The following is a 72,089-nucleotide window of genomic DNA, read 5'->3' on the forward strand; positions in this document are numbered from 1 at the left end:
TCTTCCCATCCTCTACTCAAGTAGGTCACCTTCTCAGGTTTGAAGCACTTTACAGATGGTTTGGAAAGGAATGTCCCGCTTCTCGCCCTTCTTGATCCTTGAACACCCCATAATTAATTACAAATATATCTTCATAACATTAAACTGTGCAAAGTGCAGGTTATTTCCTAATATTTTATAGAAATTGACTCGTTATTGTATGCTTGTTTCCAACTCAAAAGAGCTAAAAAAAAATAGCTCCTATTGTTTGGCTCCATACGAATAGTAATTAATATTTATTTTAATTCCAAATAATTATTTGAACCAAAATTTACATTCACAACATATTTATTGTGTAAAGTAACTGACAAATTAACCTAAAAGTATTTTACTTTCAATTTGATAAGATTCAGAAAGTAAACGAATGGAATGGTAGATCAATTCGAGGGGATCTAGGTCTCTATGGATAGAGTATGAGAAGAAATGTAAAAATGAGAGAGAGAGAGAGAGAGAGAGAGAGAGAGAGAGAGAGAGATCCAATCTATTGATAGTATTCAATGAATGAATTTGTAACTACTCATACTCATCTTATACATCAAGTCTCTAACTAACCAACTATATCCAACTGACAATAACTAACTAACTACCCTCAAATATGTAGTGCACACTCACACGCAGCCAAGTGCACACTTACATGCATAGCCTTGCAACAATACACGCACACGTCATCATCAATACACGCACACCCCTACATCAGTACATGCATACCCCTGCACTAACACACACACACACACACACACTTGTACCCAAATACACTTACACAATAGAGATGCCTAACATTACCCCCTCCCATTTAAAGCACCTTGCCCACAAGGTGAGGGAATGAAACCTGAAGCTGATGCAGAGACTCTCACTTGGCATCTTCTAATGAACAACCAGACCACTGAACCAGGACTTCAGGAATCTCTCTAGACCTTAGTGACCTGGACTTGGTTTGCGGCACTTTGATAGGTTCAACACACACCTAACCCTCAGCATCCACAGGAGGCAGAGTAGGAATAGGATGAGCTTGCTAGCCAAGCTTCAATTTCAAACATGAGACATGAAAAATAGGATGGAGTTTGGCTTTGGGAGGTAAATCTAGCTTGTAAGAGACTGTCTCCGCCGTCTGTAGCACTTGGGAAGGTCCAAAATACCTAGTTGACAACTTCCACTTACCCTTATAGGCCAAAGTTCTCTGTCTATAGGGCTGCAACTTCAAATAAACCCAATCACCAACCTCAAAAGATCTGTCCTGTCTATGCTTATCAGCTTGGGCCTTCATCCTCTCTTGGGCAGCAGCCAAATTTGCTCTAAGAGTAGCTAATACAACTTCCTTTTGACACAATAAGGCATCCAAAGCAGCCACCCTTGTAGTACTAGGCACATAGGGTTGCAATGTAGGAGGTGGGAAACCATATAAAGCTTCAAAAGGGGTTAACTTCAAACTGGTATAGAAATTGGAGTTAAACCAAAATTCTGCTAAAGGCAATTATTCAGCCCATTTTTGTGGACTATCACTAGTGAAGGCCCTTAGGTATTGCTCCAAGCTTCTATTAACAATTTCTATTTGAACATTGGTTAGAGGATGGTAAGCAGTTGACATGGCCAAATTAGTTCCATGCAGCCTAAATAATTCAGACCAGAATAATGAAATAAATGTGGCATCCCTGTCACTCACAATAGATGCTGGCATGCCATGTAATTTGAAGATATAGTGCATGTACAAGGAAGCTACCTTGGCTGCAGAATAGGAATGAGAGATAGGTACAAAATGGGAATATTTTGTCAACTTATCTACCACAACCAGAATTATCTCATACCCTTGGGACTTAGGTTGACCTTCAACAAAATTCAAGCTTACATCTGTCCAAGAAGTGTTAGAAATCTCCAAAGGTTGAAGCAAATTAGCTGGAGCAGAAGTCTCAGACTTGATCCTTTGCCACACATCACACTCCTTCACAAAAGCTTTTATATCTGCCTTCATTCGTTGCTAGAAAAATTCTCTCTTAGCACTTTGATAAGACTTGAGAAAACTTGAGTGACCAGCCACAGGGCTGCTATGAACCAGGTGTAACACTTGAGTCTTCAAAGGGCATTGAGAACCTAAGAAGAATCTGCCCTTGTAGAAAACTAGATTATTTTGCCAAGTGAACCCAATGGGAGCAGTAGTAGCTTGAATGAATTGAATAAGTTGTTGCATAAATTGGTTTTGAGAGTAACTACCTTTGAGAATATGCAACCAAGTAGGATCAGGAATTGAAAGAAGCAGTAAACAACTAGCCTTAGAAGACTCATCTTGCTGCCTTGACATAGGAATGTAATCAGACCTCCTTGAAAGTGCATCAGCCACTTTGTTTTCAACCCTTTTTTGTATTCAAATACAAAGGCATACCCTAACAACTTAGCCAAAATACTTTTGCTGAGCTGGTGTGACAATTCTTTACTCCAATAAAAAATTTCAAACTCTGATGGCCTATCCTCACAATGAAAGGTTTGCCCAACAAATAAGGTCTCTATTTCTTGATTGCAGTGGCCAAAGCAAGCAGCTCAATCTCATAAGCAGACAAATGAAGATGTTTTCCCTTCAAGGCCTGACTGTGATAGGCAGTGGGCCTATGCGCTTGCATCAAAACAACCCCTAACCCATATCCTAAAGCATCACACTCAATGATGAAAGGCTTTGAAAAATCAGGGAGAACCAAAACTAGAGGTTGAGCTACTATAGCCTTGAGATCATTGAAAGCAAGAAGAGCTTTATCTAACCAATGAAACCCATCCCTCTTGAGGAGGTCAGTCAAAGGCTGAGCAATAGCCCTATAACCTTGAATAAATTTCCTATAGTAACTTGTAAGACCCAAAAAACCTCCCAAAGCCTTAATATTTTGGGGAATTGGCCATTGTTGCATAGCCAAGGTCTTCTTAGGATCAGCTTTCACCCCTTTCCCAGAAATGATATGGCCCAAATATTCAACCTCACCGCAACCAAACACACATTTAGATTTCTTAGCATACAATTGATGAGACTGCAAGACCTCTAACACAATCTTCAACTGAGAAAGGTGGTCATAAAAATTTGAACAGAAAACCAAAATATCACCAAAGAAGACTAGCACAAATTTCCTTAAATAAGGCCTAAAAATAACATTCATGAGAACGTGAAATGTTAAAGGAGCATTTGTTAAACCAAAAGGCATCACAAGGAACTCATAGTGACCCTCATGAGTCCTAAAGGCTATTTTAGGAACATCCTTAGATTTCATATGGATTTTATGATACCCTGACCTCAAATCCAACTTAGAAAAGATAGCAGAACCTGCAAGTACATCTAGCAACTCATCCACCATAGGAATTGGAAATTTATCCTTAATGGTGGCCTTGTTAAGTGCTTAATAATCAATGCACATCCTCAAACTACCATTAGCCTTTCTAACAAGTAAAACAAATAAGGAAAAAGGACTTTGGCTAGGCTGGATTGAACCAAGTTCTAGTAATTCATTTACAATTTTCTCAATTTCAGACTTTTGGAAATAGGGGTACCTGTAGGGTCTTTCACAGACTGGTGGTGTGACATCTTTGAGAACAATTTGATATTCATGCCCTTGGATTGGACGTAATCCTATAGGAACTTCAAACTCGTTAGAAAACTAAGCAAGTAAGTTTGATAGGGCAGCATGTAAAAAAGGCTGAACATCAAGACCAGAACTGGTGATAGCTGCAATGTTGAGGACTAAACATTTCTTTTCTCCATTAGAAAACGAATTATATGCCTCTGAAATGGTTGAAGGTGACAGATGCAAGCCCTATAAGAACACTTCTTTACCCAAATAACAAAATCTCATGGTCAAAAGCTTGAAATTCCATAATTTCACCAAATGTACATAGCCACTGAGTGCCAAGGACCACTGCACACCCCCCCCCCCCCAAATGCAACACATTGAAATCCACTACAAATTTATACCCTTGGATAATGACTGTCACTCCATGGCAAACCCCTAAAGTCTTGATAATGTTACCATTAGCCACCTTAACTTCTAAAATTTGAGAAGTATCTAATGGTAAATTTAGAGTATGCAACTTAGCAGCATCCAAGAAGTTGTGTGTGCTCCCAAAATCAATGAGAGACACTACCTCATGATTCTTGATCTTGCCCCTCACCCTTATGGTCTGAGCAGATGGATTGCTCACCAAAGCATACAAGGTGATCTCAGCAGGTGCACCAACATTGTCAGCTAAATGCACATTTTCTTGAGGTCTTAACTCCACCCCATCTTCCTCCAACTCTACTAATTGAGCACCAGAACAAGGCTCAACATCCACATCCCAACCCTGTAGTAAAAACAGCTTTGCCCCTTTACACTTATGTTCTAAATGCCATTTCTCATCATAATAATAACACAAGCCTTGTTTTCTTCTCTCCTTCATTTGAGCATTAGTTAGCTTTTGCAATGGAAGCTTAACCTTTGAATCATTTCTGCCCTCCAACCTAGGTAATCCTAAAATAGAAGGTTTACTAATATCTGATATAGGTTTGAAAGACTTCCTATTACTGATTAAGAACTCTTCTTTAATCTTAGCTAACCCAAAGGCATCATTAAGAGACTTAGGAACTTGCATCCTTACTGGCAANATCAAAGCTCCCCATCAAGATGATAAGAAAGCCATGATTACCTTCTAATGTTTAGGTGTACTATGGTATGAAAAGAACTGGTTGGTCTTATAGATCCAACAAGTTGGATCTTCACCATGGAACCGAGGAAATTCCAACTTCAAGTTCTTGATGGTACACACTGAAGAAGACTTTAAGTGTTGGCATTCCCAATTTGAAGAGCTCATGACCATTAATGGGAGAATTAAGACGCTTTTCTTCATTTTTAGCTATTCCTGCATAAACGAATTGAGGGTTTGCAATTGTTTCTGAATTTCTTGTAAGGTTTGTTCATGGCAGTCAAGGACTTTAGACATCATTGTGATTTTCTTAGTATTCTGGGAATAAGATCGTGTTTCAGTCATGGTGGTGAATTAAGATCAACAAAGCTTTGATACCAATGATAAGATTCAGAAAGTAAGGGAATGGAATGGTAGATCACTTCGAGGGGATCTAGGCCTCCATGGACAGAGTATGAGAAGAAATGTGTGAAAGAGAGAGAGAGAGAGAGAGAGAGAGAGAGAGAGAGATCCAATCTATTGATATTATTCAATGAATGAATTTGTAACTACTCATACTCATCTTATACATCAAGTCTCTAACTAACTAACCAACTATATCCAACTAACAGTAACTAACAACTACCCTAGATATGCAGTGCACACTCACACGTAGCCACTTGCACACTTACATGCAAGCCTTGCAGCAATACACATACCTCATCATCAGTACACACACCCCTGCATCAGTACATGCATACCGCTGCACTAACACACACACACACACACACACACATTTGTACCCAAATACACTTACACAATAGAGATGCCTAACACAATTACACATGTATTGGTTCCAAAATAATTAAAAAATCATAGAAAAGATCAACCATCAAAATAACAAAAGGTATTAAAACATCTAAATTAATAAAAATTTTAAAAAATAGTTCATCATGCCGAAAGAGAGATGGTTCAACTCTAACAACTATGGTTTTTAAAGGTGGAAGATATTTACCACTTACAAAAAAAAAAAAAAAAAAAAAAAAAAACACTTGCCACCCAAAACCCATTATTTTTATTTTTATTTTATTTTTTTTAGAGATAATTTTAAATTTATGGCGTTTGATGAGAGCTTTTTATTATCGGACCAAGACACCAATTAGTTTTTGGTATAAAAGGAGATTGAACCCCAGATTTCTTATTCAGCTACAAGAGATTTTACCAGTTGAGCTACTGAAACCCACCAAAACTCACTAATTTTAGTTAATCAGACTACACGATTTCTTTTACTTAAGCGTAGATTTTATATCATACCAAAAAATAAAAACATCAATACAAATGAATCCTCTAATCTATATATATATATATATATATGTAAGGACACGGTTTATAGCCTAAATCCAATATGTATGAGATTTTGGGTTAATGAGCCTAGTACAATGAATTTGTAGAGAGTGGGTCAAAGAACTAGGCCCTAGTGAATCCAATGACGGCTAGGACGGGTTTGAACGACAATCATGCAAGAGCAAAACGTGCAATTTAGGATTAATATATTGTCCGAGGAGACAAATGTTTATATAGCACAATGGAACTGATTACAAGTGCAGCATTGGTTGCTACAGTGTTCTTTCTCTCTTCTTCCGATCCCTCTTCCTTCAGGGGTCTTTTACATTATATATTCCCTTCCTAATGATCTTGGCTCTCCATTTGTCAATCGTTCACGCTACTACTCGAGTGCCTATCCCATCAGACACCCCTTCTAGCCCTCTGTTAGTTATGGTAACCAAGGAAGCATTGTTCAGGGGTATTTTCTATATAAATGCGGTCAGAAAAGTAGCTACAGTGCCTTTAATGTAGGGGTAGCAGCCTTTCCTTAGATATTTTAGGGCTCCTTTCCTTCTTGTGTGTTCTTGAGGCACTCCTCTAACACTGAGGCTTCCAGGGAGGTTATTTTCGTTGTTGGGATGCGTGTCTAGGCTATATATGCTATAGTCGAGGAGGAGTTTCTCCTCGGATCACCTTCTCCTTTCTTACTCATGAGGCTCCAAACTGGAATCGCCCTTAACCATTGGTTCCTCCTCGGACATGATAACGTCCTCGGATAAGGCCCAAAGCCCACTATATGATTCTGGGCCCATGTCCCTACAATATATATATATATATATATAATTAATGATTTGACTATTAAAATCAATAAAAATTGTTATAAAAAAAGACTATACCATGTAATCCTAACTCGAAATTCTAGCTTCTTTAAAAAATAAAAAAAAATAAAAAATCTAGCTCGCTCATTAACTTGTCATAACTTGCTGAAGTAATCGATTGTCATTAGTGGAAAAAAAAATTATGGATCTATATGAAGGTGCTTTTGCCGTAATCACTTCAACAAATTGTGTCTATAGAATAGCTCATATCTATAATATATAGTCAATATAAAATAGAAGCCTACCTTTTCATTGACTTCTTCTAATATTATTACTATGTTAGGGTGTGTTTGGATACCGCTTATTTGCTGAAAACTTAAAACTTAAAAATTATTACTCAAAATACTATAGCAAAATAATTTTTAAAGGTATGAATAGTGCTGTAGGACCCAAACTCACGCTTAGTTTAAACTAAATAGAAATTAATTTTTTTTAATAAAGCAACTCAATATGAAGCAAATTCTAATTAAAAATTAGGTATAAGATTTTGATAAGTATTTTTTTTTAATTCACTAATTGTATTTTATTTATTTATTAATAGTTATGAATTAATATGTACGTATAATATTAAAAAAATAATTGTATAGAGATTTCTCCGACATTAAAAAAGTTAGCATCTAGTTATATATATAAAAAATGGAGCCTTTGACCTTTTCAACTTAGAGCATTCGCAGCAGTGGAGCTAAAAATTTAGCTTTTTAGCTCCACCAAAAATTACTTTATCTATTATACCTACACATTTGCTGCAGCAGTGTATCTATTTTAACTATCAACATAATAAAATAATATAAACATCACAATAAAATAATATATCCCTACAATAAAATAATATATCTCACAACTCAAAAAAACATCCCATCACCGACCACAACCTCCTCTACAATCAGCCACAGCCACAACCACCACTACCACCACCACCACCAACACAAACACAATCAAACCCACAAACAAAATAAATCCCCAAACAACCATCATAGTCACCAATCCATCACCACAGCCACCAAGCCCACAGGAAAAAAAGAAATCAAACACCACACCACCAAACCATAGCCACAACAACCACCATCGCCACCACCACAGCCATCAAACCCACAAAAGAAAAAAAAAAAAACCAAACATCATTCCACCACCACAGCCATCAAACCCACAGAAGAAAAAAAAAATCAAACATCATCCCACAACTACAGCCATCAAACCCAAAGAAGAAAAAAAAAATCAAACATTATTCCACCACCATAGCTAGTGGATCGACGGTGTGGATTGATGTGGATCGAACGGCGTGGATCGATGTGGATCGACGGCGTGGGTCTGGCGGCGAGGATCGACGGTGGCGTGAGTCTGGGTCTGGCGGCGAGGATCGATGGCGTGGATCTAGCGGCGAGGTTCGACGGTGGCGTGGGTCGGCAGTGTGGGCTTGGGCTGGCAGCGGAGAGAGAGAGAGAGAGAGAGAGAGAGAGAGAGAGAGAGAGAGAGAGAGATACTCTTTCTAATGATGCTGAGCTTTTAAACCAGAAAAAAAAAAAAAAAAAGTTTTTAATGGTTATATTTTTTTTATTTATTTCTAGTCTCACTCTTCTAAAAACTTAGACCTCCTTTTTAATTAGCCTAACCCAACTAGCAACTACCCACCTAAAAAACTTAACAAAAACAAAATTTTAAAATAAAAAATAAAAAATCTCAGTCAACCCAATATTAGAGTACTAGCATTAGGTATCTAAATGTTAAATATTTAGTATTTAGAACACAAAATACCAAAAACACTATTGTTTATGACATTTCAAATACTATATTAAAGTAGCAAAAGTAAGTTTTGATTTGTGAAAATAAATTTTTTTTTTTTTTTGGCAACCGTTGATGCTTTTAAGAAACAATATTATTTTGTTTTTTGTTTTGTTTTGTTTTGTTTTTTGTTTTTGTAGATGATTGCATCTTAATGTATTAAGAAACAATGATTGTGTAGTGATTTTAGTTGATAGTTTGTTAGTATTAATGTATTAAGAAACAATGATTGTGTAGTGATCTTAGTTGATAGTTTGTTAGTATCATACAATGATTGTATAGTGATCTTGGTTGATAGTTTGTTAATATTATATGGATACCTATTTGGATTTTTTTTCTTCTTCTTATACTTCGGCCTCCCTAGCTTGAAATCCTAGGTCCGCCTCTGTTTTAAATGCCTAAATTTTTTCACACCATCACTTCAATATTTTTTTTTATTTGATTTTTAATACATGTAAACTATAAAGAGAACTATAACTTAATGTGTCCGTTTGGGTTAGCTTTTCAAATTTAAATTACAGTTTAGCGTTTGGTAACTTCTGTGATTTCAAATCTCTCCATTTTTTCAGATCTTTCCACTTTCAACTATTTATATATACAAAAAAATTCCTGATATTTAAATTGATCAATTTCGGTCTATAGAGTATAAAAAGTGAGCTATTTTGGGTCTTTCCATACGTTGCATTGCTTATTTATTTATTTTTCTGCCTAAATTCCTGATATAGAGTATAAAAAGTGCAAAATAATAAATAATGACATGGCCCTCAATGTATGACAAGTGTGATTAGATCCTTAACGTCTTAAACAGGTGAAGCAGATTGCCTAAAAGTAAAAATTTTCTATAAAAAAAAAAAAAATTGCCTAAAAATAAAGACAGGTGTAGCCGACTTATATGATAGAAGATGCTCCCAACTGGAAACTGATAGTGACTAATATATAGGACCAAACCACCCAACATGAGTGAGATAGTTTGATAACAGCTCACCTATAGCATCATTAAGTTTTATCCCCGAACCTAAAATTCGGCTTCACCTAATTAATTAACATATCCCACTCACACACCTTACATCTCTCCTCCGAACCATTCCTCATCATTTCCTAATCATGATGATATAATCTAGCTAATTCCCCGAACCTCAACACCTCGTCTGACTCTGTCATGTTCACTAAAGCTAAGGTGAGCACATTGTCAAGTTTGGAAAATTTTATCAATGCATCTGGTGTATACATACACCTTCTCACGTGAGAGGAGGAATACATGTACTGGATGCATGTAATCCCCCTTGTCACGTTGTGAAAATTAAAGATTGGTGTTTAGAGCATTTACAACAATGGTAGTAATATAGCAAAAATGTTATTTTACCTCTCAAAACCTCAAAAACCAAGCTTTATTGATAGTGTTATATCTAATTTTTTTTTTTTTAGCAGCATACTACAATAAACTGCTATGTAAAAAAACTTGTTGTAGCAACTACTTAAAAAATAAAAGTACTTTTTTATTAACTCTCTCTCTCTCTCTCTCTCCCTAATAAAATTCTCATAAATTCTCTCTCCTCCCTTTGTCTCTTTCACTCTGCTTTATCTCCTCTCAAATTTTCTCTCTTGCTCGTCCGTCTCTCTCTAACTCTCGTTCTCTCTCATCGTTGTTCTTGGTGGTTCGTGGTCCGATTTTTGATGGAGCTTTTGTGGTTCGATAGGATTTTCGATGGTCTGTGCTTCATTGGGGCTTTGTTGGTTGGATTTGATTAAAATATATATTATTTTAATCATCTAGCTTTATTTGTAGTTTTAATAAAAATGGGATGCCATACAATATGTTTAATTTCCATGATATATGTCATGTGTTTAATTCTTTCTTGGTTGCTGTGAGGGATTCAAGACCTCCTAATTTGATAAATAGACTATTTTGATGGAGTCAAAACCTCCAAAAGGAAACTTCATTTAAAAATTATATTTTCAAAATACTTTATTATCTAGCCGTATAAATAAATTGCTTTACAAAATAAAACTAACATTTAATTTGAGAATAAACTTAATCTTTTTTTTTTTTTTGAGAAAAAGAATAAACTTAATCTTAATCTACTGAAAACTAATCATATTTATTCAAAAACTAATATAGCAATTCATCCTTATCTATTTACCCAACCTCAAATAGCCAAAAAAAATATAATCTTGAAATGATAAAAATTAAATAAAATAGTGGCTCATTATATTCCCTCCTTACTTTACCCTTCGTAGCCTTTGTCAAGGGCTTCTCCTTCTTCTTCTTTTTCTTTTTCGTTTTTTAGTTCTTTTGTTTTGTTTTAAACATCTTCAAACTTGTCTTGACATTCCTTCTTCTTGAATAAATGGTATCGTGAGAATGCTTCTCCAAAAAATGATAACTAGTCAAAGGAATCTCTCAAAGGTCACTAGTTTGGCCTTTGAGACATTCTCATTGGTTTAGATTATACAAAATTTCAACTTGATTTTAATCTTGATTACATGCAAGTTGATTAAAACCCATTAGATCATTGGGACATTTCGATTTATTTTGATTGTGCGAATCTTCAACTCAACCACAATTTATGTTACCCAAAAGTTGATCCAGGTGAGAGTTCAATGCTTAGTACGTCTCTCACATCTCCTTAAGCATGCGTTGTTGCCAAAATCTAACAACACCGTGCTAGTTTCTAGCTACTTGAAGTGTGAATTGTCCATGGCTTTGATACCCAATGTTATGTGCTATTTTTTGTTTGTTTCCTCGAGGGAATCAAGACCTCTTAGTTTGATAAATTGACTACTATAAGAGAGTGAAGATTAATATGAGTATTCAACAATCCTTATCGATTTACCCAATCCTAAATAGTAAAAAATACATTCTTAAAAAGATAAAGTTAAATAAAATAGAAGAAAATAACAATTTAAACTTATGATAATTTATTCATTCAATTTTAGATATTTAAAAAAAATATTTTCTTTATGTTTTTTTTTGTTTTTGTTTAGACCCCTATATACTCAGATTGTTTAACCTAATTACTTAGCTAAGTAGTTACTTAGGTTAATTATGAGATCTTGGTTAAAAACATACAATCATATTACTTAGTGTGAAAAAATAAAGAAGGTAAACAATATGATGACCTAGGAAAATCAATGAAACCAACAGTTTCAAGGTAAAAACCTATGGAGGATTTAATTGAACTATTTTCAAGGTAAACAAATTCACTATGATAGAATGGAAGTTTACAATAGATTTTCTCTCTAAAATCTAAAGCTACCTCTTGTAGAACTTACTCACACTACCACATGCAAGTCCAACTCCACGAACTCTTCTATCTGAATTTGTTGAATACAAACACCCACGTTTGTGACTTTGAGATCCTACTCAAAGGTTTAGATAGATCACCATCAATAGTAGATCTTTATGTAGCAACTTGTTTTCACCAGTTCTTAATTTCACAAATGTCACAAGACTTCCAAGAACCTCTGAAACGTATTTAGGTTTTCCTTTTATACCTAATAGTGTTGGACCTAAACTCTAAACGTTTTCGTAGGTTTTGTGCCTGATTTAAATTCTGCAGATTATGACTTTCAATTGGTCAAACCTCTCTTTCGATCAGTCGAGTTTGACTCAACTTACTTCTTCTTTTTGTAGCTTGACAATTCTTGAATCTTGACTTGAATAATCTTGAGCAATGTCTAACAACTAATCTAGATATGTTTTTGTTCTCGGTTTGCCAACTTAAGTAAATTTGGAATCTAAACATTAACCTAAAATTTAGAACCTAACACTTTAAATTATATATAATATTTTAATTAACTTTTTTTGAGAAAAGGTAATAATAATAATATTATTATTATTTTAATAATCCAATAGTTAGGAGGGGATTTGAACTATAATGTTTTATTTAGAAACACTAAAATATATAAACCAATTTATTATAAGGTTTTTGGCAATACTTTTATTAAGGTGAAATATTAAGACAATTAAACAGTAACAAAAGTCACACTTTCTTTAGTATACATTAAAAAAGAACAAAATAGTTCACATCCTCAATATGAAAAATAAAGTGTAAGTTCTATATAGATGTACTTAAAAGCTATGCAGTGTGATATAATTCAAGAGTTAGGTCTATTATTGGATATATACTACTATTAGCTTTTTTAAAACCTTCTCTCTCTCCTCTTGTGTATGTGTTAAAATACTTAGTATTCTCAAAAATAAAAAAAATAAAAAGTTCATAACAAACACATGACACATCTCTAAAATGCACAGCACGACGCTAATAATAGCCTCTAGAATTTTGGAAAATTTATTTAGCATATTTAATACCATCAAATGGCCAGGGCGGCGCCACGTACTTATAAGGGTGGTCACTGGACCACCTTGAATTTTTTTTTTTTTTTTAATATGCCTTAAAAAATTTTGAGTTTTAAATTAATATAGGTCTTTTGACCACCCTAGAAAAACAACTTGACCACCTTAAAAATAAAAAAAAAATTAAACACCCTNAAAAAAAAAAAAAAAAAAAAAAAAAAAAAAATTAAACAACCTTAATAACAATTGAGCCCATTAAAAATAAAATTAAACCTCTTCAAAATTTTGGTCCATTGAATGTTGAACCAAAAAATTACAAAAAATGCAATGTTCACAATATTTTCATAACAATCCTAAATAGCAGGTTGTTACTAGTAAACCAAAAAAAATCAATGGCAAGTTTAAATTAGAACCAGTAAAAACTTACCACCTAGGCTTTGTTGTGAAAGTGTTGCAAAAATGTTGTGAATATAGCACTTCTCAAAAATTGCCCAAACAAACAAATTAGCCTAAAATCTCAAATCAAACGTTTAATTGTGATTTTTTAAATTGTGTTTTCAAATGGCATATTTTAATATCTCTATTTTTTTTATATAAAAAATGCACACTTTTTAAATAGCTAGTATGTCAGTGCTTGCTTTAGTCTTTAGCCGAATTTTTTGGATTTATGTGATATATTTTTTCGAAAAGATAATGCATTTTGTTTATATTAGTACTTATTTAGGAAATATGTTAGTAATTGAAATCAGTAGCTTAATAATTGCTTGGTTGTGTACATTAAAAAAGATGTAGCTGATAACATTGATATTGAAACTATCATATCACACAATAATTTCGAAATATGAAAACTTGTGAAAGGAAATTTTAAAACTTTATGTATTTGCGTGTGTTTTTATTTTGTGATGTTAATATATTCAATGGCGGCTCCAGGAATTTTGTTTAAGGTGTTCCTTAGGAAGCATAAATTACACAATCTTATTTCTTTTTAGCCTTTAGGTAATTAGGTTTGATTCAATTTTATTAATTCCATTCTGTTCCGACTGCAACGGCCGGAAAATACTGTGCCGGTAAACAAACCAGAACACTAACCCACCCTATTCCACTTTGGAAAAAATTTCAGGTCATTTCGGTCTATTTCGGGTGTTTCGGTAAATATCAACCGAAATTCAAGATTTGGTCGGCATGAAGTTTGTGCTTTAAAAAAAAAAAAAGTTCTTGAAACCAAAACAAATTTACATTATGTAAACCAAAAAACCTCAAAAGGAAAAAAAAAATGAAAAGAAAACAAATGAACAAAGGTACCTGTACAGTTAAAAAAAAAAAAAAAAAACCGTATTGAGAAATTTGAGACTCAAAACTTGAGAAGAGGCATTGCCACCCTGGTACTAGTAGAAGATATAGAAGTTACGAACAAGAAGGAAGTCAAAACATAGATGTAAAAGTGTAGATAAAGATGTAATAAAATTTAAAAGTATGAAGTATAAAATTGAGGAGACAGAAGACGTGTGTGGTTAAGAATAAATAAGAAAAAAAATTAAAAATGAGAAGTAAGTAATATATGTCCGGTGAAAAAAAAGTAATACTGTAATAAAAAATAATAAAAGGTTGAAAATTGTGATGTATTGGGCATTGTGCTGAGTCGAAGGAATCAAGTCACTGTCCAGCTTGTAGTAGTTTTATTATAATTTTTTTTTTTTAGACTTTAGTTTAATTTTTTTTTTGAGTTTTTCCTTTTTGCTTGAAAGACCCCGATATATATATATATATATATATATTTGAACTCAAAACGATAGAAAACTTAATTGAAACGAAATAGAATACAAGTAAAAGACTAAGGCATTAAGCTCAGCTAGGGGGAACAGTAAACCATTAAAACATGTCTCTAGGGAAAGGACCAAAACAAAGAGTAGCCCATAGGCATTACACCCCTGTCCACTACAAACCTATCAGACCTGTGCTGCCATCATCCGTTGAAAGACCCTAATATATTATTAAGTTACTTAAATTATGGACCAAAATTTAATTTTATTGGCATAAAAAAAATTCAGGATGGTCCCAAAATATTTTTTAAAGGTTAATAAATATAAAATTTTAAATTATTATATATAAAAGTTTTTTTCTAGGTTATAGTGGTCGTCTTGGGACCACCTTGGCCATAAGTAGCGCCGCCAGCTAATATATTTAAGTTTTATTATTATTTAATTTTTTTAATTTAATTATTTTTAATAATCATCCTAAAAAGAATTTTTGGAGCGGCCACTGCAAATGCCAAATACCTTCCCGTTGATTTGGAGTACCAAAAATAATGGAAAGAAAAGATGAAAATTTTGGTAGTAAAGAAAGATTTAGAGAGTGGAAATGTAAAAAAAAAAAATGAAAAGAAAACAAATGAACAAAGGTACCTGTACAGTTAAAAAAAAAAAAAAAAACCGTATTAGAAATTTGAGACTCAAAACTTGAGAAGAGGCATTGCCACCCTGGTACTAGTAGAAGATATAGAAGTTACGAACAAGAAGGAAGTCAAAACGTAGATGTAAAAGTGTAGATGAAGATGTAATAAAATTTAAAGTATGAAGTATAAAAATTGAAGAGACAGAAGACGTGTGTGGTTAAGAATAAATAAGAAAAAAAATTAAAAATGAGAAGTAAGTAATATATGTCCGGTGAAAAACAAGTAATACTGTAATAAAAAATAATAAAAGGTTGAAAATTGTGATGTATTGGGCATTGTGCTGAGTCGAAGGAATCAAGTCACTGTCCAGCTTGTAGTAGTTTTATTATAATTTTTTTTTTTAGACTTTAGTTCAATTTTTTTTTTTTTTGAGTTTTTCCTTTTTGCAAATGCCAAATACCTTCCCGTTGATTTGGAGTACCAAAAATAATGGAAAGAAAAGATGAAAATTTTGGTAGTAAAGAAAGATTTAGAGAGTGGAAATGTAACTGTGTGTGTGTGTGTGAGAGAGAGAGAGAGAGAGAGGAGAATCAAAGGTCCAGGATTGGAGATAAGAAAAAGGTAAAAATGCATTAATGTCACATGGAGAAACCGAAAAAGACTAAAAATATAAATGTAACACGACCCTATTCTCTGTCTTTGCTTGACTATTCACAATTGCCTCGGAACCTAGCCAACCCACGACTCCCGACAACTTCATATAAAGTTTAGTAACACAGATTTTATCAGAACTTTACAATAATTTCGTTACGTGCCGATTCATGAGCGGTGAAAATAAAATAATAAATTTATATGAATTCACGATTTTACGTTGCGACGAAATTGTGTTGGGAAAAAATTAGCGTCAGCGGACTTACTCACAAGTCTTTTTTTTTTTTTCTTTTGAGGAAGGACTTACAAGTCACAACAACAACCCCGCCCCACCCCACCCCACTATAAAAAGTAAAAACCAACATATAATTAATAAAAACAAAAAAAGTACTCTAAAGGAAAAAGGGAAACACGATTTTTCCAAAGGGTGCAAAGAAAGAAAGAAGTAATAAATGGGGTGTAATCTTCTGATATCTAAGATTTTTCTCACCCAATCTTTGTAAACTCCGCCTTTTCGTCTCTTTATAAGGTCCACACTCTTCATTCTCACGTTTTCACAATGCCATTCTTCTTTTGCTTATTCTCATCCTCCGTCATTTCTAACGGCAGCAATGGGCGATGCACCAGCTGTGTTACCTTTGCCTCTTCCTCTTCACAATAATAATAATACTCCTTCTTCATGCACGCTCAACAAAAGGCACACTACTACCGGTACCAGGACCAACGGCGTTGGCGTTACTAGGGACATGGTTGTAAAGAAAGAGAAGGAAAAGTGGGCGTCGTTTATGACGTGGACTCATCCTCCGTCATTTCTAACGGCAGCAATGGGCGATGCACCAGCTGTGTTACCTTTGCCTCTTCCTCTTCACAATAATAATAATACTCCTTCTTCATGCACGCTCAACAAAAGGCACACTACTACCGGTACCAGGACCAACGGCGTTGGCGTTACTAGGGACATGGTTGTAAAGAAAGAGAAGGAAAAGTGGGCGTCGTTTATGACGTGGACGGCGGAGGACGTGGCGCACGTGGCGAAGTTCCATTGGGTGCCTTGTTTGTTCGCCATGGGTTTGCTGTTCTTCATGGGCGTGGAGTACACGCTCCGTATGGTCCCTTCGTCTTCTGAGCCTTTCGATTTGGGTTTCGTCGCCACGCGCTCCCTCCACCGCGTCCTCTCCGCTTCGCCTGAACTCAACACCTTTCTCGCTTTTCTAAACACTGTATGTGCTTTTTTTCTTTTTTTTAATTTTAATTTTGATGTGTTAGGTTAGGCACGTTCTATGTGTGTTATGTATTAATTTTTTTGGTATCACACGTTAATTATTTTGTTGCTTCTATTTTTTGATGAAACTAAACAGTGCTTGTATAAGACTATAACCACACTATTTGTCATAATTTGCCGACGTTGACTCAGTTTTAAAACATCACATTTATATTTAGATTCATCGCTTTTTTCTACATTCCCCACCGTCCACGACGATGGGATTTTGGAAAATTTTTGTGGTCAGAAGTTGGGTCCAACTCCGACTTATTGTTTTTCACTTTTTTTGGAATTTCTAAGTATTATGATGATTATGGGGGGTTTTTACTTTCTAGATATTTGCGGTGTTGGCAAATCTGGTAGCATATTTTTTGGAATTGGGTTTTGGTAATTTTTCCACATGTAATCTTGTCTTGGAGCTACAATTGAGGGATATGGATTTGATCGTGTCAAATATCGTTAATCCAATCACATCTTATAATATCTCTTGTAACATAAATGAATAAATGATACATTCCTAGTACTTTCACAAACAATAATTAATGACAGCTATTAATAATTATAATTTAGATTGAAATTACTATATTTTTCTTTACTTACTGATGACAGTAAGTGACAATTTGTCATTCAAGATTTGTTCAATATTATGGACTAGCATTATTTGTTTAATGTTGTGGACTAGTATTACTCTATCACGAAAAGTAATAATTTATAACAAATTTTATGTGATAAGTTGTTATTACTTCTAATTTAAATCTATTATTGAAATTACTTTTTAATCCATTAATAATTACTACGAATAACTTGTAATGTGATTAATCCTCCATATATGGTTGTATTACTGTTAATTTGTTTTTGGTTTTATGATTAAGGGTAATTTTATGTTTTTATTTTTGATGAATAGGTATTTGTGGGAATGCAAACAACATATATCCTGTGGACGTGGCTAATAGAAGGACGTCCGAGGGCCACAATATCGGCTCTATTCATGTTCACGTGCCGAGGAATTCTTGGTTACTCCACGCAGCTCCCTCTGCCTCAGGTTCCCATCTATGTTCTGCCTATTAAAATTCCCCACTTTAAAAAAGCCACAAATCATCCAAGGCCTTCACTGCACACTTTCACAGTACTGTCAGCTGTACATGTCCTAAATATGACACCATGTGTCAGTCTAGTATCTGTCCTGTTTGGGTAGATGTTTTTTAATTAGCTTCTTTTGTTTGTTATTCAAAATTACAGCTGTTTAACTTTAAATATATATATATATATAATACTTAAAAAAAAAATGTGATACTCTCTCTATCCAACCCAAATTGTTGGTGTTCTTCTATCAATAAATAAAAATATTAATTTAGTATTTATTTTAAATAAAAAGCCATACTTTTCTTTTGGCCGATTTTAAATTAATTAGGGTAGTTTTAAAAGCTTTGTACCTTTTCAATTAAAAGACAACATCAATGAATGTCAGTCTCGTCTTCTTTAATGTGTAAATAACACCACTTGAGACTTATGAGCGTCTTATTTAAAAATTAGAATGAAGTCGCTATTACACCACTTGTGACATGTGAGATGTAAAAGTTAAAACTTAAATAAACTTTAATATGACCTAGTGTTTGCATGTTCCATGTCCTAAGAAAAAAATCGACAAAATATGAGTTTTATTGTTAGTTTTTAACTAAATTATTTGTAGTTAAAACTTTATAGTAACAATAACAATTTTATTTAACTTAATAAAATTCTCATATTATATGGTATTAATTTGTTTAGTTTTTGATATGATAACAGGGATTTCTGGGCTCTGGAGTGGACTTTCCTGTAGGGAATGTATCATTCTTTCTATTCTACTCGGGTCATGTAGCTGGGTCAGTGATTGCGTCGCTAGACATGCGACGAATGCAAAGGTTTGAATTGGCAAGGACTTTTGACGTGTTGAATATTCTCCAAGCTGTGAGATTGCTGGGTACTAGGGGTCACTATACTATTGATTTGGCCGTAGGGGTTGGAGCTGGCATTCTCTTTGATTCTCTAGCTGGAAAGTATGAAGAAAGCAAGAAAATACCATCCATTGCTGCCACCACCATAACCAAAGACGCATTCTTTACATAATACTAGCAAGGAGGAAGAACAAACAAAAACCTGCTTTTTTACGCGCTTAACTTGATGAAGTGGTCAATTATGAGTGATGGACAATCCCTGTCACATGGACCCATTACTCATAGTCGACCATCTCAACAAGTTATAGTAAAAGTTGTGTCTATAGACTTTCTCAACATATATTAAAACTAGTGGAGGAATTCTCTTTGGTCTACTTAGGAACACGCTTTGAAATGTCAACAAGACGATGGGAAATGCTTTTCCAAAGAATTTAAGAAAATAAAAAATGTGACCAAGTAAAGAGAGGTGCTTAGAGAGGTCAACTACCATTTTCTTTGTTCATTGCAGTGCCTTGGTTTTACTTAAAGGAATTTTTGTTGGAATCCTTTTATTTTATGTGTATGTTTAACTTGCGTACTATGAAGTTGGTGGGAAAGCCTAAAAGTATAGTATAATCATAGCTATCAAAACTTTATTTACATTTTGATTTGATTCCAATACTGTACACATACTCGAAATTAGGTGACATTATATTGATCCTCTTTTTTTCAGTAACGAAGATTTCTTTTGGGGCACTCTAGGAATATATACATTTTTATTCATAAAGGATCATAGATTAAGAAAAGAAAAACGAATACATAGCTGTCTTGTGTAGACAATTGCCAAATGTCTTATAGACCATTCATAGTCATAGATAGTCAAAAACTCAAAATACAAATATTGTGGGTATTGTTAGCAAATATAAAAAGGATGCAAAATGCGGCTGCTCATAAAAGTCTGGCGAGCTGCACTTCATATATACGTTCTTCATGTGAACCTGTCACTGTCCAGCGAGCAAAGTGAGCATATTAGAAAGCTTCTTTTTTTTTTTTCTTTTTTTTTTTTTTTAAAGTAATAATTTAAATATTTAGGTATTTCTATATTGTCTTCTTGACCATTTATATTCAAAATGATCCACATCTCTCTCTCTCAACCATTTGTTGGACACTAATCTAATGAGAAATTGCTAGCCATTTTAATGTACTATCCTTGAGCTCCGTGAGATTGTTCATGAATAAAATAACTTGTTTGAACTAGATTGTTTACTAAACAAGTTTTTAAATTTGGTTCAAACTCAACTTATTAAAAAAACAAGGGAAGTGCTAACAGATTTTTATTAAAAAAACAAATAAATACAATCTGTTTACATTTTATCAAGTCGAGCCCAAACAGATTCTTTACACCACCCCCCCCCCCCCACAAGGGGAAGGGCTAATTACTCCCTTCCCCCTTACTAATTTTAAAAACATCCAAATAAGGTGGAGGTGAATCATTCTCCTCTACTCTCCTCCCCACTACTCCCCTCTACTCTCCTCCCTCTCTAAACTTTCAAACAAACCATAAAAGACAACATCAATGAATGTCTGTCTCGTCTTCTTTAATGTGTAAATAACACCACTTGTGACTTATGAGCGTCTTATTTAAAAATTAGAATGAAGTCGCTATTACACCACTTGAGACATGTGGGATGTAAAAGTTAAAACTTAAATAAACTTTAATATGACCTAGTGTTTGTATGTTCCATGTCCTAAGAGAAAAAACGACAAAACCTGAGTTTTATTGTTAGTTTTTAACTAAATTATTTGTAGTTAAAACTTTATAGTAACAATAACAATTTTATTTATCTTAATAAAATTCTCATATCATATGGTATTAATTTGTTTAGTTTTTGATACGATAACAGGGATTTCTGGGCTCTGGAGTGGACTTTCCTGTAGGGAATGTATCATTCTTTCTATTCTACTCGGGTCATGTAGCTGGGTCAGTGATTGCGTCGCTAGACATGCGACGAATGCAAAGGTTTGAATTGGCAAGGACTTTTGACGTGTTGAATATTCTCCAAGCTGTGAGATTGCTGGGTACTAGGGGTCACTATACTATTGACTTGGCCGTAGGGGTTGGAGCTGGAATTCTCTTTGATTCTCTTGCTGGAAAGTATGAAGAAAGCAAGAAAATACCACCCATTGCTGCCACCACCATTACCAAAGACACTTTCTTTACATAATACTAGTAAGGAGGAAGAACAAATAAAAACCTGCTTTTTTACGCGCTTAACTTGATGAAGTGGTCAACTATGAGTGATGGACAATCACTATCACATAGACCCATTACTCATAGTCGACCATCCCAACAAGTTATAGCAAAAGTTGCGTCTATAGACTTTCTCAACATATATTAAAACTAGTGGAGGAATTCTCTTTAGTCTACTTAGGAACACGCTTTGAAATGTCTTTGAAATGTCAACAAGACGATGGGAAATGCTTTTCCAAAGAATTTGAGAAAATAAAAAATATGACCAAGTAAAGAGAGGTGCTTAGAGGGGTCAACTACCATTTTCTTTGTTCATTGCAGTGCCTTGGTTTTACTTAAAGGAATTTTTGTTGGAATCCTTTTATTTTATGTGTATGCGTAACTTGCGTACTATGAAGTTGGTGGGAAAGCCTAAAAGTATAGTATAATCATAGATATCAAAACTTTATTTACATTTTGATTTGATTCCAATACTGTACACATACTCGAAATTAGGTGACATTATATTGATCCTCTTTTTTTTAGTAACGAAGATTTCTTTTGGGGCACTCTAGGAATATATACATTTTTATTCATAAAGGATCATAGATTAAGAAAAGAAAAACGAATACATAGCTGTCTTGTGTAGACAATTGCCAAATGTCTTATAGACCATTCATAGTCATAGATGGTCAAAAACTCAAAATACAAATATTGTGGGTATTGTTAGCAAATATAAAAAGGATGCAAAATGCGGCTGCCCATAAAAGTCTGGCGAGCTGCACTTCATATATACGTTCTTCATGTGAACCTGTCACTGTCCAGCGAGCAAAGTGAGCATATTAGAAAGCTTTTTTTTTTTTTAAGTAATAATTTAAATATTTAGGTATTTCTATATTGTCTTCTTGACCATTTATATTCAAAATGATCCACATCTCTCNAAATAACTTGTTTGAACTAGATTGTGTTACTAAACAAGTTTTTAAATTTGGTTCAAACTCAACTTATTAAAAAAACAAGGGAAATGCTAACAGATTCTTATTTAAAAAACAAATAAATACAATCTGTTTACATTTTATCAAGTCGAGCCCAAACAGATTCTTAACACACCACCCCCCCCCCCCCCAAAAAAAAAAGAGTAGAAGAGTTAAAATCCCTAACAGTAATAGGACTTCAATAACTTGCCATCTTGGTTTGTCTACAGCCCTAATTGTCATGGTTCATTAACACTAAGTTGTTGCAATTTCTAGTTCAACTACTAGTATTAATTTTAAGATATAGACGTTTAGTAAGCCCCGGATCATGAATTGACACAAATGTTATGGTGAAAAATCTGATGCAAGCAACATGTAATCTTAATGTTGTACCATTTTGTGAAAAGTTAAAAAGCATAAGTTTTCACATTTAGGGTGTGTTTGGATATCGTTTATTATTGAAAACTGAAAACTTATTACTAAAAACACCATAACAAAATAATTTTTAAATCATGAATAGTGCCTGTGGGACCCAATTTTAAAGTTATATTTGTTGAATTCCATACTTGCGGGTTCTGTAAACAGTGCACGGGACTTAGGAAAAAACGCAAATGCCAACCGCATTTGCTATCCAAACTTACACTTAAAGTGCGTTTGGAATAACTTATTTAGCTGAAATAGAAAACTTTTTACTGAAAATATTGTAAATAAAAATAAAAGTTAGCTGAAATAGTATAATGAGATTCATGAATAGTAACAAAATGTATAATAAAGCTCATAAATAATAACAAAAATAAGTTAGGTAAAACTTATGTCCAACGCGTGCTAAGGAGAAAAAAAGAAATTATTGCATAGATTTATATATATATATATATATATTTTAAATATTCAATTCACCTCGTTCTGTTCATATTAGACAAAACCTGTACTTGGAATAGAAAAATCCTTGGCAGTTTGATCGTGTTGACGAATCAAAAACATGTTTTTATTTTTTATGAGCGAATCAAAAACATGCTGCTCGTCTTCATTCTTTTTCCTAAATTTTTTATTTGGACAAATATGGGTGTGTTTGGATTGAACTTATTGTTGCTGAAACTGAAAACTGAAAACTGAAAACTGAAAATACTGTAGCAAAATAATTTTTAAATGTGTAAATAGTACCGTGTGACCCATTTTTAATATTTTTTTAGTGCGTGAACAGTGCCAAAACAGTGCATGAACAGTGTTTTTGTCTCCTGAACAGTAAAATCACATGATTTTACTGTTCACTTTTCCGCCAAAAAAAAAAAAAAAAAAAAAAAAGGGAAAAAACCCCCCCCCCCCCCCCCCCCCCCAAAAAAAAGAGTAGAAGAGTTAAAATCCCTAACAGTAATAGGACTTCAATAACCTTGCCATCTTGGTTTGTCTACAGCCCTAATTGTCATGGGTCATGTCACACTAAGTTGTTGCAATTTCTAGTTCAACTACTAGTATTAATTTTAAGATATAGACGTTTAGTAAGCCCCGGATCATGAATTGACACAAATGTTATGGTGAAAAATCTGATGCAAGCAACATGTAATCTTAATGTTGTACCATTTTGTGAAAAGTTAAAAAGCATAAGTTTTCACATTTAGGGTGTGTTTGAATACCATTTATTATTGAAAACTGAAAACTTATTACCAAAAACACTATATCAAAATAATTTTTAAATCATGAATAGTGCCTGTGAGACCCAATTTTAAAGTTATATTTGTTGAATTCCATACTTGCGGGTCTTGTAAACAGTGCACGGGACTTAGGGAAAAATGCAAATGCCAACCGCATTTGCTATCCAAACTTACACTTAAGGTGCGTTTGGAACAATTTATTTAGCTGAAATAGAAAACTTTTTACTGAAAATACTGTAAATAAAAATAAAAGTTAGCTGAAGTAGTACAGCAAGACTCATAAATAGTAACAAAAAGTACAATAAAGCTCATAAATAATAACAAAAATAAGTTAAGTAAAACTTATGTCCAACGCGTGCTAAGAAGAAAAAAAGAAATTATTGCATAGATTTATATATATATATATATTTTAAATATTCAATTCACCTCGTTCTGTTCATATTAGACAAAACCTGTACCTGGAATAGAAAAATCCTTGGCAGTTTGATCGTGTTGACGAATCAAAAACATGTTTTTATTTTTTATGAGCGAATCAAAAACATGCTGCTCGTCTTCATTCTTTTTTCTAAATTTTTTATTTGGACAAATAGTTGGAGAAGAGAACTGAAATACATATAATTATTTTGGGGGGCTGGTTGATTTTGACCACTCATTTTGTTGACTCATTATCTATCATGGCATTTGTCGGTTTCGAGAGTGTTTTTTTTTTTTTTTTTGATAGGATCGTTTTCGAGAGTTGAGCATAGGACCACTGTGGTCCATGTCTCAATCAAATTTTTAACCATTCTTTAATTTCTTCTACTATTTAATTTTAGTTTTTTTTATTATAAATATTTAATTTTTAGTTATGCTAAGCCTTTATCATTTAATGCATGTCTGTCATTAAATTCATCTCTGTACATGTAAGAGAAAAAAATAAGATCGTATATGTACTTGGTTGTTAATCCTATCTCAACGATATGAAATTCTCTAAAGCCCATCTGCTTAAAGGTTTGATTCCCATTTTTTGCAACTTTGTAGAGTGGGCTGCTTCAGCATTTGACCCATGTTAGCTCGACTGTATGAAACGTGGATGTGAATGGTGGTATGTCTTGTTATGTGCTGGTAGTATTTTTGGGCTTTATCCAACTTGTATTTGGGGTGTGAGGCGATACCTATACTTGTGAGGCCCCTATTTTCTTTGCTCAAAAAAAAGAAAAAAAGATAAGATCCGTATATGTACTTGGCTGCTAATAATTGTCTTTTTTTTTTTTTTAATTTTTTTAATTTTTTGGTAAAAGGGATAATAAAAGGAAAAACTACACCAGCACAAAGCCAGTAGGACAGCGCCTACTTATACACAGCCCAGAAAAGTCATGATTGAAAACAGGGAGTAACTCCACAGGCGGGTACTCAAAAATGCAGAACACTTCATCTTGTTTCACACCCTTTATTGCCAGAGTGTCAGCGCGCTAATAATTGTCATGTATAATGTATTCCTTGTTTAGAATTGTGTACTCTTTTGCAGTTTCGAAACTATCTTGGAAAATTAAATAGTACCATTTTCATCTTCATTTTAGCTGGGCCTGAGTAATTTAATGAAGTCAAATTTATTGTTTTGGCCCAACTCCTGCTCGGCCACAGCCCACAGTGGAACCTGTCTAACGAGGTTGTATTGATCATCTTTCTAACACTTATTTTATACTCCCTCCTATTTTAGTAAATTTTATTCAATCAACGTAAATGGTTTACAACCGTATAAAATTGAAATACCAGTATGAAGATTAGCAGTGATGACAGTAATATATTCATTTTCTATTTAACCAAGCGAGTTTTTTTTCCCCCACCCTTTAATTGGGTATGTTACAAACATTTCTTGTACATGCTTATGAGTTATGATATTTACGTTTGAGATAATTGGATATGGACTAAACCTCAGATTTTTTTCCCCACCCTTTAATTGGGTATGTTACAAACATTTCTTGTACATGCTTATGAGTTATATATTTACGTCTGAGGTGATTGGATATGGACTAAACCTCAGAATCTGAATCAATTGGACAGGATCCATCATCTACATTGGCAAGTGGGTTGTAAGAGGGAGAGCTAGGATCTGTGCATCCTGGTATGAGATTGAGATTGCAACGATCACCCTGCAGTGATTGATAAATCTATTATACTCCCAACTAGAGAACTTATGAAATGATTGTTTAAAATCACTCTGAAAATTTTACTTACCCCTTCTACTGTCAAATTTCCGATCATATCACATCTTGTGACAACAATTTCTGTGTCTGGAAAGATTGCTTTGTCACATGCACCTTCTTTACTCAGCTCTTGTGCTAGGCCCTGCGATAAGAACACAAGACTCATTTTCAGCATGTCTCATACTGAATTGTTGTACAATAACTTGCTAAATATGATTTTGTTTGAATTAATTTATGCTTTTAATAAGAATTTGATAATATCATACAGTTACTGTTTTGAAGCTAGTAGCAGTACATTCAAACATTTAACAGAATGTGTCTTATTATACCTGGTTAAAGAAGTCAATTGGTTTGTTCCGCCAAGCCTTGGGGACTTGAAATTGCATTTTGTAAGGACCATCCCAATCAACTCCATTTGTGAATGAGAAGATCAAGTTCTGAGCTGTGGAAAGATGATGAGTTTGTAAGATGAAGAGAATTAACAGACTGCTAGATAAATTAGTGGAAAGCGAGATGCATCAGACAACAAGTACCAACCATGCTTAGGAATGCATATCTGGATGGTATAAATTGGGCGATCAGCTTTGCCTCGGTTTTTTCTCAGCATTGCTCTTGGTTCACCACCACACATAATTGGCTGATTAAAACCTCCTGCAAAGGACACAATTCAAGAAGTCAATTGAAATGAGCTGTAACTGAATAGTTGCAAAGCAGAGGCCAATCCAGCTGCACTTCTTAGCCCACAATGTTACACTTGCTTTGGATCGCAAAAATAAGACGGTAGGTTAACTATGGATACTACCTGGTAAAGTAGTCAGCACTACTTATCAAATAGAGGAAACATCCCACAAGAATGAAATCATTCAATTGTATTTGTCATGCTATGTTAAACAAGTACAATCCATTTTTTTCTGGCATTAAGACTTGCTTGGTTCTCTTGTTTATTAAAGACTTCAAAATATAACATTAATTATATACAATTTCACAGATACTGCAATTCTTTTCAGTAATGTCCCTTCTGTTTTCATTATGACTTTCATATTTGTGCTTGCTTTAATTGGCATGGACAAGAAAACTGATTGCAATGTACAAGATATTATGAGGTCTTATATTGTAAAAAATATTACCATTAAAAGCAATCCCAAATTCTTCATTGGGAACAAGGTTGGTCGCAGTGGGATTGTAGAAAATCTTTAGCTTTTCCCCCTGTAAAACATTATATGCACCTTGTCATTAGAACAAGATAACCAAGAAAAGCCCATTGCAATTGTAATTCAGCAGCAATGCCAAGCTTACAGAAGAAGGAGGAAGACCATTCATGGTTTTCCAATATACTGGGGCCTTGCCAAGTTCAAACATAGTCCATGAAGGAAGGGTAAACCTGAAAGGAAGGAATTCACAGATACAACATAATCACAATTCAACTTCTAAAAATATAAGGCAATGATTTTTTTTTTCCCTCAACTATGCCCCTGCTTTGTTTTTTTGGCAGGCACAGTTGAGGGGTGGGGGGTGTGTGTGATAAGAATAGATAGAAATCCAAGAAGACAGGGTGCTGTGTAGTTAAGAAAAAGACTTTCTACACCAGCAACTTTCATTTCAAAAGTTTAGTACTGAAATGAAAAATGACCAGGAAAAGGAATTCATACTCTTTGGTTTCCTCAACAGGACTAGTTGTAACAGCTGCTGCAGCTCTGACTTCCCCACTAATCTTGACAACTCTCTTCTTCATTGGGAAAGACCGTGGCAATGAATTACCGATGAAACTGCTAGCTGCGTTAGAAAACATGAAGCTGTTGTATATTTGAAATCCAGGATATAAACTTCTACCTATTTTTAATTTTGATTTTGGGGTTTTCAATCCTGTTTCCACCTTGTACCCAAATTTGTATCAAGATACAGTCATGCAGTTGAGAAATTTGGTCACACATCACCAAAGTATATGACCATATGTAAATGGTTAGCACAAAATGTAGATATTAATTGCCTGTTCTTGAAATAGAACTCCCAGAAGGTTTTGTTCTTTGATGAATTTAAAATGGAATGATAAACTAATTTGATTTATCTTTAGACATTGGTAATGTTAAGTAGAATGATGGTAATGTTAATTAGAATGATATAGAGCTACAGAGAAGCAAACCAATAAACAGAGATAATACCCCTTGCCAATTTTTCTTATTAAAGAATCGTAATGATAACCAAAAAGACTGAAAAGTTGCCGCTATTTTACTTCAAGTAGTAGAGTAACAACTTGGACTGAACTTCTATTCTTTATGGTCCAGTTCTTTTATCCTTTGGAATAAGATGAAACCCCATTATCTCATTAATTTCAGAAGTGCTTTCTCACAAAATTTAGTGCAATTTGTTGGTAAGAAAAGCATATATATTTCTAACTGTCTATTTCTATAAGGTAAGAGTATAAGAGGAGATTTATGAGTAACAATTGAAGTTTGTGTAATATTTAGTTCTAAAATCTAAATTTCCAACTGAGGTAATTACAAGATAGTCCAAGAAACATAAAGAACAATATTTTGAAAATGTTCTGGAATCTCAAACCTCATGTCATGAAATGGTTCTAGTAAACACTAAACAGTATCTGTTAGTCCACCAAAATCCCATAAAGGATTTGCAGTTGAAGAGAAACGGAGACCAAAGCAAAGAGACTCACCAAGCGAGTTTGAAACAAGTCGAGTTGTATTAGTATTGGAAACGGACTGCATGGCCAGAAATGTTTGTGTGGAAGATGTAATAATTGATGCATTTACTGCCGCCATTTCTCACACTTTCAGTGCTTTCTCCAACTAGTCCTCAGAAACAAGAGAGAGAGAGAGAGAGGGAATTGTAGAAACAGAGGCGTTCCACCACAAACACAAATTAAGCATAAATATCTATCCATACGAGCAAGAAGAACGGACAAAAACCAAGCATGGGTATGTATCTCAATAAGATTTTTTTTAAAGAAAAAGTTAATATATATGTAGATATTTTTTCTTTCACCCCTAAAATCTTATTTGATTTTTGACACTTCAACCTTTCAATTCCGGATTTTTTTGGCATTTAGCTTGATTTTGCTAACAATTTTATTAGTTGATGGGTTTTGCAAACATATTTATAAAAAAGCATCTCAAGTCTTTGAAACTCGAGAAAATCAATTTGTAGAGACTCGAGTTTCTTAAAAGAAAACCAAGAGAAAAACTCGAGTTTACCAATCCTTGTTCTTCTCTCCAAATTTGATCCTTCTTCTTCTCTCTAGATTAAGCCTAAATCGGGCCTCCAGGGCCAAAGCTCACCCGTCCATTGAGGTGGCGCTCTTTCTTCTTCTCTACCCATTGAGGTGGTTCTCTCTTTCTTCTTCTCTATTGGGTTTCTTTGGATTTGATCCTTTTGCAAGGCACTGGAATGCGTATGTGGAACTCGAGTCTTCCTTCATTGAACTCAGTCTTTCAAACTCGAGATGTTACTTAACAAATATGTTTGATTTTCTTGTCAACTAACAAAATTGTTTGTAAAATTAGGCTAAATGCCAAAAAAAAATCCTTTCAATCTCCCCCTCTTAACCCTTTTGATTCAATTCATGAATTAGTGCACTTTGGGTTTATTGCATTTAAAAAGATTATTGTATGTTTGTGTAAGGGGGTGGGCCTGACTTGGGGTATTAGGCAAGCTCCTACCGCACTAGGCCCGGGTAGTTTTTGGGTGAGGAGTTGGGACTGGCCCAATTGGAGCACACCTTGGCCCAGCTTATGCACAATCTTTGCCACGTCTGCCAAAGTCCATTTAACAGCTCACAGCAGGCATAGTTATTATTGACAAGTTATGGCAGGCAGACATAAAATAGAAAATGTAAAGAAAAATGCATTCACTGTTTCTTCCGCAATGATCAAGATAAATGATTTAAAGGGCCTTGCTTTTAAATAAAAATGCTTAAACAAAATATTAGAGCAAAATTAGTGGAGTAAAATAACGAGTTTGCCATATTTAGTATTGACGCAGGATTCCAACCACGGAAGGGAAAACTACTCCCTCAACGCAAGTAACTTCATTTGGTGAAATTAATTGCTTTGAGAGGACAGCCCCAAATGGTATATGCCCAAGTATAGATTTTGTATTGCCTTTTGAGGACAAGGCTATTGAGGGAGAGAGGGGGGGGGGGGGTTAACCCATTTAGGTGCATGCCTGCCATAAGCACTCTGTTTTTTTCTTTCTTAGAATTTCCTTCTCTCTGTTTTCTTTCTTCTGATTCTTTTCTCTCTATTTTCTCTCTTTCAATTCTTTTCTCCCTGTTTTTTGATCCCCTTTTGTTGTTCTATTGCACACAGCCACGGGTCCTTTATATAGGGCCTGCCGTGGCCGATTTTACTGTTCTAGCCTTTCTATGGCCCTATTCTGCTATCGTAGCCTTTTGCCATCCATTTACCAAGTCAAATGGTTCTGATCCACCATTGACCCGTGGCTTTCAAACAACGAAACTTCCTTTTCTACTTCGTCCAGNACCCATGACATCACCCTTTCCATAGTGGCTGGGTATAGGCTGATGATGCCTGGGTCGTTCGCATGCGTTACCTTATTGATGTTTCATTCATTTGCCGCGAGGTCTGAAAATGGGCGCGCATATCCTGCCGTGCGCTTTTTGGCATTTTCTGATGTGGATCCTCCTGCCGTGCCAAGTTTGCTATTCCTGCTGCTCAACTCAATCCTGCTGGGCCCTTTTGAACCTGCCGTGTACTTTCCTTCTCAGTAGCCCAGTATGCTTGCTGGGCTTCTTTTTCATTTCTTGCGGGCTCCAATGTCCCTTGTTTTTCTTATGGGCATCCCTGGCCCATTGGTTTTGTTTCACACATGGATTTTTGCTAACTCACTTCAGGCTTTCTTGGCCCAATTTTCTCTATAAACTTTATTCCTTTGGGCTTATGGGTTCCCAATTTGCCTGTTACTCTTTTTTTTTTTTTTCTTATTACAGTGGGCTTGCTGTGGCCCATTCTTCCTTTTCCCTCATCCTTTCCACGGATTTGTTTCTTTTCTCTTTCCGGGCCTATTCAAGCCCATTTGCTTCTTCTGGACCCATCTCATGGACTCTTGAATCATTCATATGCCTTCTTTTTCTTTTTGCTGTTTCTTTCAGTTTGCCCGCAACTCTGGGCCTTGGGCCTGCTGGGCTTCATAAAAAAAAAATGAGCCTCAACAGTTTGTTACTATTAAATTTCAGTCTCTGTCTCTCACTCAGAATTTACTCAATCTCTAAATAGAAATGGAGAGCAATCTTATTGATGTGAATGAAAGTGAATGAAAAAATTACAATTTAGATACTCTTATCTTATATACTAGCCTGATCACATGCGTTTCGTACGTGTAATAAGGTTCTTATTTTTAGATATTTAAAAAAAAAAAAAAATAGGAACTTGGAGTAGGCTTTTTATTTTATTTTATTTTTATTTTTTTAGTACCATGGGGTAGTTTTGGTTGTGTAGATGGGGTAGTGGGAAGTTTTATAGAACATGGTTTAGTTTTATAAACATTAGTCGTAAACCCACGTGATGTGTGGAAATATATAATTATTTTGTAATATAGTATAATGTATAATTTATTCTCTAAAAATTATTGAAAATAATTTGTTTTCCTTAAAAATTGAACTATTTTTAAAAGTATTATCCATTTCTGTTCTATTATTTTGGGTTTTTTAATAACTAAATCATGAAATCAATGAAGAATCAAAAACCAAAAACAATGTCTATACATTTCTATACTTTCTATAATAATGGAAGTTTTGAAAAAAAAAAAAAAATTCTTTCTTTTCTTAAAATTCCTTAGAAATGTCTTTGGCCACTTAAGAAACCTTCATTGTCAAACTCCCATGTATCTAGTTCAATGATTCTAAACCTTGCAAGAACCAAATTCCACATTTAGCATTATCAAAATCAGATAAAATTAAACCTCCAATCATGTTTTGAGATTTTCTATTTCCTCGTGACCAAACTTCCTCATGATCAAATTATTATGTTTAATATTTATATATTAAAATTGTTTAAAAAATGCAGGAAAAAAAAAAGGTGACATGGTCGATGATGTGGCTCAACTGAAGCGTAGCAATAATAATGCTATGCTTCAGCTTTTAGATATATATAAATATAGATTGGTTGGTTTTTTGTTTTTAATTTTTGTCAATTTACAATTTTAACCTAATTTATATGTTTTAGAAGTACGGATAAGTTAATTAAATTAGGGGTATTTTTGAAAGCAAAAAAAAAAAAAAAAAAAAACAATAACTAACTTTCTGAATCCTCTTAATATATAGAGATGAGCAATAGAGCACGATCAAAGTAAAGAAAGAAAAATAACTGAGTTCTATACAGTANATATAGAGATGAGCAATAGAGCACATCAAGTAAAGAAAGAAAATAACTGAGTTCTATACAGTAATAACTAACTCCTTAAAATGAAAATTTGAGGTTTTAAGGGAATAGAAAGGAATGAGTGTTCCCTCCTACCCATTCCATTCCCTCCCACTTAAACTCCCAAACAAGGGAATGGACTTTCCATTCCCTCCATTAAAACTCCCAAACAAGAGAAGGGAAGAATATTCTAAAATTATTCTTTTTATTCCTTTCCAGTCCATTCCATTCTCTCCTCCCAAGCGGAGTCTTAATGATTTTTTTTACTAAAACTCCCAAAATACCCCTATATATTCAACCCTTTTATTTTTAAATAGGAGTCTAATAGTAATATTGTCATAAAATGATTCCATTTCATTCCCTCCATGTTGCTCCCAAACAGGATTACTTACGTTCCATTCATTTTGATTCCTTTCTATTCCTTTATTTTAAAACATCCAGTCAAGGTTATTTAATTCCATTCCATTCCATTCTTTTCCATTCCTTTCCCTTACTTAAATACATTCTATTCCATTCAATTCTTTTCCATTCCTTTATGATCATCTCATTCCATTCCCTTATGAACTCCCAAGCGGAGCCTAAGTTGATCCATGTTGGTTTTCATTAACAAAACTATAGCGTTTCTTCTTAGCTTCTTATCACATGCTTTATTTAATGATTTCTTATTAGAACGACACCGTTGCAATGCAAAAAATGTCATCGCACGAGGTTTTTTTTTTTAATAGTTACAACAAGGAAAAATTAAATGGTTCAAATGAAAATCAATGAAAAGAAGAAGAATAAAAAGAAGAAAGTTGTACGCCTAGTTTTCTTGGAATTGGTTCCTTGAAAAAAAAAACGAAAAATAAAAGAAGTTTTCTGGAATTGTAGCTCAATCTTTTAGAGTGCCCTCCAGTCAAAGTGGAAGTTGCAAGTTCGAGCCCCAACTTGGTACTTTCAATTGTGTCAATTATTTTATTTTCATTTGTATTTTTCACTAATTTCATTGGTAGATTGGTCTATTTTTTGATTTCCTCTTCATATTTTAAAGTTTTTTTTTTTAATTTAAATTATTAACAAATCTTAGTATAATTTTAATTATATATATACTACAACAAAAATGGGCTATGGTGACGAAATCTAATGAGGATAAACAATTTCATCACCAAATGACAACATTTGGTGAGGAAAAGAAGAATTCATCACCAAATATTATAAAAATTTTAAAAATTGGTGACGAAATCAATATTTTGTCACCAAAGATGTACAAATTGGTGACAAAATAAGTGTTCGTCACCTACTGTTTACAAATAATTAAGGATGGTCATAGGCAAGGTATGCCCATATATACCTGACCCAATTGATTTATTCATGGATATCTGATTACCTTACCCAATTAGAAACCATACCCAATTGTTATCCAGTTTGTTTATCCATGGATATCCATATGCTCAAAAACCACTAAAATGACCAATATATCCTCAAAATCTCTAAAATAAACAAAATATCTATGAAATCTCTAAAATGACCAAAATATCCCAAAATATCGAAAATGAGAAAAATACTCACGAAATCTCTAAAATGACCAAAATACCCTCGAAGTCACCAAATATGCTCAAAAATCATTAAAAATTACCAAGATACCTCTTAACATAAAAAATGACCGAAATACCACAAAATCCTATAAAATGACCGAAGTACACATGAAACCTAAAAATTGTCCAAAATACCTCTAAAAACTAAAACTTGGATGAAATACCCCTAAACAAAAATTACCAAAATAACCCCTAAACCTAAAAAAAAGATAGAAATACATTCGAAACCTAAAAATTGACCGAAATAGCCTTGGCACTTGAAAATTACGAAAATTCCCCTAAAACTAAGTAAATGACCGAAATACCCTTAAAACCTTGAAAATGACCAAAATACCTCCGAAACCTAGAAAATGACCAAAATGCCCCCCAAAACCTATATGATTATAAAAATACACCCTAAACCTAAAAGATGACAGAAATACCCTCAAACCTAAAAGGTGACCAAAATATACTCATTTTTATAATTTCAGGGTATTTCGGTCATTTTTTAGGTTTAGGGGTATTTTAGTTATTTTATAAGTTTCAGGGGTATTTTGCTCATTTTAAGGTTTTGGGGGTATTTTCGATTATTTTTTAGGTTTAGGGGGATATATTTGGTAATTTTCAGATTTCAAGGATATTTTGATAATTTTTAAGTTTTGGGGGGTATTTCGGTCATTTTTTAGGTTTAGGATGTATTTTTGTCATTTTTAGATTTTAGGGGTATTTTGGTCATTTTAAAGGTTTTGGGGGTATTTTGGATTTTTTTTTAATAGGTTTAGGAGGGTATTTTGGTATTTTTTTTAGTTGCTGGGGATATTTTGGGAATTTTCTTTTTAAGTTTTAGGGGTATTTCGGTCATTTTTAGTTTTAGGGTGCATTTCGGCAATTTTATAAGATTTTAGGAGTACTTTGGTTATATGCAAGTTTTATGGGCAATTTGGTAATTTTGATTATTGGATAATTGGGTGGGTAGGGGTTTACCCATAATAATTTAGTTGAGTTAGATTTGGGTTAGATTTAATTAGTTAAATGAGTAATAATGGGTAATATCCAAACCATATCCAACAAATTTGGATAATATCCAAATCCTACTCAATTGCCTTCTATCCATTAAGGGTCCATTTGGATTGAACTTATTGTTGTTGAAACTGAAAACACTGTAACAAAATAATTTTTAAATGTGTGAATAGTATTGTGAGACCCATTTTAATATTTTTTAGTGCATGAACAGTTCTGTGAATTGTATTTTTTGTCCCCTGCACAGTGAACCCATGTGATGTTACTGTTCATGCTCAGGGAAAAAAAAAGAAAGAAGGAGAAACATAAAACGCAGACGCAAGATTCAGTTGAATCCAAACACTCACTAAGAACTAATTATAACCTATAATATTTGGATCAAGTAGGGTTGGATATCCATTACCTAATGGGTATAGCTAGACATGCATGGCAAACGGTCAGGTCAAGTTAATCGAGTTGCAGGGTAAATGGACCGACCTGTATTTTCATAGGAAAAAAAATAACTTAAAAAAATTAAATGTCAAATTTTAAAAAATAATGAATTAAATCAATCAAAGAAACAAATTATACATAATACCTCTCTTTTTTTTTTCTTTTTTTTTTTTAATTAAGCGGCCGCCTACTATTAAAGATTGCTTTGTCACATGCACCTTCTTTACTCAGCTCTTGTGCTAGGCCCTGCGATAAGAACACAAGACTCATTTTCAGCATGTCTCATACTGAATTGTTGTACAATAACTTGCTAAATATGATTTTGTTTGAATTAATTTATGCTTTTAATAAGAATTTGATAATATCATACAGTTACTGTTTTGAAGCTAGTAGCAGTACATTCAAACATTTAACAGAATGTGTCTTATTATACCTGGTTAAAGAAGTCAATTGGTTTGTTCCGCCAAGCCTTGGGGACTTGAAATTGCATTTTGTAAGGACCATCCCAATCAACTCCATTTGTGAATGAGAAGATCAAGTTCTGAGCTGTGGAAAGATGATGAGTTTGTAAGATGAAGAGAATTAACAGACTGCTAGATAAATTAGTGGAAAGCAAGATGCATCAGACAACAAGTACCAACCATGCTTAGGAATGCATATCTGGATGGTATAAATTGGGCGATCAGCTTTGCCTCGGTTTTTTCTCAGCATTGCTCTTGGTTCACCACCACACATAATTGGCTGATTAAAACCTCCTGCAAAGGACACAATTCAAGAAGTCAATTGAAATGAGCTGTAACTGAATAGTTGCAAAGCACAGGCCAATCCAGCTGCACTTCTTAGCCCACAATGTTACACTTGCTTTGGATCGCAAAAATAAGACGGTAGGTTAACTATGGATACTACCTGGTAAAGTAGTCAGCACTACTTATCAAATAGAGGAAACATCCCACAAGAATGAAATCATTCAATTGTATTTGTCATGCTATATTAAACAAATACAATCCATTTTTTTCTGGCATTAAGACTTGCTTGGTTCTCTTGTTTATTAAAGACTTCAAAATATAACATTAATTATATACAATTTCACAGATACTGCAATTCTTTTCAGTAATGTACCTTCTGTTTTCATTATGACTTCATATTTGTGCTTGCTTTAATTGGCATGGACAAGAAAACTGATTGCAATGTACAAGATATTATGAGGTCTTATATTGTAAAAAATATTACCATTAAAAGCAATCCCAAATTCTTCATTGGGAACAAGGTTGGTCGCAGTGGGATTGTAGAAAATCTTTAGCTTTTCCCCCTGTAAAACATTATATGCACCTTGTCATTAGAACAAGATAACCAATAAAAGCCCATTGCAATTGTAATTCAGCAGCAATGCCAAGCTTACAGAAGAAGGAGGAAGACCATTCATGGTTTTCCAATATACTGGGGCCTTCCCAAGTTCAAACATAGTCCATGAAGGAAGGGTAAACCTGAAAGGAAGGAATTCACAGATACAAAATAATCACAATTCAACTTCTAAAAATATAAGGCAATGATTTTTTTTTTCCTCACCTATGCCCCTGCTTTGGTTTTTTGGCTGGTACAGTTGAGGGGTGGGGGGTGTGTGTGATAAGAATAGATAGAAATCCAAGAAGACAGGGTGCTATGTAGTTAAGAAAAAGACTTTCTACACCAGCAACTTTCATGACAAAAGTTTAGTACTGAAATGAAAAATGACCAGGAAAAGGAATTCATACTCTTTGGTTTCCTCAACAGGACTAGTTGTAACAGCTGCTGCAGCTCTGACTTCCCCACTAATCTTGACAACTCTCTTCTTCATTGGGAAAGACCGTGGCAATGAATTACCGATGAAACTGCTAGCTGCGTAAGAAAACATGAAGCTATTGTATATTTGAAGTCCAGGATATAAACTTCTACCTATTTTTAATTTTGATTTTGGGGTTTTCAATCCTCTTTCCACCTTGTACCCAAATTTGTATCAAGATACAGTCATGCAGTTGAGAAATTTGGTCACACATCACCAAAGTATATGACCATATGTAAATTGGTTAGCACAAAATGTAGATATTAATTGCCTGTTCTTGAAATAGAACTCCTAGAAGGTTTTGTTCTTTGATGAATTTAAAATGGAATGATAAATTAATTTTATTTATCTTTAGACATTGGTAATGTAAATTAGAATGATATAGAGCTACAGAGAAGCAAACCAATAAACAGAGATTATACCCCTTGCCAATTTTTCTTATTAAAGAATCGTAATGATAACCAAAAAGACTGAAATGTTGCCGCTATTTTACTTCAAGTAGTAGAGTAACAACTTGGACTGAACTTCTATTCTTTATGGTCCAGTACTTTTATCCTTTGGAATAAGATGAAACCCCATTATCTCATTAATTTCAGAAGTGTTTTCTCACAAAATTTAGTGCAATTTGTTGGTAAGAAAAGCATATATATTTCTAACTGTCTATTTCTATAAGGTAAGAGTATAAGAGGAGATTTATGAGTAACAATTGAAGTTTGTGTAATATTTAGTTCTAAAATCTAAATTTCCAACCGAGGCAATTACAAGATAGTCCAAGAAACATAAAGAACAATATTTTGAACATGTTCTGGAATCTCAAACCTCATGTCATGAAAAGGTTCTAGTAAACACTAAACAGTATCTGTTAGTCCACCAAAATCCCATAAAGGATTTGCAGTTGAAGAGAAACGGAGACCAAAGCAAAGAGACTCACCAAGCGAGTTTGAAACAAGTCGAGTTGTATTAGTATTGGAAACGGACTGCATGGCCAGAAATGTTTGTGTGGAAGACATAATAATTGATGCATTTACTGCCGCCATTTCTCACACTTTCAGTGCTTTCTCCAACTAGTCCTCAGAAACAAGAAAGAGAGAGAGAGAGAGAGAGAGAGAGAGAGAGGGAATTGCAGAAACAGAGGCGTTCCACCACAAACACAAATTAAGCATAAATATCTATCTATACAAGCAAGAAGAACGGACAAAAACCAAGCATGGGTATGTATCTCAATAAGATTTTTTTAAAGAAAATGTTAATATATATGTAGATATTTTTTCTTTCACCCCTCAAATCTTATTTGATTTTTGACACTTCAAACTTTCAATTCCGGATTTTTTTGGCATTTAGCTCGATTTTGCTAACAATTTTATTAGTTGATGGGTTTTGCAAACATATTTGTAAAGATGCATCTCAAGTCTTTGAAACTCGAGAAGATCAATTTGTAGAGACTCGAGTTTCTTAAAAGAAAACCAAGAGAAAAACTCGAATTTACCAATCTTTGTTCTTCGGGAGAATGGGTAGACTAACAACGTAAAGGCCAAGTATATAGTAAGGTAGGCAAAGTTTTGAAGAATTAAGAAAAATAGCATCTCTAGTTTTAGAAACTCAAGATCCATATTAAAACTCGAGTCTTAAAGACTCGGTTTATGAGTCTCGAGTTTTTGAAAATCGAGTTCCATGCAAAAAAAAATTTATTTTCATCGCCCCTATAGTGGCATTTTTAAGTCCTATGGTGACGTTTTAAAGTCCTATAGCTGCGTTTTTCTGCCAAATTTTTTATAAGTGTTCAATACCAGGATCAGGGAGCCCTATAGTGGCGTTTTTAAGCCCTATAGTGACGTTTTTAAACCCTATAGCGGCGTTTTCCTGCAAAAATTTTTGTAACTCCATTTTTAAGCCCTATAGTGACGTTTTTAAGCTCTATAGCGGCGTTTATGGAACTCGAGTCTTTAAAACTCGATTTCCACGTGGATTTTTTTCACATCACACTTATCCACTTACAAATCGAGACTTAAAAACTCGATTTTTATCTTGGAACTCGAGTTTTAAACACTCGAGATGCTAGTTTTTTACTTTCTTTTGAAACGTGACACCTAACTAAATTTTTTAATATTTGTTGTTATTTAGAAAAAAAATTCTTGTTCTTCTCTCCAAATTTGATCCTTCTTCTTCTCTCTAAACCTTCTCTCTAGATTAAGCCCAAATCGGGCCTCCAGGGCCAAAGCTCACCCGCCCATTGGGGTGGCTCTCTTTCTTCTTCTCTACCCATTGAGGTGGTTCTCTCTTTCTTCTTTTCTATTGGGTTTCTTTGGATCTGATCCTTTTGCAAGGCACTGGAATGCGTTTGTGGAACTCGAGTCTTCCTTCATTGAACTCAGTCTCTCAGACTCGAGATGTTACTTAGCAAATATGTTTGATTTTCTTGTCAACTAACAAAATTGTTTGTAAAATCAGGCTAAATGCCAAAAAAATCCTTTCAATCTCCCCCTCTTAACCCTTTTGATTCGATTCATGAATTAGTGCACTTTGGGTTTATTGCATTTTTGTATGTTTGTTACTATTAAATTTCAGTCTCTGTCTCTCACTCAGAATTTACTCAATCTCTAAATAGAAATGGAGAGCAATCTTATTGATGTGAATGAAAAAATTACAATTTAGATACTCTTATCTTATATACTAGCCTCATCACATGCGTTTCGTACGTGTAATGAGGCTCTTTTTTTTAGATAGTTTTTTCTTTTTTACTAGGAACTTGGAGTAGGGTTTTTTTTTTAAATTTTTTAAATTTTTTTTAGTACCATGGGGTAGTTTTGGTTGTGTAGATGGGGTAGTGGGAAGTTTTATAGAACATGGTTTAGTTTTATAAACATTAGTCGCAAACCCACGTGATGCGTGGAAATATATAATTATTTTGTAATATAGTATAATATATAATTTATTCTCTAAAAATTATTGAAAATAATTTTTTTTCCTTAAAAATTGAACTATTTTTAAAAGTATTATCCATTTCTGTTCTATTATTTTGGGTTTTTTAATAACTAAATCATGAAATCAATGAAGAATCAAAAACCAAAAACAATGTCTATACATTTCTATACTTTCTATAATAATGGAAGTTTTGAAAAACAAAAAAAAAAAAAAAAAAAAAAAATTTCTTTCTTCTCTTAAAATTCCTTAGAAATGTCTTTGGCCACTTAAGAAACCTTCATTGTCAAACTCTCACATATCTAGTTCAATGATTCTAAACTCTGCAAGAACCAAATTTCACATTTAGCATTATCAAAATCAGATAAAAATTAGACCTCCAATCATGTTTTGAGATTTTCTATTTCCTCGTGACCAAACTTTTGAGGTAGATTTTTTTTTTTTTTAATTGTATATTGGACTGTAAGATCAAATTATTATGTGCTGCACATAATAAGAAAAAGTTTCCTAAACATAATATTTGTCGAAGCTAAACAAAAATTGAGAAAGGTCCCACAACAAAAAAGAACCATTAAGTCAAAAAATATGAAAGTAGTAATTGGAGTATAATTACAACGTATACTCTATTATTGTTTCAAAATTATTAGAGGTAAATACATTAAACTTTGGTTTTCTTTTCTTCTTTTTTTTTACAGAGTTAAACAAATGTCAAATGTAAGAAAACTAAGATGTCAAAGATAAACAAATTGAACAGGTAAAACACAAATATAAAATAAAAATTGTACAACATAAATATGAAGTAAGAAGTTGTTGTAGAGATTTCTAATTCTTGAAAACCCTTCTCATAACTGACAAACCAATCCTAGCCACCCATAGCCCCAAAGCGATCACATTTTCGGCAACCCACAAAAGAAGCACATCATCCACAAACTTTAGAAATCCAATGGAAAAACCGAAGTTGGGGAGAAAAGAAAAAATACGAAGGGAAATAACACACCTCAAATGGACTTTTCAAATGTGATGCCACTTTGGCAACTTTTGTGGAGGTAAAGAAAGCAACAGGAAATTTATAGTGTTAAAAATAACTTAGTTAATCACAAGAGTGGCAATTGAAGGTTTGAACTTTAAAAGAGTGCAACGGTTTTGAAGGGGAAAATGAAAAGTTGAGAATTGGAAGGAGGCTAAATTAGTGGTGAGTTGGATTTAATGAGTTAAAGAATGTGTAAGGTTGTTCATAGTGAGTTGGATTTAATGAGTTAGAGGATGTGTAAAGTTGCACTATTTATTTATATATTAAAATTGTTTAAAAAATGAAGGAAAAAAAAAGTGACATGGTCAATGATGTGGCTCAACTGAAGCGTAGCAATAATAAATGCTATGCTTCAGCTTTTAAATATATATAGATATAGATTGATAGGTTTTTTGTTTTTAATTTTTGTCAATTTACAGTTTTAATCTAATTTATATGTTTTAGGAGTAAGGATAAGTTAATTAAATTAGGGGTATTTTTTAAAGTAAAAATAAACAAGAACTAACTTTCTGAATCCTTTTAGTATATAGAGATGAGCAATAGAGCATGATCAAAGTAAAGAAAGAAAAATAACTGAGTTCTATACAGTACTAACTAACTCCTTAATTCCTGCTTAGTTCCATAATTTGCTCTAATTTGTTCCTAACTGCTTTGTTTTGTTATGCTTAAGGCTCTGCTTGGAAGGAGTGAATGGAACGGAATAAAAAGGAATAAAAAGAATAATTTTAGAATATTCTTCCCTTCTCTTGTTTGGGAGTTTTATTGGAGGAAATGAAAAGTTCATTCCCTTATTTGGAAGTTTAAGTGGGAGGGAATGAAATGAGCAGGAGGGAACACTCATTCTTCTCTATTCCTTTAAAACCTTAAATTTTCATTCCCCCTGAAATTGGGAGGAATGAGAGGTAATGAAATTAGATTTAGGCTCCGCTTGGGAGTTTATAAGGGAATGGAATGGAATGGAATGAGATGATTATAAGGGAATGGAAAAGAATGGAATAGAATGGAATGTATTTAAGTAAGGGAAAGGAATGAAAAAAAATGGAAAGGAATGGAATTAAGTAACCTTGTTTGGATGTTTTAAAATAAAGGAATGGAAATGAATGGAATATAAGTAATCCTGTTTGGGAGCAACATAGAGGGAATGGAATGGAATCATTTTATGACAATATTACTATTAAACCTCTGTTTTAAAATAAAGGGTTGAATATATAAGGGTATTTTGGGAGTTTTAGTAAAAAAATCATTAAATATAATTTCATTCCCTCCCATTCCTCCAAATTTTGGGGGGAATGAAAATTTGAGGTTTTAAGGGAATAGAAAGGAATGAGTGTTCCCTCCTACCCATTCCATTCCCTCCCACTTAAACTCCCAAACAAGGGAATGGACTTTCCATTCCCTCCATTAAAACTCCCAAACAAGAGAAGGGAAGAATATTCTAAAATTATTCTTTTTATTCCTTTCCAGTCCATTCCATTCTCTCCTCCCAAGCGGAGTCTTAATGATTTTTTTTACTAAAACTCCCAAAATACCCCTATATATTCAACCCTTTTATTTTTAAATAGGAGTCTAATAGTAATATTGTCATAAAATGATTCCATTTCATTCCCTCCATGTTGCTCCCAAACAGGATTACTTACGTTCCATTCATTTTGATTCCTTTCTATTCCTTTATTTTAAAACATCCAGTCAAGGTTATTTAATTCCATTCCATTCCATTCTTTTCCATTCCTTTCCCTTACTTAAATACATTCTATTCCATTCAATTCTTTTCCATTCCTTTATGATCATCTCATTCCATTCCCTTATGAACTCCCAAGCGGAGCCTAAGTTGATCCATGTTGGTTTTCATTAACAAAACTATAGCGTTTCTTCTTAGCTTCTTATCACATGCTTTATTTAATGATTTCTTATTAGAACGACACCGTTGCAATGCAAAAAATGTCATCGCACGAGGTTTTTTTTTTTAATAGTTACAACAAGGAAAAATTAAATGGTTCAAATGAAAATCAATGAAAAGAAGAAGAATAAAAAGAAGAAAGTTGTACGCCTAGTTTTCTTGGAATTGGTTCCTTGAAAAAAAAAACGAAAAATAAAAGAAGTTTTCTGGAATTGTAGCTCAATCTTTTAGAGTGCCCTCCAGTCAAAGTGGAAGTTGCAAGTTCGAGCCCCAACTTGGTACTTTCAATTGTGTCAATTATTTTATTTTCATTTGTATTTTTGGTGACAAAATCAATATTTTGTCACCAAAGATGTACAAATTGGTGACAAAATAAGTGTTCGTCACCTATTGTTTACAAATAATTAAGGATGGTCATGGGCAAGGTATGCCCATACCCAATTGATTTATTCATGGATATTTGATTACCTTACCCAATTAGAAACCATACCTAATTGTTATTCAGTTTGTTTATCCATGGATATCCATACCTTACCTAAACTAAATTTTTATAAATTCACCAAATATGCTCAAAAACCACTAAAATGACTAATATATCCTCAAAATCTCTAAAATAAGCAAAATACCCATAAAACCTCTAAAATGACCAAAATACCCCTAAAATCTCTAAAATCACCAATTATAATAAAAAAAACTACTAAAATGACCAAAATATCCCAAAATATCGAAAATGAGAAAAATACTCACGAAACCTCTAAAATGACCAAAATACCCCTGAAGTCACCAAATATACTCAAAAATCACTAAAAATTACCAAGATACCTCTTAACATAAAAAATGACCGAAATACCACCAAATCCTATAAAATGACCAAGTACACATGAAACCTAAAAATTGTCCAAAATACCTCTGAAAACTAAAATTTGGCTGAAATACTCCTGAACAAAAATTACCAAAATAACCCTTAAACCTAAAAAAATGATAGAAATACTTCTGAAACCTAAAAATTGACCGAAATAGCCTTGGCACTTAAAAATTACCAAAATACCCCTAAAACTAAGGAAATGACCGAAATAACCTTAAAACCTTGAAAATGACCAAAATACCCCATAAACCTAAAAATGACCAAAATGCCCCCCAAAACCTATATGATGATAAAAATACACCCTAAACCCAAAAGATGACAGAAATACTCTCAAACCTAAAAGAAGACCAAAATATACTAATTTTTATAATTTCGGGCTATTTCGGTCATTTTTTAGGTTTAGGGGTATTTTAGTTATTTTATAATTTTCAGGGGTATTTTGGTCATTTTAAGGTTTTGGGGGGTATTTTCGATTATTTTTTAGGTTTAGGGGGGGTATTTTGGTAATTTTCAGATTTCAAGGATATTTTGGCCATTTTTAGGTTTTAGGAGTATTTTGATAATTTTTAGGTTTTGAGGGGGTATTTTGGTCATTTTTTAGGTTTAGGATGTATTTTTGTCATTTTTAGATTTCAGGGGTATTTTGGTCATTTTAAAGGTTTCGGGGTTATTTCGGTTTCTTTTTTAAGGTTTAGGAGGGTATTTTGGTATTTTTTTAGTTGCCGGGGATATTTTGGGAATTTTTTTTTAAGTTTTAGGGGTATTTCGGTCATTTTTTAGGTTTAGGGTGCATTTCGGCAATTCTATAAGATTTTAGGAGTACTTTGATTATATGCAAGTTTTAGGGGCAATTTGGTAATTTTGATTATTGGGTAATTGGGTGGGTAGGGGTTTACCCATAATAATTTAGTTGAGTTAGGTTTGGGTTAGATTTAATTAGTTAAATGAGTAATAATGGGTAATATCCAAACCATATCCAACAAATTTGGATAATATCCAAATCCTACTCAATTACCTTCTATCCATTAAGGGTCCGTTTTGATTGAACTTATTGTTGCTGAAAGTGAAAACTGAAAACACTGTAGCAAAATAATTTTTAAATGTGTGAATAGTACTGTGAGACCTATTTTAATATTTTTTAGTTCGTGAACAGTACTGTGAACAGTATTTTTTGTCCCCTGCACAGTGAACTCATGTTATGTTACTGTTCACCCGCAGGGGAAAAAAAAAAAAAGGAAAAACGTGAAACGCAAACGCAAGATTCAGTTGAATCCAAACACTTACTAAGAACTAAGTATTACCTATAATATTTGAATCAAGTATGGTTGGATATCCATTACCTAATGGGTATAGCTAGACATGCATAGCAAACGGTCAGGTCAAGTTAATTGAGTTGCGGGGTAAATGGACCGACCTGTATTTTCATAGGAAAAAAAATAACTTAAAAAAAATTAAATGTCAAATTTTTAAAAATAATGAATTAAATCAATCAAAGCAACAAATTATACATAATACCTTTTCTTTTCTTTTTAATTAAGCGGGCGCCTACTATTGATAGACTGTTTGCGTTATAAGTATACATATAAAGGAAAAAAACAAACAAACTAAAATACATAAACTTTCCACCTAACCATCAACGTGGGAGTCACAAAGTGGTCTCCCACCTAATCATCAACGTGGCCAAACAACATCCAACCACGTTTATGCTAAACTTTTTTAAAAACATAAAGTCTTCACCTCTCCTTAGAGCATCCACAGCCGAAAATCTCATCCTATCCTATTTTACCATCTCAAAAAGTTACTTTATCACTTATACCATACTATTTTTCAATACACCCAACATCCCAAAACTTTGTTTTTTTCCCACTTTATTTAAATATTCTTTTTGTAATCTTTTTTTTACTATTTCTCTTTTTCTCTTCCTTTTCCTCTCTTTCTCCCTCAACCTCTAGTACCGGCCTCAACCTCTAGCAAATCCATACCCAGCAAAATCACAACAAAAATCACCCAAATCAAACAAGCACCAGAAATCCACCTGCCACCCGAGCAAAATAAAAAAAAAATCGCAAAAAATCTAAAAATCCATACCAAAATCACAACAAAAAATCCATACCAAAATCACTCAAATCACACAAGCAAATCACAACAAATCTAAAACCCAAACCCAAACCCAACTCCACACCACCCCTTCACCACCCACGACAACCCCCACCTCCACCATCAACAATCACCCACTACCCACCCCTTTACCACCACCACGACAACCCCTACCTCCACCATCATTAACACCCACCACCACCGCAACCCCCTCCCCTTACTACCACCACATCGGACTAACCACACCCACGTCGGACCAAGCTAACACTCATCAAACCACACCCACGCTGACCGGTGGAGATCGGACTAAGCACACCCACGCCGATCTCAACCAACCACATCGTGAGAGAGAGAGAGAAAAACCCGGAGAGAGAAAAGAAAAAAACCCAGAGAGAGAAAAGAAACACAATTGATGCTTGGTGTGAGAGGCTTCAGCGATGGCGAGAGAGTGAGCTGAGCCTGTGTGAATGAGAGAGAACAGAGAGGCTTGAAACTTCAGTGGAGAGAGAGATGAGAGATAGAATGAGAGACAAATTTGATATTTAGAATTAAATAGTATATTTTGTTTTACCATTCAGCTACAGTGCAATTCTAAAGGTAGAATTGCACTGTAGTTGAATGTCAAAAAAATTTGGCTTTTTACAATTGTACACTTCCGGATGCTGAGCTCTATTTGGGCCTAAATGCTAAAATACCCTTATATTTGGCATTCCCACTTCCGGATGCTGATGCTCTTAAAGGCTTAAAACAAAATTAGATCTAGAAAAAGTTAGAAAATTGCTCAAAGCTCTCTCTCCAAAGAACTAGTAGTGGTAGATTTAAATTGCTCTCTCCTTCAAGCCTAGTTCGGCAGTTCATCCTTACTCCTCGCCCAAACCAAATAGATTTGAGATATTTCCTAATCATTTTCTCACATTGCTTCTCACAGCTCCTTAAACAAATATGAGATTTTTCCCAAAGTAAGTGTCCCAAAATCTCCTTTTATACCAAATTTGAGATTTTTTAAAATAGAGTAGAAAAACTTGCACCTTCCTTGTCAGAAGCCAAGAAGTCCACAAAATTTTTTCTCAATGAACAAAACCGTTGAAAACCAGTCAAATCATCCCGGTTTACAATTTCACCGGTTTAACCAACGATTTCCTGTTTTTTAGAATTTTTTGATATTTTCGGTTTTTAGATAGAACTGAACCGAACTTAGTTCCCGTTCTCGGTTGAACTGGCTAGTTCGATATGGGTTTTAAAACCATGTTCACAACTATTGTTTTAAAAACTAATATGGTGAAAGAACTGAAAAAAGAATTGGTTATTGGTTTTTTAGTTGGAGTGTAGTTCGATCGGTAGTTAAATCGATAACATCATAAATAATTTAATTAGTAATTTTTAAATTATAAAAAAAAAAGTTTATTACTAATAATATGTAGGTAAAAATATTTTTAAAAAATTATGTGAGTTTTTTTTTTTTTTTTAAAATTTTGAAAATATATAATAAGTTTATGACTAATAATATATCTTGTTATAATATATAATAAATTTTTTATAAAAAAAATTTAAGTAAGTTTTCACCTTTTATATTAAAAAAAATGTAACTAAACATATTAAGTATTAACATTACAATATTATCCTTAAAACAAATTAAAATAATTAGTGGCACAAACGGCCATCACTATAAAAGAGTTGGGCCCAACTATCCATTTTGAAAGCTTGTATAGAAATCTTTATTTTTTTATGAAATAAATTGTAATTGTTGATTAAAAAAAAAGCATAAAAGTGTAGTTTTTTATTTTTTGATGGTAAAGTGTAGTTGTTGATCTCATAAAGTATATTATAGAATTATTAATGTAAGAAAGTAGTAGTTAGTTTTTTATGAATTCATTTTAAAGAAAAGTTTAGTAAGTTTTTAGTTATTTCATTTAATTAACAAAAATAATCCTCTTAAAAAAGAAAAGCAAACAAACATTAAAAAAAAAAATCGTTCTCATGAGTTGTAACTTGCTTGTGTAGTTGTGCCAAAGGTCAAAAAGGACCAAAACTATCCACCTACCCCACTGAATGATAATATTTTCAATAAAAGAATAATAAGATTGATGAGAATAATCTTTAAAAAAAAAGTACTGACAAGAGTGTACTAAAAATTAAATTTAGAGGTGTACTTATACTTTTATATTGAATTATGTTAGGAATACAACTTTTTTGACACAATTTTGTATTACAATTTGTCATATAGCAAATTTTGATTAGTAAGAGTATGTCAATGGGTCATGTGAAAACACACTCTTACTAATTACAACTCACTATGTGATAAGCTGTGGTATAAAATTGTAAAAACAACTATTCCACTAGCATAATTCTCTTAAATTTGTTTACACATTTTTTTTTTTTAAGGAATTTGTTTACACATTTCAAATGTCAAAATTTTTAGCTTTACCTTTACGTGTGGTGTCAGACACACAAAATAAGATTATGAAAACCACACAAAATAAAAGGAAAAAAAACAAGCTAGCTATACTCTCAGTCAAAGGACAAAACCAAGACCTTCTTAGTTCTCAGCCACTCAAAGTGTATACTGAAGGAGAAAAAACAGAAGAAAAAAGAGAAGGAAAATGAAGGTGGGTATGTTGCTACTATGAATGGAAATGAAGACAGTGCAAAGAAAGGGTTGGATGGCACAGGTCTAGATCTTCCACTGAATCGCCATGGAAACTTGAAAAGTGCTTCCAGTGATCAAAGCCTCAAGGACATTCTTCTCCAAATTAATTCTTCCAAAACCCCTGTAAGCACTCAATGATTTTTTTTTTTTTTTTTTGGGTTTTTTTTTTGAAATTATATTTGCTAGTTTAGTTTTCATGTTTTGATTAGCTTTAGTGGTAAAGGAGAGTCCTGGTTGATTGTTTTATTTTTCAGATCTTTACTATAAAACTGTTGTGTCTTTACTGTCAAAAAAATAAAAATAAAAATGCTGTGTTTTGGTGTTTTAAGCAAATCGGCCTATAACTGGTTCAATCATAACGGTTTTCGGTTTTTAAGGTTAAATCGGACGGTTCTTAATTATTCACTGTGCTTACTGAATTTTTTGAAGAAAAAAGAAAAAATAGCGCGTGCTGAATTTTTTTTTATTTTTGTTTCGGCGGTGCTCAATTTTTAGGCGGGTTCTAATTTTTTTTTTTTTTTTTATTTGTGTAAACAAAACACTGTTACTCTCTCTTTCTCCTCCCACAAACTGACCCACGCCTCTTAGCCTCACAAAAAGACTGGTAAGCTCTCTCTCTCTTCAATCCTTTCTCTCTTATCACTCTTCTCTCTCTCTTTAACCCTGTTAAACTTGGTGACTTTGTAGATTATTTATTATTATTATTTTCCCTCTTTAACCCTAAATCCCCAATCTCACACCTCTCTCTTAGAATCGTTATTTTTAGAATCATTTTTTTTTTTTTAAGAAGTGAAATAGAATCATTTTTTTAATTTTAATTTTGTCGGCATTGTGTTTTTAAGACTGAGGCTTTCTTGCATGTGTTTGTTACATTGTTCAATTGGCAGTGTGTAACGTAGGTTTCTTGTCGAGAGGGGTTGAATTGGGGTGAATTTGCATTGGATGGTTTTAGAGTCCATCTATTGCTCTTTATGCTTTCAAGTTCAAGCATGCCTTTGTGTTAGAATGTAATGTAATCTGTCTGAATTTATTTCTTCAATAAAACTTATTGAACTCCAGGCTATGCTGTATTGGTATAAGATAATTCTCACTTCTGACCTTTGAGACTTTTGAGTTGTACTGTACCCATAGTCTGAAGAATTATTTAAGTTCAGTCTGTGTTAAATATTATGGTTCTACCTAGTTTGTTGGTACCTAGTATGATCTTTCCTTCTTGTCATGAGCTGAATTATTAACGAATTCATTCATAAAAAACTAAAAATGGACTGAAATAAAGTTTCTCTTCCTTTATATAACTGCCCCATCAAGGGCTCACAATGAGACTGCCCCTTAAATACTTCCACACTTTTGTTTTATTTAGGATAAGTGGCTCTAGAAAATATCTGAAACTTGGTCTAGAGTTAGAAATTGCTATTAAATATTTGCAGTTTAACTGATTTGTCAAGTTTTTGGAAGTTGTAGTTTGTGTTCTGCTTTAGCTTATTGTCCATTTTTCATGGCATTATGGCCGTTGTTATTGTAAGGGATTGTTCTAATTGCTCTCTGTCTTAATTTTCAGCTTCTAAGTGGATCAAGTGGAAGCAATTGGAAGAAGCTATGACCATTAAAAACAAGTGAGTTTTGCCAATATATGATTTGTTGCTCAGTTCATCTTGTCTATGATTTGGGTTTTCTTATATATGCTTGTTTATTGTGTGGTTAAGTTTTTGTGTTTATGGTGGTGGTTGGGTTTTTTGTTTAATGTTGGTGGTTGGTTATTTGTTTATTGTGATGGCTGGATTTTTTTGTTTATGGTAGTGATTGTGTTTGTTGGGAAATATAGACCCCGGTTGGTAGAATTAATAAGTTTTAAACCCAAGTTATTAATTAGATTTATTATGAACAAACCTTGTTAAAACAAACAAACATCAATATCATGTCAATAATGAACGTAGCGGAAAAGTAAATAAGACAAGATATGATGACCCAGGAAAACCAATGAAACCAACCAGTTTCACAGTAAAAAACCTGGGGGGAAACCTTCCAGAAAAGCAATCTACTATAGAAAAGAGAAGTTTTAGATCTAGTACAAAACCTTTGTCCCTAGACTCTACAATCCCCATAGATGAACTCACAGCAGAAACCTTCTACCGCTTCAGAACCTCTGAACTCTTCAATATATGAATGTCACCCTTTTTGTTGCACGAATCCCAATACGTGACTAACTCCTTTGCACGAATCCTAGTACATGACTCACTCACCAACTTGAGGAAGAAGAATGTTGGCTGCAAAGTTCTTCACTTCATCAACAGTGAAGATCAAGAAGCACTTGGTTACAAAACTCTAAGGCGCAAAAACGCAGTAGCTTCTTTCAGAGAGAATAAGGCATCAATCACATTTTTACATATGTTCTCCTTGTATTCTCTTATGTGACGGCCTTTAAAATAAGCCTTATATAAGTCTAGGGTTGTGAGAAAAGAAACCCTACTCAAATACATAAGTCTGGCCCAAAAATCAAAAAGCTGAAAATTCTGATTTCCCGTAACCTCGATCGATCAAGAGGTGTCGAAGAGGTGTCGAGGTTTAATGAATCTCAACAGATAGCAGCTATCGAGAAGGTGTCGAGGAGACAGAAACTTTCTTGATTGATCGACCAGTTATCGAGAAGCTATCGATATTGCGATAAGAATCAGCTGAAGAGCTCGACAAATAGCCAGGTGTCCAGGTAGCTATCGAGCAGGTGTCGAGCTTTAAAATCCTTGCACTTCAGCTTGCTTTCTCTTGGACAGACTTGATGACTTCAACACTTGACCTTGAAACATTGTTTCTTGAAGTATTAAAAACACCTAGAACTACCCAATTACAAGTAGAGTGCGTTTTGTCAAAGGATTAGCCAATTTACATAACTAAGTGACATATGTTCTTAATCAAGTTAAAACATATATGTCCTAACAATCTCCCCCTTTGGCAATCCGTGACAAAACCACAACAAACAAATGAGCATATAAGAGAAGTCATAAATCACTCAACTCATATTCACTTGTTGAATACAATAAAACCTATCCTAACACAAACTCTTGAAAAACTTTGCAAGAAGAGAGCTTATGATAAGTAGACTTTGACAACCTGTATTTCTGAAACACTTTAAACAAAACTCATCAAATCATCTTGTGTGAAACAGAAATAAATAGATTGCATACAAGTATAAAGAACATGTGTATAAAGATAGAAAAGAAACAACACATGTAGAGATAGATGAAAGAAATATACATCAGCATATAAAGAAGATAAGCACAATGTATGTAAACATGGTCACAAGACCCAAGGTACAAGAAGAAGGAAGTAAACACTCCCACTAACAAGATGAAACACATCTCCCCCTTACAAAGGAATGTATTTATCCCCCTAACTTGTAGAATCTTAAACAGAAACCACTAAAGTTTCCACAATTTCTCCCCCTTTTTGTCATGATTGACGAAGGGTACAAGAAGCTAGAAAGCTTAACCCAAGAAACATAAAGATGATCAAGGATGATCAAGGGGGTATAAAGAAATCCATATAAATCCATGAATGTAATGAACCAAGATGCTATGGATGATAAGATAATAGAAAGATGCAAAACATGTCAAAAATAAGAAAAATGTTAAGCACATAAAACCCAAAACACACACATACTAAATAAGTCAAACCAATTTTGTATTTCAAAAACAAGTCAAGACAGTTTAGTGAGCATACATTAGCACATGTAAAACCTTTGTGATGGCCAAATCACATTGTACCTGCACATGTATCAAAAGTAGCAAAGAATATTGCGTGTTGTGTGTGAAAAACATCGCAAGATTGCATATGTGTATACATGTTATGACGATCTGAGATGTGAGAAAATAACTTTTAACTCACACACAATCATAACTGTTTGATGAGGACTATCACCTTCGAGGTACATCCTATAACTCCCACATCTCCTAGAATACACGCTTGCAACCATATTTAAAGCATTTTTAAAAAAAAAAAAAAAAAAAAAAAAAAAAATTACAAGATTACCAATAAAGCTAAAGGATAAATTCAAAAGTACAAATGCATGGAACTGTGCTGCACTATCTATAAATTGGTTTTGTATACATCTCAAATAGTGATCCTTAAAAGGCTGACAAGTACAGAAAGGGAGATGTGTTAATGTTTGATTTCTTTGTTTTTCTACCATTATTTAATTTGATTTCATTTTATGTTATGTCTTGTTCAATATGGTTGTTACATGGACGGTAGTAAGGCCATTCGACTATTTACGTGGACCACTCTCATTTATTTATAATATGATGATAATTATCAAAATGTTAGACACCTACCAATAACATATTTTATATACCAGAGAAAAAATTTCTATCAAAATATGTATATGCAAAGAGAGCAACTTGAATTGGAGTTGAGTTGAGAGCATACCTGTTTATATATATAAACAAGTATGCTCTCAACTCAACTCAAATTCAAGTTGCTCTCTTTGCAAATTTCAGATAAAATCCTCACTACAGCTATTTACTCAATGTCATCTTGCTAAGGAAAGTAATAGTCATTAGAGCCCACTAAGAGACTATAATAGTCTTTACTAGGAAGCCGTTCTCTCTATCAAGTTTCCAACACATCTTATCCTCACCAAACTCTTTCACCGAAGCATCATAAATGGTATCCATGAAACCAGCCAGTGCCTCTAATTCCCTCTAATTCCCGAGCATGCACACCCCTAAAGAAACTTACATCCCAAAAAAGGACTCCATTATCAAGCTTCATAAGCTCAGCCACACTAACCTCCTTGTCTCAGCAAACTCTAAACAATTCAGGATAGCTGACATTGGAAAGCAAACCAATCAGAGACGGAAAAATGGAGGTCATATTCCTAAGTTGGCACAACTCTACTATGATACCCGCTTCAATTCAAAGACAAAATAGTGGGTACACCCTAATTGCGAACATACATATGTATGTATATCAATACATGCCTTGAGTTTGCAAAATTAGAATATATGTATATTTATTCTATATATGTTTGCAAAACTAGAACATATGTATTTCACACCCTAATTGCGAACATACATATGTATGTATATCAATACATGCCTTGAGTTTGCAAAATTAGAATATATGTATATTTATTCTATATATGTTTGCAAAACTAGAACATATGTATTTCTGATGGTTTCTATTATTTGAAATGATAGCAAGAGATGTTGAGAGTACAAAATGAGTATTGTAGCACTCCATAAGCACAGCTTTTGACCGAAGAGGAGATATCTATAATGGTTCTTAAGCCGAGATCTGGCTATGTCAAGGGACTTGGCATGAGGCCTTCATCTCTTAGGACTCTTCCCTTATCTTTCTCAACTCAGTATATTCAACAACTCGAGGGTCGAGTAGAAGAGCTCCAGGATGCAAACTTTAGGCTGGAGGAGAAGATGGATTGCATCATATAATATTTGAGGAGCAAGGGTGACAGAGACATTTGTGGCAGTGGGGGGAGCTCATCTACTAACAAAAACACACCTTGGTTAGTGTTTTATTTTCTTGCTTAAGAGCATTAGTATTGAGGTTTGTATATGGTATATGTTGTTATATTTTAGCATAAAAACACAAAAACAAGCATTACCCGATCTCTCAATTGTAAAATTTTTTACATTGTGCTATAGTAACTTCTTATACGTATGAGGGTACTGTAGCACAATTGTGTTTTATGTTTAGTGGTGGTGGTGGGTTTTTTTGTTTGTGGTGGTGGTGGTTGGATTTTTTGTTTAATGGTGGTGGTGGGTTTTGTGTTAATGATGTGGCTGGATTTTTTGTTTATTGTTTGGTTGGGTTTTTGTGTGGTTGGGTTTTTGTGTTTATGGTGGTGGTTGGGTTTTTTGTTTAATGTTGGTGGTGTGTTATTTATTTGTTGTGATGGCTGGGTTATTTGTTTATTGTGATGGCTGGGTTTTTTGTTTATGTCAGTTGCTGTGTTTTTGTGTTAATGGTGGTGACTGTGTTCTTTGTTTAAATGGTGGTGGTGGGTTTTTGTTTATGGTGGTGGCTGAGTTTTTTGTTTAATGTTGGTGGTGGGTTTTTTTGTTTATTGTGATGGTTAGGTTTTTTTTATTTTTTATTTTTTATTTATTTTTATGGCAGTGGTTGAGTTTTTGTGTTAATAGTGGTAGCTGTGTTTTTTATTTAATGGTGGTGGTGGGTTTTTTGTTTATGGTAGTAGCTGGGATTTTGTGTTAATGGTGGTGGTTGTGCTTTTTGTTTAATGGTGGTGGTTGGGTTTTTTGTTTATGGTAGTGGCTGGGTTTTGTGTTAATGGTGGTGGCTGAGTTTTTTGTTTATTATGATGGCTGGGTTTTTTGTTTATGGTAGTGGTTGGGTTTTTGTGTTAATGGTGGTGGCTGTGCTTTTTGTTTTAATGGTGATGGTTGGGTTTTTTGTTTATGGTAGTGGCTGGGTTTTTGTGTTAATGGTGGTGGTTTGGTTTTTTGTTAATGGTAGTGGTTGAGTTTTTGTGTTAATGGTGGTGGTTGTGCTTTTTGTGTTAATGGTGGTGGTTGAGTTTTTTGTTTATGATAGTGGCTAGGTTTTTGTGTTAATGGTGGTGGCTGTACTTTTTGTTTTAATAGTGTTGATGGGTTTTTTGTTTATGGTGGTGCCTGTGGTTTTTGTTTAATGGTGTGGTGGGTTTTTGTTTATGATGGTGGCTAGTTTTTTATTTTTATTTTTTTTTAATAGTGTTGGCTGGTTTTTTTATTCGTTGTGGTGGTTGGGTTTGTGTTTATGATGGTAGCTGAGTTTTTGTTTTGGATTTCACTTTATTTGTTTTGTTTTAAATTGAGATTTTTCTGCATTCTTTATGATTTCTCCATGGTTTGTAATGTGGGTTTGGTTTTTATTTGATGAGAATGTTGTGGGTCTTCTTTCTTTGATAGTTTGGCTTCATATGATGTTGCATTATGATTATTTTGTCTAGTTTAGAGAGCAACTTGAATTTGAGTTGAGTTGAGAGCATACCTGTTTATATATATAAACAGGTATGCTCTCAACTCAACTCAAATTCAAGTTGCTCTCTTTGCAAATTTCAGATAAAATCCTCACTACATCTATTTACTCAATGCCATCTTGCTAAGGAAAGTAATAGTCATTAGAGCCCACTAAGAGACTATAATAGTCTTTAACTAGGAAGCCGTTCTCTCTATCAAGTTTCCAACACATCTTATCCTCACCAAACTCTTTCACTGAAGCACCATAAATGGTATCCATGAAACCAGCCAGTGCCTCTAATTCCCGAGCATGCACACCCCTAAAGAAACTTACATCCCAAAAATGGACTCCATTATCAAGCTTCACAAGCTCAGCCACACTAACTTCCTTGTCTCGGCCAACTCTAAACAATTTGGGATAGCTGACATTGGAAAGCAAACCAATCAGAGACGGAAAAATGGAGGTCATATTCCTAAGTTGGCACAACTCTACTATGATACCCACTTCAATTCAAAGACAAAATAGTGGGTACACCCTAATTGCGAACATACATATGTATGTATATCAATACATGCCTTGAGTTTGCAAAATTAGAATATATGTATTTTTATTCTTTATATGTTTGCAAAACTAGAACATATGTATTTCTGATGGTTTCTATTATTTGAAATGACAGCAAGAGATGTTGAGAGTACAAAATGAGTATTGTAGCTCTCCATAAGCACAGCTTTTGACCGAAGAGGAGATATCTATGATGGTTCTTAAGCTGAGATCTGGCTATGTAAAGGGACTTGGCATGGGGCCTTCATCTCTTAGGACTCTTGCCTTATCTTTCTCAACTCAGTATATTCAACAACTCGAGGGTCGAGTAGAAGAGCTCTAGGATGCAAACTTTAGGCTGGAGGAGAAGATGGATTGCATCATATAATATTTGAGGAGCAAGGGTGACAGTGACATTTGTGGCAGTGGGGGGAGCTCATCTACTAACAAAAACAAACCTTGGTTAGTGTTTTATTTTCTTGCTTAAGAGCATTAGCATTGAGGTTTGTATATGGTATATGTTGCTATATTTTAGCATAAAAACACAAAAACAAGCATTAACCGGTCTCTCAATTGTAAAATTTTTTACATTGTGCTATAGTAACTTCTTATACGTATGAGGGTACCGTAGCACAATTGTGTTTTTTGTTTAATGGTGGTGGTGGGTTTTTTGTTTGTGGTGGTGGTTGGATTTTTTGTTTAATGGTGGTGGTGGGTTTTGTGTTAATGATGGTGGCTGGATTTTTTGTTTATTGTGTGGTTGGGTTTTTGTGTTTATGGTGGTGGTTGGGTTTTTTGTTTAATGTTGGTGGTGTGTTATTTATTTATTGTGATGGCTGGGTTATTTGTTTATTGTGATGGCTGGGTTTTTTGTTTATGGCAGTTGCTGTGTCTTTGTGTTAATGGTGGTGACTGTGTTCTTTGTTTAAATGGTGGTGGTGAGTTTTTTGTTTATGGTGGTGGCTGAGTTTTTTGTTTAATGTTGGTGGTGGGTTTTTTTGTTTATTGTGATAGTTGGGTTTTTTGTTTATGGCAGTGGTTGAGTTTTTGTGTTAATAGTGGTAGCTGTGTTTTTTATTTAATGGTGGTGGTGGGTTTTTTGTTTATGGTAGGGGCTGGGATTTTGTGCTAATGGTGGTGGTTGTGCTTTTTGTTTAATGGTGGTGGTTGGGTTTTTTGTTTATGGTAGTGGCTGGGTTTTTGTGTTAATGGTGGTGGCTGTGCTTTTTGTTTAATGGTGATGGTTGGGTTTTTTGTTTATGGTAGTAGTTGGGTTTTTGTGTTAATAGTGGTGGCTGTGCTTTTTGTTTTAATGGTGGTGGTTGAGTTTTTTGTTTATGGTAGTGGCTGGGTTTTTGTGTTAATGGTGGTGGTTTGGTTTTTTGTTTATGGTAGTAGCTGGGTTTTTGTGTTAACGGTGGTGGCTGTGCTTTTTGTTTAATGGTGGTGGTTGAGTTTTTTGTTTATGATAGTGGCTAGGTTTTTGTGTTAATGGAGGTGGCTGTATTTTTTGTTTTAATGGTGTTGATGGGTTTTTTGTTTATGGTGGTGCCTATGGTTTTTGTTTAATGGTGGTGGTGGGTTTTTGTTTATGGTGGTGGCTAGTTTTTTATTTTTATTTTTATTTTTTTTTAGTAGTGTTGGCTGGTTTTTTATTTGTGGTGGTGGTTGGGTTTGTGTTTATGATGGTAGCTGAGTTTTTGTTTTGGATTTCACTTTATTTGTTTTGTTTTAAATTGGGATTTTTTTGCATTCTTTATGATTTCTCCATGGTTTGTAATGTGGGTTTGGTTTTTATTTGATGAGAATGTTGTGGGTCTTCTTTCTTTGATAGTTTGGCTTCACATGATGTTGCATTATGATTATTTTGTCTAGTTTGTTATTGGGTATTCTGTGCACATTTTCTGCATTGCCTTACTACTAATAATAATCTTTTTTTGTTGTAGTACATCTTATTAGGGATATAGGTTTGCAGGCTAGTTTGTTATTGATGTATTTTCCTTTATACTTGTGCAGATATGGGATTGGTGGCAAAAAGATAGCTTTTATGGGACTACTTGAACTCAAATAATTTTCTGAAAAGTTTGGAAGCTAAGATATTATTTGTATATAAATGGTTGTAATTACTTTGTGAACTTCTTTATTGCTTTTTTAGATTGTATGGATGTTTTATTTATTTATTTTATGGATTTGGTTAGAAATGAATGAATTTATTTTTATTTTTTATTTTTTTTAATGGATTTGGTTTTAAATGAAGGTTAATGTAATGACAAGTAAATGTAAAGAATATTAATAAAAAAATAAAATTGGATATCTGACTATAAGCTGAAATTGGTGATTAAATAGTTTGTCACCTGATCTATGGAAATTAAAAAATAGGTCGATCAAGTGGTCAACTACATGACTTACAAATTGAGTCCCCGGCATGTATCCTAGTATCTTACAATATAAGGAAAAAAAATTAGATTATATATATTATGCACATTAGTCTATTATATTGATTTTTTCTCTCGTTAAACATGATATTAAAGCCACATCCTTGTAGCCTTTCATAACCAATATAATCACTATGCAACCTTGCACGTTACTGCTAGCTCAATGGCATCACAGTCAAATTGATCTCCTCGAAATCAGCTATATCATATTTTTCTCAAATTTAATCACTATGCAACCTTGCACGTTACTGCTAGCTCAATGGCATCACAGTCAAATTGATCTCCTCGAAATCAGCTATATCATATTTTTCTCAAAGGCGATCACACTAACTTCTTAATAAAATGTAATATGATACCATCACGCATTGACTATCCTTGCTGGGTGACCTGGGTCACGTGTGAATTCCAGTTTGCGTCACTTTAGCTGCAGCCGCATCAACATGTGATGTCAGAATCGATGCCACATAAGCAACCACATCAGCATATTTAGACATGTAAACATTCAAGTCCGCAGGGTAGTCTTTACTTGCACTCTATTTCCTCTGCTTGCTAAGTGTTTTGTGGCCTAATTATTCTAGCTACAATGATCTTTGAGAAAGTTTACAATGATTCTTTTTTTTATACTAAAATCTTGAGTGCCAAATGTGCAATGGAAGATAAATGAAAAAACGAGCCTCACAACAAGTCCTTTGTGAAACAGGTGGCCTAAAAAGGTTTTTCGTCAAAGACGCAAAGATTGACACATTTGTAGGTGATGAATCACACTTTGAGTGCCTTTCTTAGCTTCCATGGGAGAGAGAGATGCACTTACATTCAATCTAATGGCGTAAAAAAAAAAAGAAAAAAGAAAAAGACTATATTATCGTAGATATATAATACTACCATCCGGGAATGAATTGTTGAAACTTCTTGAAAGTTTGGATTTTTTTTTAAACATTATAGGTAATTCATTAATTTATATCATTTAGGTATAATAAGAATAAGTAATAATTTTTTATTTGAAAGTTTGTTTCAATTTTTAAAAATATTTTAGTCAAATTTGCTAATATTTACAAATTTAATATCTTTATATTTATTTTATTTAATTATTAAATTAATTATGACGTCATCACGTTTTGACCTTGGTTGAACCTCAGTTGAACTTTTAAAACCTTGAATCTCTCTTTTTAACGGTTATTTGAACGGTCCTAGTCTAAAAACCATGCTCCCAAGCAAAAATCCCTTTTCTCTCTTTTGGTTTCATGCTCTATTTTCTCTCTCCTTATAGGGAGGACCATTGGGCCAAAGCTATTAAATTTTTTGTAGCATTGTCTATTTATAAGACTTTTTTACTATTCTCTCTTGGACTAGGAATGCATTACATATTTAATAAGGAATCTATTCCTTCTTGGATTAGGAATATATTACCTTTTTAACTAGGAATAGACTTCTTTCATACCAAGGAATAGTTTTTCATTTTACAACACGGAAACTCAAATTAATTTTTCATTTTTCAATTAGGAAACCTAATTAACTTTTCAACTCACAATTGGAATTTGAGGCAATTTTTCAACACACTACTCAAACCCCACTGCCACATCTCTCGTCCCTTTCCTTGTTAGTTATTACTCTCTATCATCAACTGTTTTGATAAATACCACTACACACAAAGTCTCAACAAAAAGGGTTCAAAAACCCAACATTTTTCTGCAGCACCAAAGACCCAGATTCCATCAAAACACTCCAAAAAGTCCTTAACTCTCTCTCACAAACACACCAATATAGAGATACAGGCCTAATTCATGGCTTTGATCGCATCTCCACCATCCAATCCCAAACCCCACCAATTTTCTCCTCTCCACCGTGCAACCCGGCTACCAGGACAAGCCGAATTAGTCCTTTCCCGTGCCATGTCCAACACTTCTATGGTCCTAAATTCTGGTCACTATATTTCAATGTCTAACAAGCTTTTACTAAACACAAAATTCTCCACCCATCTACGTAAAAATGCCAATAGAACAGTCCCGCATATAACTAGTGCAGCATTAGTAGAAGCAGCAGAACCAAAACCAGAGCCAGAGGCAGCAAAGTTTAGGAGAATTTTGTTATCGGACGTGGTTGTGAATCATCCAAGGAGAGTCTTTTTTGGGAGGAAATGGAATGCTGATGACTTGGCCAGAGCTTCCGTTGTTTTGGCAATGCATTCCCTTTGTCTTTTCGCACCATTTCAATTCAATTGGAGTGCACTTTTGGTGGCTGTGGCACTGAACGTTGTAACAGGTCTTTTTGGTATTACTTTATCATTTCACAGGAATCTCTCACACAGGAGTTTCAAGGTTCCTAAATGGCTTGAGTATTTCTTTGCCTATTGTGGTGTTCAGGCCTTTCAGGTTAGTAGAATTTCATTGTTTTGGTTACTGTCTAATTGATAGTTTTATAAAATGTTCATGTTTTAACACTTAACTTTTGTTGTTTTTCTTTGGGGTTGCAGGGCAGCCCAATTGACTGGGTGAGCACACATAGGTACCACCACCAGTTTGTTGATTCTGAGAGAGACCCACATAGTCCCACTGCTGGATTTTGGTTTAGTCACATGAGTTGGATCTTTGACACCACTTCTATTAATGAAAGGGTATAAATCAATAATATATTCTTACTCAAACTCAAACATGGACTAATGATAGTGTATTTTGGGTGTTGTAGATTAATATTGTTTCTGGTATGTTATGCAGTGTGGAGGACCAAAAAATGTTGGAGATTTGCGGAAGCAGCCATTCTACAGGTTTCTTGAAAAGACTTACTATATTCATCCAATTGCACTTGGTGCTCTTCTATATGATTTGGGAGGATTCCCCTTCCTAGTGTGGGGAATGGTAAGCAAGATTGCCTTATATTCTCTTCTTAAAATTATATTCTATTGAGTTCTTTGGGACTAGATGGATGTTTAAAATCTCTAACCATAATGTTCATAGGGTCTTTACCAAGATTGTCTTATAAATCAGGTGTCACACTCACACGTGTAGCACAATCCTATGCCACTAGGATGTAATCTAAAGATGACTCATGAGTCATGACTACTTGTTATGGTGGTGACTTAGTACTTCTTTATTATTATTTTTTTCTCTTTTTTGCCTTTTTTGAAGAGGAAGGGGAAATTACCTTTACGAAAGTTAAATAAGGGTTTAACCTTGTAATTTGTCCACTACTCTTGAGCACTAGAATGACACAGACAAGATACGTGTCTAAAAATGACCATGTGTTAGTCTTTTGTCGCATTTAATTCTGTTCAATGCATTGACCAGAAGTCTTTCCAATTTTTAATAAAAGCTTAATTGTTGCCACTTTGCCATTGTAGGGTGTGAGGGTTGTATGGGCTTACCACATCACTTGGCTGGTAAATTCAGCATGCCATATCTGGGGAAAGCAACCATGGAAAACTGGTGATTTGTCTAGGAACAATTGGTATCACAACTTTTTGAAGTCTAAGATATACAGTATATAATACTTCAAACAAATTAAAATTTGGCAACTTATTTATGGTTTTGGAATTTGTGATTATTTAGGTGGTTGGCATTACTTACATTTGGAGAGGGGTGGCATAATAACCACCATGCTTTTAAGTATTCAGCTAGACATGGCTTAGAATGGTGGGAGCTCGACTTGACTTGGTATGTAGTAAAATTTCTACAAGCTATTGGATTGGCAACTGATGTGAAGGTACCAACAGAGGTTCAGAAGCAAAGGATGGCCATTTAAACTTGGGCTTTATACATGTGCTTTTATGAGATTGTGAGATGCTTGGTTAGGCAATTGAATTTGGCCATTTCTTGCTTTTGTGAGTGTCAAATTTCACACAGTACAATAAATATATTGTGGATGCTCTAGTTATTACATAACTAGCTTGTAACCCCATGCATATTTATGAATATACTTAAAAGATATACATTAAGATGCATAGTATAATTCTTACATATATAATTTAAATATTATTGATAGTAATTCTTATATATTTTTTTAATTCTTTAAAAAGTCTTGTAAGAATATTATTGAGTAGAAAATGTAAATTGATGATCACCTACAACATCTTCCATTAATGCATATACTAAGAGTTACATCATCAACATATTCCTATGACTTGCAAGTCACACCTATGTATGAGTGATCATCTCACATATAGACTCAAAATTTTAAATATATATAAAAAAATTTAAAAAATAAAATAAAACCTTTAATAATTTTTGAAAACACTAAAATATGTCAATTTAAAATTCTCATGAATCACATAATAGAAGTCCCCAAGAGAAAATGAAATTGACAACATCATGAACAATAATCATTCAAGTATACAAAGTACACACTCAACACTCCCATATGAATATGTAAACCACCTTATAACACTATGCGATCCACCCGCTTGCATCAATTCAACAACCCACCACAAAGTAGAAATTGAACATCTCATTGTAGATTTAAAAAAGGGATAATTACACTTTGCTCACTTGTGGTTTGCCTCTAATTCTATGTGCCCACTCGTTGTTTAAATTTTGACACTTTGCCCACTTGTGATTCTGACCGTGAGTGCTCTGTAATCCACCTCAATGTTTTCTGTTACTCTAACACCCATTAAGTAAAAAACACATCCCAAAATGGATCAAAACTTGCTCTCACTCCCAAAACTCACTCACTCCCACTCGGCTTGCTCACCAAACTTACTCACTCCCACTCGCTTGAGACAACTGTGGCAAATCCGAGCCGAGGAAGAAAGACACAGTTGCTCCTGAGTTTTGATCGTGGGTTTTGATTGTGCATGCTCCTAGGTTTTGATTGTGGGTATTGAACCTTGGTTTTGATTGTGCATGCTCCTCTGTTCAGCTGTTGCAGGTAGATCAAAATCCTTTTTAGTTTTTAATTTTTGAAACCTAGGGGTTTGAAATTGGGTTTTGAGAGAAGAATATAGAATGTATTATATATGCAGAAATTGGGTTTTGAGAGAAGAATATAGAATGTATTATATATTCATTAAGTACAAATCATTTCATATAATCGGAGAAAGAGTACTATCCGTTTCTCCTAATGTGCAGTTGAGTTGGTGTATCAAATCAGCAAATAAATGGTAGTTGCTCTCTCCAATAGAAACAAATTAGCAAAGACTTTTTTTTTCATTTCAATTTAATTTACAAGATGAGTAGAAACGAAAGGGAATATTTTATAAAACCATCATATGGGCTTTTAAACATATGATCCATGTATGAGAATACACAATACAGATAATACCCAAACTGGTTTGGTAATGGTTGAGCTATTTGTCATGTGCTTGTGCTAAAAAAAACAAGAATGATTTGCAAATAGAAAGTGGGGCTAGTGAATCACGTATCCCCTACTTGCTACTTTCAAATTGTTGCAGCTTCTGTGCTAGCTAGATGTTGTTTGCTGCTAGTAGGTTATTTAACTAATCCTCTAGGTGGAGTGTAATATATTTGCTAGAGAGTTTGTATGCACCCCTTTCTTGGTGTGATTTATTAGTTTGAGGGAGGTGGTTCTGTTTAGTTTTCAAAATGGGGTTTGCAGTTCGTTCGCTGTTGGTTTGGTGTTTTGGACTTCACTGTAGATCTTCTCTCTTTTTTTTTTTTTTTTTTTTTTTTAAAATATATATATATATATATATATATATATATAATCATTGTACTTTGGCTATGTTTGTTTCATGGATAATCAGGGGAAAGAAATGAATTTCAGGATTATTTTCTAGTATGGTTGATAATTCAAGGAAATTTGCCTTTACTATTTATTGATTATTGATTTGGTTTTTGTGCTTTATATATCTTTATTTGTTGATTATCTTTATTATTACTACCTAATAAAAAAACAAAGACTGTAAATACAAATATTGGAATTCATAGTTGGTTGGATTCTTTATCATAATGCTCATCCCCATAATTCATAGGCAGCTGGTCTACTTTCTTGAACCAAGTGACAGGAAGCTTTCCCTGGATGGGAAAGTTGAGCACATGCACTTCATTCAATATTTGCATGATCATCCAAACAAGAAACATGTATGGAAGTGCCTTTTATACACATGCACTCAATTAAATTATTGATCAGCTTGGAAATTTCCTATTTGGTCCCATTCCTCCCATACAAAGCACTTCATTATTCTAAATTATATATATATATATATATATATAGAGAGAGAGAGAGAGAGAGAGAGAGAGAGAGAGAGAGAGAGAGAGAGTATATGCTAATCTAATGTGAACTAACATTTACTTAATAGTATTTTCTTTGCGATTTGGGGTTTGTATAGAGAGTTGTAACAATAGAGGAAAAAGCAAATCTCGTTTTGTGACAGCAGAAAGTGGACAGAAGTTTCATAGTAGCATAAAGTGGAGAAAGGTTCCACGATAGAACAAAAGGTCAAAAGCACAAGACTTTATTGCACGAATGCTATTAAAACTATAGATTTAAAGTTTGTGCATCGACTGACAACGGCAGGATGGGACTTCAGAGCCCGTTCTGCCGTTGTAGTAGGCCCAACTCCTTTCTTAGTAAAGGCCCATACAGCTATCCACTAGTATTAGGACACATGTCTAGGGCGTGAAAAAGAGGAAAAAAGGCCCCAACAATATCTTTTATACCATGTTTTATATAGATTATTTTATTCTTATAATTTACATTTAAATAATATAAATTGAATATAGTAGTTCTTCATTTTACTTTGCAAGAGATATATATATATATATATAATTTATTTATTTAATTAACAATGTAATATATTTGATATAGATCATGTTGAACCTTACAAAACTTGAATTTGTGGCCCTTAACATCTTGAGCAAGAATTATTTATCATGGATTGTTGATGTCGAGATCCATCCAAAGGAAATGAACCATGCATTGATAAATCTTAAAGCAGAATCTACTAATCCAGTCCAGTCCTAACATGACAAGTGTCATTAAACTAGGAAGGGTGAGTTTTATAAGGCACAAAATGTTGTTTGCTCAACAAGGCCCTATCTGGTGATCGAATACTGTTGTTCCATGAGCAGTGGTCCCTTGGGACATATCTATCAGTTCCACAAGCCCTCCAAACTACGATCTCATATCATTCCCCAAGTGTACTATGCCAAATCCTAATCCTAATGGGTCCAAGTTTCAACTCTTGTCCATAGACAAGCCAATAAGCTTAGTCTCAGTTGAGTTGTGTTTCGTAAGAGTCAACCTCGTCGATGCCAAATGTCATTGAATTGAGGTTTCTGTATGAATTGGGATATTTTTCCAGAACACCTATGCATGATGATTAATAACATGTTGTTCATTTCATTTATGACGAGTTTCAAGTGGAGGTCGTCTAGCTTAAAGACGACCACAGCTGCATCTAAATCAGAAACGAGTGTAGGGGCAAGACCCCGTTCGTATAGACGAGACAAGACTGCATTCATTGAAGGCATAAAGGCCATTAGGACAGCTAACAAGGAATAAGTGCGTCGGATTAGTTACAAAGTCAATGATGGCCCAACGGTCATCCATTACACTCTAAATAGAATCTTTATTGTCAATTAATGCTACGTTTCTTTCAGGAGAAAAACGCTTAAAGGAGCATTAATAAACATAACTACAATGACTTGAAGCAAACTATAAAAAGGAAATAGAACTCAGGTAAAAGAGATATGAATATATATATATATATATATACCTGTGAGAGAATTCTTTGAGAGCTATTTAGCTACCTTTAGCATCGAAGTATTCTCAATTGGCGCCACACCGGTGAAACTTCCTTTGCCTTTCTTTTCTTGACAACAGGTATCAGAGCTTGTCCATCGACATTGATGAGGAGCATGCTGACGAGGTCAATTTTCGGCTTCATCAATTTGGCGTCATCTGTGGGGACAAGAGTTGATTCCTTCTCAAACCATTGTGCTCCTACTGATAAAGCTCCTGTCGTTTGATGGACTCTACACCAGCACCACCCCTAGATCCTGTGGTGATGGCTCAGTAGATCCAAGCTCTGATAGCCAATGTACAAGAGCAACCTGAAGAATGTCATGACCTGAAAGAGAAAATTGAAGAATTGATTCAACGGGAGAAACTCCAAAGTTCATCAAGAGGGACCACCAACCCTAATCACAAATTGACGATAAGCCTCATAACAATACTAGGGATGATGGACGGGATCATCCAAAGCAGGGCGTAGGTGAAATAAGGATGATAATAGGAGGACCAATATCGTGTAGGTCATACAAGTCTTTGAAGAAGACTTACCAGTGGCAGATTAACAGCATCCACATCAAGCATCCAATGACAAAGTACCGACGATCAGAGAGTGATGACATAACATTCTCTGAGCGAGATGCAAGTGGAATCAAGCAACCCCATAACTACCCGCTCGTCATCATGCTTGAAATTGAAGGTTTCAACACAAGAAGAGTGCTAGTTGATAACNCTAGATCTCAGCTTGCATATAGAGCTTTTGGTCAAACTGCATCTCAACCTGCACCAAATAATAGATCTGAGGCAGTAACTCAACCTCCAACTAGATCTAGGGCCAACTGGTTCTCTTCATCCTCACAACCGAGCTTCCATACCCCTAGAGAGACATGGGATGCTTTACCATCTCAGGCACCTCTACTTGCTTCTATTTTGTTTATTTTTTTTCCTCTTACTTGTTATTGTTGGACCATCTTGCTAACTGCTAGATTTTGGTTATGCAGCTAAGTGCATCTGTGAGCACTAGTGGTGTACCAAGTCAAGGAAGTTGTGGTGGTGTTGCTAGGGGGTTTAAAGGCAGAACGTTTGGTGTATCAAGACCAACAAAGTTTCAACTAGTTGGTGGAAAGGGCAAGAAGGCAGCTGGCAAGAGCACTAAAAGCAGTAAATGAAGATGGAAGATGTTCAAGTTTCAATAACTTTTTTTTTTGTCATAGTTCTCACTCTTTTTATTATAGTTCCCACGCTTAATATATTTGCTTGAGCATGGTCAAGTGTTAAAAACAATATTGGCAATTTTGGTTGGAAGATGTGTATGTCTGATGTGTGGTGGACTAATAGTTGGGTTTTGGTTGAAAGATGTGTAAAGTCACAGGATGTGCCAAAAACAATATTGGCAATTTTGTATGCCTGTGACATAAAGTCACAATGACTGTTCACTTTTATTAAAAGCAGTTAATGTGCATTGATACAGGATAAAGTATTTTGTTGTGTTGTGCTTGTTTTGCTTTTGGTGGATCCACACAGGACTGTGTTTTGCTTGTCTTGTTGTGCTTTTGGTGGATTTACATAGGTGTGCATTGACATAGCAAAGAAAATTATGTCTTTGAGCTTTATGTCATAGCAAAATTATGACACAGCAAAGTTAATGTGCCATGTTCCATACCTTGACTTTATGTCTTTGAGCTTGTTTGTCTATGTGAAGTTTACTTTTATGTGTAGATGGCAGGTGGCAAAGAAAATTATTTTGTTGTTATAGGAGTGATTTTTATGTATTATTTTGGTATATTCTAAAAAAATTGGACACTGCTTCTGGAACAAATTATTTATTCATTATATATCTCACAAGTTTATATGCAACCTACAATATCTTTTGTTTGATAAAGTATCTTCATAGCCTTGAAATGTGTAGAGTTATCTATATAGGCCAAAACAAAGGGGTTCCCAGCTCCTTTTATATTATTGCACAATTTTTTCAACACAAATAAAAGGTGAATTGACAAACCCAAATGAGAATGCTTTTATGGAAGGTTATTAATCATTAGCAAGTTCCAAGTTCCAACTTGCCTCTGTAAAACATAATATTATTCTTGCACAAAAATAACACTTTCCATTTCACAAAAACAACACTTTCCATTTCAGGAGATAGATATAATAACATTTCAACATCCCAATCACATTTCAACATCCTCATTTCAAGAGATAGATACAATAACATTTCAACACCCCCCCCCCCCAAGCATCATGGCAGATTAAGGTTCCTCACCCTTACATTGTTGTTCACTGAGGCAAAATACAACAACAATATTACAAAAATGAAAAAAAACCATGACAAAACTAGTGTCACCTTGTACAATTTCTCACTCTCTCTAACCCTCTTAAGTTTCTTCCTAGCTTCTACATAAAGCTCATGAGTTTCTCTTTCACTCCGGTTTGCTCTTTCTTCCATTTCCCTAGTTGTCATTTCTCTTTGATTTGCAAGCTGCAGTTCATTTTCAAGCATACTTATCCTTTCACGGTCACTCTTACAAGTTTCATTATCCACCCACTGAAAGAAGTCTCATTTAGGACCAATCTGATCATTACAATTATAACAATTAATTTCATAGTTCACAATTAACCAAAACTAATAATTCAATTCAATTCAAATACAACAATGTAATTGTTTCTTACATTAAATTAACTACAATCGAGGAATCATCTTCCATAGTTACCAACTTTTCGACTTGTTCGTAGGGCACAATTCTCAAGGGTACATAAATGACCATCTTCGGCACGGTAGAAACCACTAGTTGTAGAGCCATTGCAAGTTGATGAAGACATAGCAAAAATTTGTTACAAGCTTATAGACCAACAAATCTGTTACAAGTGGCATAGTTCAAATTTTCAGCATGTGTGACAACATAAACCATAGTTCAAATTTGTAAGAAAAACCAAAATTCCAAGAAAGAAGCAATCAGAGATTGACAATTTGACCACCTAGTGTTGAAATCTGGCTTTAATTTGTGGTTTTATATGTGTAATATTTTGTAGACTCAATTACAACTGCTTTAGAAGAATCTTTTCCTGGAAAAGACACAAGTTTAGGAATATAAATATATGGGTGCTAATAACCATAAAATGCAGTATTATTATAAAAATATAAGAACATATAAAACTTAAATATTTGATTGCATAAATCCTTAAAGAAAAAAAAAAGCAGCAAGCTTTGTAGAGAATACCTTTCTTGGAATGGGAAAAATCATTGAAAGCTTGCCCAAATGTTGTAGATTCATTGGAGAACTGCACAGAGTCCCTTACAAACTTATTGTCCACCACTGAAAATAAAGCCAACTATCAAAATGAGCAAAATGAAGACATACATACAAATACTATAAGTCACTAGAACAAATTTATTCGAATCTATGAGAGAAATGAATTGCATCAACTAGGATGTTAGCTAGAAAATCCATAATACTGCTAAATAGACATTATTAGGATTTATTTGCTTTCATATTTATTGCTTATAGATTTGGTATTGATATCTGTGGTGAAACTGTATTACCTTGTGGATTACTTAATATGAGATTGAACAATAAATCCATAATTCCACTGTATTAATCACATAAGGGTCTTAATAGATTTTTCAGATATCTTAACTGTTGTTGATCATCTTCATATATCAATAAAGGACCTTTTTTTTTTGGGTCTATAAGAAGCATAATTTAGGGCTTTGTGTTTGATGCATCTTTAGAGCTTCCCTAGTTTGTTCTAGCTTTAGGCCTCCTTGAAATTTTATATAACACAATGATCAGTGCAAAATCCTTTCTATCCATAGGCAGAGAGGTAAGGGGAGAAAAAGGAACGGGGTGAGAGAGGGGGGGGGGGGACTTTCTATCCATAGGCAGAGAGGTAAGGGGAGAAAAAGGAACGGGGTGAGAGAGGGGGGGGGGGGTGTTAAATATAGGTCACTCGACAAACTGTAAAGGTATGACTGATTATAGCTTAGACTTGGCTTTATCAATCAAGGGAACAACTATAAGTATAAACTCCAGTCCACAATCCCAAAGGTGAAGCCTAATTATTGGTAGTGAGAGCCAGAGAAGTGGAAATAGTTTGAATCACTTTCAAGTGCATTGGAATATAAGGTTATTTAGTAGTCAAACTCTATTAAGCACTTTCATAATACTACAAATCAATTTATAACCTATAAATTCTGTTATGATGAAACTCCATACAGTTCTTAGCTAAAAACAGATTATATAACTTGCACACAAAATTATTTTAGACCAGTTGGCTAATGTCAATACAAAACATATTTATAATTCAAGAGTTGTCAACCCCATACTATAGTAAGTTTCACTAGTGGCATCTTTGCATTGAGCTTTTCTTCCCTTTATAAAAAAAAAAATATACATGAACTCAGGAAATCTGAATGCAACTTCATAAATGTACATCATTTTGGAGAAATAAGGGCAAGTATATAGCATTCCTAGCTCATAAAATTCTGGGGGAAAAAAACAAACCTACATATTTAACAACAACCAACCATATTCTTATCTTAATATCATTAAGTTAAAGTACAAAATTAAGAAAACAAAGCTAAGCACAGAGTAAATTGAAGGATGACCCAATTTTGAATTTTTTTTTTTAAAACCCTAGGTTTCAAAAAATCAGATGAACAGAGCATATGGACAGAGAAAAACCAAAACTTGAAGCTCACCCAAGCAATAGATGAACCTAGAATCAAGAGAAAACAAACGGGTCAAATACGAAAAATTTATTGCACAATGAACTCACCTGAACTGACCCAAGCTTCAAATGAACCCAGAATCAGAGCTCCTTCTTCCTTGGGTTACTTGCATGATCAAAGACCAAATGATTCTCTGTCTAGAGTCTCAAGTGAAGTGCATTGCATTGTGTAGGATCTTCGTTGGGTTGGATGGAAGTGAGTGAGTTTTGGGAGTGAGAGTGAGTTTTGATTCGTTTTGGGATGTGTTTTTTACTTAATGGGTGTTAGAGTAATGGAAAACATTAAGGTGGGTTACGGAGCACTCATGGTCAGAATCACATATGGGCAAAGTGTTAAAATTTAAACCACGGGTGGGCACATAGAATTAGAGGCAAATCGCAGGTGGGCAAAGTGTAATTATCCCTTTAAAAAATTATTTAAGCAGCAAGTACTTACAATACTTAATAGAACACACGCCTCTTTAGAAGAAAGCCAAAATTACCACAATCAAGAATGCTTCCCCTGCAAAAGCTAATAATATTTTACAGTGAATTTATCAATACAGTAGAGTAATAGTTGTACTTCTTTTTGGTTAACAAAGATGCATTAAAACACTACACCGCAGAAATGTGGGAATTAGTTGCAGGGGGACTGCTAATAGAGCTGTCAAAAGCAAGAATATCCAAAATAGAGGGAGGGGGGTTACAAAATAAACAAAAGGTTCCTCTTGCAGTCTGCCCATTTTTGCTAGTGAGTCAGCAGCATTGCTGGCTTCCCTGTAGTAGTGGAAGAGATAATAGTTGTATTTAACTACACTAAACAATAGTTCTATTAAAGTTGAGAGATTCTTTAAAATGTGACTTTTCATAGAGACACGTT

The 72,089-nt window shown here is 34.0% G+C and overlaps 4 protein-coding genes and 1 long non-coding RNA gene across 5 annotated transcripts; 3 read left to right on the forward strand and 2 right to left on the reverse strand.

Moving 5' to 3' along the window:
• Positions 1-16,399: 16,399 nt before the first annotated feature.
• Positions 16,400-19,822, forward strand: LOC112028506 (phosphatidylcholine:diacylglycerol cholinephosphotransferase 1). The gene is made up of 3 exons (XM_024061208.2): positions 16,400-17,208; positions 18,154-18,291; positions 19,035-19,822. Exons 1-3 carry the CDS (start codon positions 16,600-16,602, stop codon positions 19,353-19,355), a joined length of 1,068 nt encoding a protein of 355 aa, XP_023916976.2. The 5' UTR covers positions 16,400-16,599; the 3' UTR covers positions 19,356-19,822.
• A 5,963-nt stretch (positions 19,823-25,785) lies between these two features.
• Positions 25,786-29,112, reverse strand: LOC112028502 (protein POST-ILLUMINATION CHLOROPHYLL FLUORESCENCE INCREASE, chloroplastic). The gene is made up of 8 exons (XM_024061204.2): positions 28,870-29,112; positions 27,851-27,974; positions 27,498-27,582; positions 27,329-27,407; positions 26,739-26,852; positions 26,531-26,643; positions 26,233-26,343; positions 25,786-26,147 (listed from the first exon to the last, which is right to left on the reverse strand). Exons 1-8 carry the CDS (start codon positions 28,973-28,975, stop codon positions 26,028-26,030), a joined length of 852 nt encoding a protein of 283 aa, XP_023916972.1. The 5' UTR covers positions 28,976-29,112; the 3' UTR covers positions 25,786-26,027.
• A 6,654-nt stretch (positions 29,113-35,766) lies between these two features.
• Positions 35,767-38,614, reverse strand: LOC136061134 (protein POST-ILLUMINATION CHLOROPHYLL FLUORESCENCE INCREASE, chloroplastic-like). The gene is made up of 7 exons (XM_065762359.1): positions 38,346-38,614; positions 37,347-37,470; positions 36,995-37,079; positions 36,826-36,904; positions 36,237-36,350; positions 36,029-36,141; positions 35,767-35,841 (listed from the first exon to the last, which is right to left on the reverse strand). Exons 1-7 carry the CDS (start codon positions 38,449-38,451, stop codon positions 35,767-35,769), a joined length of 696 nt encoding a protein of 231 aa, XP_065618431.1. The 5' UTR covers positions 38,452-38,614.
• Positions 38,615-55,954: 17,340 nt separating this feature from the next.
• LOC112028519 (uncharacterized) lies at positions 55,955-58,620 on the forward strand. The gene is made up of 3 exons (XR_010624507.1): positions 55,955-56,399; positions 56,521-56,846; positions 58,401-58,620. It is a non-coding gene; the product is annotated as an uncharacterized LOC112028519 (long non-coding RNA).
• Positions 58,621-60,393: 1,773 nt separating this feature from the next.
• LOC112028518 (palmitoyl-monogalactosyldiacylglycerol delta-7 desaturase, chloroplastic) lies at positions 60,394-62,753 on the forward strand. The gene is made up of 5 exons (XM_024061218.2): positions 60,394-61,188; positions 61,290-61,430; positions 61,531-61,671; positions 62,154-62,260; positions 62,362-62,753. Exons 1-5 carry the CDS (start codon positions 60,601-60,603, stop codon positions 62,552-62,554), a joined length of 1,170 nt encoding a protein of 389 aa, XP_023916986.2. The 5' UTR covers positions 60,394-60,600; the 3' UTR covers positions 62,555-62,753.
• Positions 62,754-72,089: the final 9,336 nt, after the last annotated feature.

This window comes from Quercus suber, unplaced genomic scaffold, assembly GCF_002906115.3.
Source record: "Quercus suber isolate HL8 unplaced genomic scaffold, Cork oak 2.0 scaffold_454, whole genome shotgun sequence".
NCBI lineage: Eukaryota > Viridiplantae > Streptophyta > Magnoliopsida > Fagales > Fagaceae > Quercus > Quercus suber.

What these genes read in the sequence shown, in the direction of transcription:
- LOC112028506 (XM_024061208.2), top strand. Translation starts at nt 16,600, where the DNA reads ATGGGCGATGCACCAGCTGTGTTACCTTTGCCTCTTCCTCTTCACAAT. An exon ending in TTCTCGCTTTTCTAAACACT is followed by an intron (nt 17,209 to 18,153) that starts GTATGTGCTTTT and finishes TTTGATGAATAG; the next exon opens with GTATTTGTGGGAATGCAAAC. An exon ending in CGCAGCTCCCTCTGCCTCAG is followed by an intron (nt 18,292 to 19,034) that starts GTTCCCATCTAT and finishes ATATGATAACAG; the next exon opens with GGATTTCTGGGCTCTGGAGT.
- LOC112028502 (XM_024061204.2), bottom strand. Translation starts at nt 28,975, where the DNA reads ATGGCGGCAGTAAATGCATCAATTATTACATCTTCCACACAAACATTT. An exon ending in CCTGTTGAGGAAACCAAAGA is followed by an intron (nt 27,583 to 27,850) that starts GTATGAATTCCT and finishes CCTTCCTTTCAG; the next exon opens with GTTTACCCTTCCTTCATGGA. An exon ending in ATGGTCTTCCTCCTTCTTCT is followed by an intron (nt 27,408 to 27,497) that starts GTAAGCTTGGCA and finishes AATGTTTTACAG; the next exon opens with GGGGAAAAGCTAAAGATTTT.
- LOC136061134 (XM_065762359.1), bottom strand. Translation starts at nt 38,451, where the DNA reads ATGGCGGCAGTAAATGCATCAATTATTATGTCTTCCACACAAACATTT. An exon ending in ACTTGTTTCAAACTCGCTTG is followed by an intron (nt 37,471 to 38,345) that starts GTGAGTCTCTTT and finishes TTTCTTACGCAG; the next exon opens with CTAGCAGTTTCATCGGTAAT. An exon ending in ATTTGGGATTGCTTTTAATG is followed by an intron (nt 36,351 to 36,825) that starts GTAATATTTTTT and finishes TGTCCTTTGCAG; the next exon opens with GAGGTTTTAATCAGCCAATT.
- LOC112028518 (XM_024061218.2), top strand. Translation starts at nt 60,601, where the DNA reads ATGGCTTTGATCGCATCTCCACCATCCAATCCCAAACCCCACCAATTT. An exon ending in GTGGTGTTCAGGCCTTTCAG is followed by an intron (nt 61,189 to 61,289) that starts GTTAGTAGAATT and finishes TTGGGGTTGCAG; the next exon opens with GGCAGCCCAATTGACTGGGT. An exon ending in CCTTCCTAGTGTGGGGAATG is followed by an intron (nt 61,672 to 62,153) that starts GTAAGCAAGATT and finishes TTGCCATTGTAG; the next exon opens with GGTGTGAGGGTTGTATGGGC.